Raw genomic sequence first — 72,089 nt, 5'->3', positions numbered from 1 at the left:
ATAAGAAAACAACTTTGTGGTCCCAAATTGGAAAACGGGTTATCAAGATCCACTTGTGGATTCAGTGAAGAACATACAGGGTTATGGTTGGGAAAAAGGGAACCGTGGGGGTGGTCCCGAGGTGTTGAAAGGGCGGGATAGAGGATCGATTGGGTTTTCCAATAATCTTTCGGCGCCGATAGTTTTGGGACTAAAACTCACGGACACACTTTTTTGGGCCACTTTAACACGGATCAGAGAATTTGGGCCATCCTTTCAACGGGGTATATAGATTAGGGCCTAAAATTATCGGCCTAGACTAAACACATGCTAAATTATCGAACTCACTAAAATAACCCTAATATAAATAACCCCATCCTTTAGCCATTAACCCACTAAAATACTAATACATTAACTTATGGCAAAACCGAACTCCAACGATCCGGAAACACGCGTCCCTGATCTTCATAATTTTGATGACATTGAAACCTTCATACACGTTTTCGATGAAATGCACGCCAACGAAAACAATGATTTGGCTCGATTAAATTACACAGAGACAACAGATGATCCCTTTGCCATACGGGATCGTGACGATTTGCACTTCGAAGCAGCGTGGGAGGAAGCATTTAGAGGCTTAAAGATTAATGAAATTCTGGTGGGAAAGACAACAGAAGTGAATCCAAACAAGGCTACGGAAGAAAACGATAAGGTTGTCGATTACATGGAAATCAACTAATGGAAAAATTAACCACAAACATAAACATAGTACTTTCCATTTCGTTTCATGTCAAATTTTAGTTTATTCCAGTGATTTTGAGTTACGTTTAGATAATTTTGTTAGCACTAAACACACAAAAACTAAATACACTATAAAACATAAACATACTCATCAATCTAACATAAACACTAAGATGAAAACTTAGTTTAAAAACTTTGATTACAACCATAAACAGGAACTTCAACAAGTTTGGCCACAACAACACATAATTCATTACAGGAATAACAACCCAAACTTCAACAAACTTTAACTACTTCCAACATTGTTCAACGGCGGGTATACACCCAAACCTCATTGGCAGCATCCCAGTCCTGATGAACACGAATATTAGCAAACGGGTAAATGATGTCTTGATTGGTGCTGTCAAAATGAACTAGATACTCAATTTCTCTAAATTTTCTTGCAATGAAGCTAACAAACCAGCCATCGTTTGCAAAAACGTCAACTTTCTCCCCGAGATCAAAGCCAGTGACAACAACCTCTGCAGGCTTTGGCCTTATTTTATCAGCCTTGACAAACTCCCTTAAGAACCCAGAATTATCGCCTTCAACCAGGGTACGGAAAACAACGATGTACTTGTTCCCCACACGGGAGATTATGGTTCCGTCGTAAAATCAACCCAAGAATCCACGGCCCATATCAACGACTTCAATGGAATCACCTCTGTTAAACCTCATGCTTCTACTTAAAATAAAAAGAACCAGAAAAATAAAATCAAATAGATGATATACAGCCTAAATAATCGGACCTTGTGGGATGTTCTTATGAAACTCACCGACGGAGATGAAACACGCTTGAAATACATCTCCTCGGATGTATTTCAAAGAAACACAAAAACAATCGATTTTGAAAACACACGGGGGAGATGAAAGCATAAGGGAAGTAATCTGGGCCGACGGTTTTCAGAGGAGTTAGTTTGTACATGAAGACAGTCTGGACCGGATGTTTTGAGGTGAAAATCAATGGGGATATGTGGGAGCGGGACACTTGGCACCTTTTCACTGGACCGTGAAACCAATCGGATTTTTTAGAAATCTATCGGGCCCGATAGATTTGGTTGGACTATTTTGGGAATAACGAAATTTAAGGGACTATTATGAGAATCTCTCTCTAACTTTGGACTATTTTGGGAATTTTCCCTTTAAGGGTGGGAAATGGGAAAGGGTTGGTTTGGTTCGGTTCGGTTTTGAGCTAAAAACAAAATAAAAACCTTAACTTTGGTTTTTTGAGTTTTTAAAAGCTGTTCTATTTTGGGTTTTTGGGTTGGGTTCGGTTCTGGTTGTTTCGATTTTATTATTTGGGCTTGAAAATTTTGTGTTGAATAGTCAGAAATAATGAATTTGAGCTAAACCTGTTCGGTTCAGTTTTTTTATATCGGTTTGTTGTTTGGGTTCGGTTCATATTGGTTTTCTAGGTTTTGTCATTTGGGGTGAAAATTTTGGTAAAAAAAACTTAGTCAAAAATACTTAACTTGTGCTTATATTTTGTTTGTTAATTAAAAGTATTATAAATTATTTGAAACTTAAAATAAAAATAAAACTAAAAATTCCCAAAATTACCCAAATGATGATCCCCCTGGTCAATTTTCAAGAAAGACCCGTGTAAAATCCATTGTCACAATGAGATTCAACGTCGAAGGAGAATGTAACATGTGGCTTCACAACTCATTGTCATGACGAGGTTTGAGATAAACTTCATCATGACAATGAGTTTTGAGATCAACTTCATCATCACGATGAGTTTTTATGTCACGTGTCACCTTCTCATTCAAAGTTGAATCTCATCGTCTCATAAATTTCATTGTGACAATGGATTTTGAACCGGTCATTTTGGGAATTTGATAAAAGAAGGGGTCATTCTTGGAATCTATATTCTCATATGGTTTATTTTGGGAATTTTCCCAAAATATAAATCTATTAGTTCTATTGGTTCAGGTTTTCCAATTTCAGTTACACACAAAACCGAAACCAAATTGAAAGTTTGATTTTTACAAAAACACATCACCAAACATTCAATTTTTATTTCCATTCAGTATTTTTGAATCAGTTTTTCGGATTCTATGCGCACAGTCCTACACTCTTTGTACCTTGTGTCCATAAAGCCTCCTAGTATCAGCTCTCTTTGAGAATATGAATAGGAATAGAAGGTGTGACACCATAAAATTTAATGTACGTCAAGCTTTTTATTAGCACTTACCACTTTAGCAGCTTTATCCGAGTACTAATACCACACATATACTGTTTTGTTTTTTAACATTTTTTGTCAAATAACAAATAAATGATGTATAAATATATAATAATTAAACTGGAATAAACTGTGGTTTTCGTCCTTTGTCCAAATCAGAGGTTTTAGTCCAATAGTTTCAGATTTGTGATTTTCATCACTGTGGTTTCATTTCACTTGCAATTAAACCCGATCCCACTAACCCCGTTAAGTATGGCCGTTAAACCCATCAGCATGCCTCTCACGTGAGGGGCATTTTTGTCTTTTTTTTACCCAAATACACCCCATCCTCTCACGTGAGGGGGCTTGCGAATTAGAGCTGGGGTTTATTGGGGAGAAAAAGGACAAAACTGCCTCTCACATGAACAGCCAGACTTAACGAGGTTAGTGTGATCGCGTTCAATTGTGAAATGAAACCACAAGGACGAAAATCGTAAATATGAAACCATTGGATTAAAATCGTAGATTTTGGCAGACGATATGGACGAAAACCACATTTTACTCATAAATTTGTATTGTAATCTTATATATGTATGACTCATTCTATGTATAAATATGCATGATCAGTTTAGCTCATTATGTTTATCATTGATCCAAGACCTTGTCTGTAACATCTTTCGACCATGCTATAGTGACATTTTTAGTCATCACATAAAGATAATATATATATAATGAAATGCACATTTGAGAGCATTAGAATATACTATTTTTATATGAATGATGTTGTCCATAAATCACTAAGATCAGAGAGTGTTTGCTATGATTGATTTCTCAAACATATTTTTACTTATTAGCTTACATAATAACTAAAAACAAATAAACTTGCTATGAATTTTATAATGTATTGAAATATTTTGTTATATATTTTACTTCTTGTTACAATGGTACTACACTACTACTAATCTTATATTATTATCATTACCGGTCTATTTATAGTGTGTGTTAAATATTATAATTCAAATACCCTGTATAATATCTAGCAAACAGCAATATTCAACAAACAAGAAAACTCAAATAAAATTCACTATAAGATTGAGTGTTTTGGGGTGACGCCCTTGACACCTCCACATCAATTTCTTAGCTAAACCATTACACCGTTAATAAAGAGGGGCGCCAAACAAAAAGAAAATTCTTAGGGCGCTACTAGCTTAACAATCCGAGGGGCTCTTTGAGTGGGGTCCACCAACTTTCCAACCAATCCGAATCATAAAACCTATCTTTGTTAGGAAATATTAAATAACGTGCTGTTAATTAAACCATTACGCGTTGTTTATGTAAAAGTTAGTGAGAACCTCCATCAATACATGAGTGATGTGATGGAATGTTTTTCACTTTTAAGTTAACCTGTTACACATAGTCTGATGGCATGGAAGGTAAATACATAGGATGGCTGGGGTGAAAAAGTAGGATAATGGAGGGGTTCATAAAATAAGACAAAGAGCATGAGCAGGGAAGTAAAGATGACACCATGATGATGATCTATGCATGCCGCCTTGGTTTCTCTCTTTCTTTTTTATTTATTTTTTTTTATATTTGGTTTTTTAATGTATTCATTTCCCATTTCCAAAAACTTTTGTGTGTTATGAATTACCGACACCGACACTATTATTTGTATGACACCATGACTTCACCAACTATACTTTTATATGACACCAATTATATGGCTTTGTCCCCCAAAAATAGTGTTTCTTCAATAATGTTTTGACATTATAAATATGATGTATCTATAACGAGTAAATATATCCAGAAGAATTTACATTCTCACTTTCCCTTTAGCCTCTTGTTTCTTTATTCAAATATCACTTCAATAATCTTGTTATAATTAGGGAAAATATTATAACACGTTATCAGCACGAGCCGCTTATATCTTAACCAAGAAAGGTAATAGACACAAAGGTATCTACATAAGCATCATAAACACTTCTTTAATTATGTACATTAGATATATATCTATGCATATACATTTACTAACTAATATACTGAGTAATAGCAATAATGTGTATAAACATTGTTATTAAAATTTGATAACTATTTTAGAAGTTAGATTTATTTACACTAACAATTCTATTCTTATTATTGTGCATACTAATTATATATATTTTATAAAATAAACTGTATTTAATATCTTATTTATTATCTTACTTTAAAATAATTAATATTATATATATACACACACACAAACGGTAATGTTACCGTTATAAACGGTAATATAACCGTTATAAATGGGTTATAAATTTTCACTATAAATAACCAATCATTAACCCCATTTCATTTACAACAAAAATTCTTCTTATTAAATTTATCCAAGATAAAATTCTCAAAATGATTCACCCGGTTTTAATGTTGGTTACTATAATGCTTATACTACTTCTCATTCTAATTTTTAATCTTCCATCTGAAGATTTCGGCATTTTCTTTTTCTTTTATATGTTTATAGCTCTACCAATGTATTGTATCTCATTGTTGATTGATATATATGGATTCTAATATTTATCTTATTATTTGCTTTATTATGTTTAGCAACAAAATGTCAAATATAGCAAAACTCGAATTCCCTGCACTCAACATTTCTGGAGAAAATTATATGTCTTGGACAGCAAATGTCAAAAGACATTTAAAATCTATGGATGTGTTAGACGCAATCCAAGAATACAATGATTGCTCTGACCAGGATAAAGCAAGAGCTGATGTTTTCATCCATAAACATATTGATGAATTACTACAGCATGAGTATTTTAATTATGATAACCCATATATGATATGGGAATATTTGAAAAGCAGATTCGGTCATCTAAAGAAAGTTTTACTTCCTACTTCTAGAGATGAATGGAACAGTCTTAGGTTCCAAGATTTTAAGAGGGTAAATGATTACATCTCTGCTTTATACAGAATTTGTTCAAAGTTAGAATTTTGTGGGTATCCCGTAACAGAGGAAGAAAAGTTAGAGAAAACTTTCTCCACGTTTCATGCATCAAATATAAACTTGCAAACACGTTATAGTTTGCAGAATTTTAAGAGATACTCTGATCTAAATGCATTACTCCTTGTAGCAGAGAAAAATAATGAATTATTGATGAAAAATCATCAATCTCGTCCCACGGGTTCATTAGCAATACCAAAGGCACATGTTGCTCACAAAAGTTCTCATAAAAATTCTGATCATAAATGGGAACAAAGTCGAGGACGAGGCCGTGGACGTGGACGTGGTCATTTTGACAAAAGGCATTTTAATGATCGTAAGCATCCATTCAAATGGAACAATAACTCTTACGGTCGTGGTCGTGGCCGTGGTCGTGGTCGTAACCAGAGAGCCAATAATTATCATGTCCCACACAATACCAATTCCAACCACCAAAATAAATGGAATGAAGCTGGTAGGTCCGAAAACAATAGCACTTCATGTTTTAGATGTGGAAGTACAAACCACTGGGCAAAGGCTTGTCGCACAGCTCCACATCTGTGTGAACTGTACCAAGCCTCTCTAAAAGGAAAAGAGAAAGAAGTGAACCATGTTGATAACTTTAATAATATCAATGCTGAGCTGAGCGTTGAAGACTTTGGGGTAGAACTTTCAAACAAAGTTGCTTGACTACTATAATTAGATGCAGTTATTAAGTGTGTTCTCATTATCTTTAATTATGTAGTTTCTCTTTCATGTACTACTTGTGTTTCAATTAAATAAAGTTCTTATTAAAATATCATATGTCTTCGTTATACACTTATTTTTTTTTCTTAATATTTTTCAAGATTTAAAATGAAAATCACCGGAGCACAAGATCAAACAAATGAAGAAGATATATGTATAGCGGATAGTGGAGCCACGCATACTATACTTATATCTAAAAAATATTTTTATAAACTGAAACCAACAAAAGGGATCATCAATACAATATCAGGTCCTACAAACTTGATAGAAGGAGTGGGAAAAGCTAATTTAGCATTACCAAATGGTACAAAGCTCAAAATAGAAAATGCTTTATTTTCCCCAAAATCAACAAGAAATTTGTTGAGTTTCAGAAACATATATCATAATGGATATGATACTCAGTCAAGGACTGTTAGTAATGAAAAATATTTGCATATCATAAGCAAAGATCAAATATTGGAAAAATTGCCAATGCTCCATTCTGGTTTGCATTATACATATATAAATATTCCTCAAGCACATATGGCAGTCAAAGAAAATTGTTGCGATTCTGATATCATAAACTTATGGCATGACAGATTTGGCCATCCAGGATCCACAATGATGAAAAGGATCATTGAAAATACACATGGGCATCCACTGAAAGGTCAAAAGATCCATAAAATAGATAAAATGCCTCAATGTACATCTTGTTCTCTTGGAAAATTAATTACAAGGCCTTCGCCATTAAAAGTCGATAAAGAAACACCAATGTTTCTTGAAAGAATTCAAGGTGACATATGTGGACCAATTCACCCACCACGTGGACCATTTAGATACTTCATGGTCTTAATAGACGCATCCAGCAGATGGTCTAATATCTCTTTATTATCGACTCGTAATGTTGCTTTTGCAAAATTTCTTGCTCAAATTATCAAATTACGTGCACATTTTCCGGATTATACCATTAAAAGAGTAAGGCTTGATAATGCGGGAGAATTTACATCACATGCTTTTGATGATTATTGCATGTCTGTGGGGATTGTTGTAGAACACCCTGTTGCTCATGTACACACACAAAATGGCTTAGCCGAGTCGTTGATCAAACGCCTACAGCTAATAGCTAGACCATTAATAATGAGGACAAAACTCCCTGTTTCTATTTGGGGTCATGCAATTATGCATGCTGGATCATTAATCCGCGTGAGACCAAGTGCAAATCATAAATACTCTCCCACACAACTTGTTTCTGGAAATGAGCCAAATATCTCTCATCTTAGAATTTTTGGTTGTGCTGTGTATGTTCCTATTGCACCACCACAACGCACAAAAATGGGTCCCCAAAGAAGGTTGGGAATATATGTTGGATATGAAACATCTTCCATCATAAGATACCTTGAACCTTTAACAGGTGATGTATTTACAGCACGTTTTGCTGATTGTCATTTTAACGAGACAATGTTCCCGACATTAGGGGGAGAAATGAAAAAGCAAGAAAGAGATATATCATGGTGTGTGCCATCATTGTTACACCTAGACCCAAGATCAAAACAAAGTGAGACAGAGGTTCAAAAAATAATACATCTACAAGAAATTGCAAATCAGTTACCTGATGCATTTACTGATATAAACAGGGTCACTAAATCTCATATACCAGCTGCTAATGCTCCAGCTCGAGTTGAGATTCCAAGCAAGCAAAACCATAATAATGCACCTCATGAATCTCAAAAACGTTTAAAACGTGGAAGGCCAATCGGTTCAAAGGATAAAAATCCTCGAAAAAGAAAGGGTTCTGAGAAGAATACTGACCCTAAGGAAGGAATGATTGACAAAACCTTCCCTTAGGAAAGAATAAATGATATAACATTTCCTCAGGAAGAAATAAATGATTCCAATAAAGAATTGTCAATAAACTATGGTAAATCACATATAATGTGGGATCGAGATGAAATGGAAAATATTGATGATATATTTTCTTATTCTGTGGCAAGCGATATCATGGAAGAAAATGATGACCCTGAACCAAAATCTGTAGATGATTGTAAAAATCGACAAGATTGGAACAAATGGAAAGATGCTATGCAAGCTGAATTAAACTCACTAAACAATCGAAAGGTTTTTGGACCTATTGTCATTACACCAAAGTCAATGAAACCTGTAGGATATAAATGGGTTTTTGTGAGAAAACGAAATGAGAAAAATGAAGTTACAAGATATAAAGCAAGACTTGTAGCTCAAGGTTTTTCTCAGAGGCCAGGAATTGACTATGAAGAAACGTATTCTCCTGTCATGTATGCTATTACGTTTAGATATTTAATCAGCTTAGCAGTCTCTAAAAATTTAGAGATGCGCCTTATGGATGTTGTCACAGCTTACTTGTATGGATCACTAGATAGTGACATCTATATGAAAATTCCCGAAGGATTTAAACTCCCCAATGCAATAAGCTCAAAGCCTAATGAAATGTATTCCATCAAATTACAAAGATCCTTGTATGGACTGAAACAATCTGGAAGGATGTGGTACAATCGTTTGAGTGATTATTTGATAAGCAAAGGATACACAAATAATCTTATTTGTCCATGTGTCTTCATCAAGAAGACAACATCAGGATATGTGATCATAGCTGTGTATGTTGACGATCTAAATTTAATTGGGACACAAAAAGAAATTAATGAAGCAATTACTCTTTTAAAGAAAGAATTCGAAATGAAAGATCTTGGAAAAACCAAATATTGTCTTGGTTTACAAATTGAGCATATGCATAATGGGATACTTGTGCATCAGTCAACTTATACTGAGAAACTCTTAAAACGTTTCAATATGGACAAAGCAAATCCTTTAAGCACACCGATGGTTGTTAGATCACTCAATGTTGACAATGATCCATTTCGTCCTTGCGAAGATAATGAAGAGATTCTTGGTCCCGAAGTACCATACCTCAGTGAAATTGGAGCACTTATGTATCTTACTAACTGTACAAGACCTGACATTTCTTTTGCAGTTAATTTATTGGCAAGATTCAGTTCATCCCCTACTAAAAGACATTGGAATGGCATTAAACATATTTTTCGGTATTTAAAAGGAACTGTTGATTTAGGTTTATTTTATCCTAACGATTCAAAAGAAGGGTTAGTTGGTTATGCAGATGCAGGTTATTTATCTGATCCCCATAAAGCAAAATCTCAAACTGGATATGTATTTAAGAATGAAGGAACTGCGATTTCATGGCGTTCTCAGAAACAAACACTCATTGCAACATCTTCAAATCATGCTGAAGTCATTGCATTGCATGAAGCTTCAAGAGAATGTGTATGGTTAAGATCTATGTCACGACACATATTGATTTCTTGTGGACTAGAGAAAGATCGAATTCCAACTCCTATCTATGAAGATAATGCAGCTTGTGTCTCGCAAATGAAGGAAGGATATATCAAAAGTGACAGAACAAAGCATATACCACCAAGATACTTTGAGTATACTCGAGACCTTATTAAAGACAATCAGGTTGAAATGAGATATGTCCAGTCCAGCAACAACTCAGCTGATCTTTTCACAAAAGCACTTCCCACAGCAACATTCAGGAAACATGTTCATGATATTGGCATGCGCCATGTACGAACAATGTAACGACCTGCAATTTGAGGGGGAGCTATATATTGCACTCTTTTTCCCTTAGCTAAAGTTTTTTCCCATTGGGTTTTCCTTTAGCAAGGTTTTTAATGAGGCAGTACTTCAAGACCCCGACGTTTTGAAATGGTGTCATCCAAGGGGGAGTGTTATGAATTACCGACACCGACACTATTATTTGTATGACACCATGACTTCACCAACTATACTTTTATATGACACCAATTATATGGCTTTGTCCCCCAAAAATAGTGTTTCTTCAATAATGTTTTGACATTATAAATATGATGTATCTATAACGAGTAAATATATCCGGAAGAATTTACATTCTCACTTTCCCTTTAGCCTCTTGTTTCTTTATTCAAATATCACTTCAATAATCTTGTTATAATTAGGGAAAATATTATAACATTGTGGCATTTGTCTATTAGGAATATTCAAAATTTTCACTTTTACCCTTCACTTCAATTCTTTCTACTTAAAACACAACTTTTTAACTCAAAAGAGTCTTGGTATAATGGTATCAACACAATTAACTCATTTTTAACGCATCTTGACTATTTACGTGACGTCTCTCTTGAATCAACGTTGAATTTTATATATTATACTCGTGTTGGATGCAATTTCATGTCAGGATACTTCTGGAAGAATTGGTTTGAGCACCTAAGATGAGTTGTATGTTGTAACATAAGATATTTTTAGCCTTATAGGAACAAATGTATTTTTACTCGCATCTGACATGAAAATAAGTATTTGCTTATGATAGAGATAATATACACGACAATAAAATAGATGTTCTAACATTTTCACTGACGAGGTATTTATAGTCATTTTTCATGGTGTGAAATGCGGTTTTCGTCCCTGTGTTTTGTCTAAATTTGTGGTTTTAGTCCAATAGTTTCAAATCTACGATTTTCGTCCATATTGTTTCATTTCACTTGCAATTAAACCCGACCCCACTAACCCCGTTAAGTCTGATAGTTAAACCCATCAGCGTGCCTCTTACGTGAGGTGCAATTTTGTCCTTTTTTGTTCCCAAATACACCTCAGCCCCTCACGTGAGGGGGCTTGTGAATTAGGGTTGGGGCTTATTTGGGGAGAAAAGGGACAAAACTTCCCCTCACGTGAGGGGCACGTTGATGAGTTTAACAGTCAGACTTAACGGGGTTAGTGGGGTCGGGTTTAATTGCAAGTTAAGTGAAACCACAGGGACGAAAATCACATATTTGAAACTATTAGACTAAACCACAAATTTGAACAAACCACAGAGACAAAAAACACAGTTTACTCTTTTTCATGGCACAACTTACCACCTGAACATGTGAAGTAATTGCATGTACACGAGATAAATGTCGTCCCATGCCTTTACTCCTCACAGTTTGGTCACATATACTCCATGTCTCACCATACTCTTCTCTAGGCTGGTGTAAGGTGTGTTTGATCCAATTCTAGTGGTTAAGATCCAAATTCCAAACCCAATGGGTTGGATACGCATCTAAACCAACACCATATCCCTTCAACTCAAATTTTTTCGATAAAACTCCAACTTACTTAACGCACGTTGGATTATCAGTAATAGACATCATGCATATATGCTCTTGTGTTCATATTGACTGTATATTTCATTTTACCCTTTTTATGCATTTAGACAATGTAAGATTTTGGCAAATATCAATCATATAATTACAAACAAATAAATGAATTCATAAATGAGAAAATCTACTTAGTGGGTGTATTAGTGGGAAATAAAAAGATGCATCATAATGTAAAACAAGCATAAAAGTTAGAGAAGGGTGTCCATAAAACAACCTAGTGACACATGAAGTTGACACATATGACACATTTTGTCAACTAATACTTGTAAAGACACCTTTCCTATCTTTTATAGTTTCCTATTGATTCACAAATATTATTTCACATAAATAATGTTAAAAAAAAAAGTCAGAATACATAAGTCTATTTGACTGGTTGCATCAAGAGCCATTGGTGTTATGGGTTAGTTACTTAGTTACAATCTAATATGCGAGACACAATCGATTTTAAATGACCCAGTAAAAAAAGATAGAAAACCATGGATGCATAACTGTGCTGGGTGTCCGGATAAACCTTCGGTTAAACTGGAGATTTCTCTGCTTGGGTTCTAACCTTGTATCCTGGACCGTACGAAAACATGAGATAGTTTTCCATGTCATTCACTGAATCAGAATATAAGGTTCAGGGATTATCCAGTTGCAGAACTAACATAGCCACAAGCCCTTCTACGAGAGCTTGGGATAGAAAAAATCTATTCTCAGTCTTTTGTGTGATAATCTAGGTGCCACATATATGACAGTTAATCTGGTTCTCACGGTTCTCAGTATTTTATTGATTCTAAAATTAATGCATGTTGAACTGAGAACTAAAAAAATGTTGAGAAATTCGAGAACCGCATAATACACTTATACATTGTGCTTTAATTATGATATATAACACGATTATGTAACAACACACATTTTCTCTCTCTCCTATTACCTTGATTAAATTACCATCCCTAATATACTTTCATACCAATATATGAAAGCATGTGTTCGTTAAATCTCCTTTAGTACCAACTAGGGGTGTGCACAGTGTGGTTTGGTGTAGTTTTGGGTTATAATCAAACCAAAACATGAAACTTCGGTTTTTGGATTTTTAAACCATTCGGTTTCGATTTTTTTGGTTTTCATATTGGTTTTGGTTCGGTTTTCTCGGTTTAATGAATTTAAGTATAAATAATTTTGTTAATTATGGATAAATAATTAAGTGGCTATTATATATTTGGCCGAAAATAATGAATTTATGTATAAATAATTTTGTTAATTATTAACTAAGTTATTATATATCTAGCCAAAAATATTATATATATATATATATATATATCAAATTCTTATAAATTACTTAAAATAAGAAATAAAAATCTAGAAATTCGGATCTGTTCGGTTTTTATTACATGCAAAACCAAAACCGAACCATAAATTTAGTTTTTATAAAATCATAACATGAAAGCGTCGGTTTTTTATTTTGGTTCGATATTTTGGTTTGGATTTTTCGACTTTTGAATCAGGTTTTTCGGTTTCTTGCACAGCTTTAGTACAACTACCAAGTACCAACTATGCCAGGCTGCCAGCAATCTAATTGAAAATGGGCCCACATCAAGTAACAACACCAGCTACCACTTACCAGGCCTCATTGCTAAAGCCCAATTTTAAACTCCCATAACTATCAAGCCCAAATTTGTCATACAAGCCAGCAAATTATATACATGCCAAAATTCACATGGCCCAGTAATAATTTTTAGAAAAGTAAATGTTTATTACTTTACTACTTATTAGAGGTGAAAAAAACTCGAACCCGAAACACGACCAGAAAAAAAAAACCTGGAACCGGTTTTTTATATACCTGGGTTTTTAATACCTGAACCCATACCCGATCCTACCCGTAGGGTATGCATTTTAGTTCCAAAACCTGTGCCCGACCGGACCTGATTTGTACCCGTTAAAAGCCGAAAACCAGAGCCGGGTTTTTTCAATACTCGTAACCGGATTTTTTAAATATCTGATCTATACCCGAAATTACCCGAAAATACCCCTAAAATATGCAATCCTATAAAAAATCCAATCTATACCAAAAAATACCTAGAAAAAATCCCCCCAAAAAACACGAAAATAGGGTTTTTTCAATACACGGAAATAAGGTGTTCAAATACGTGGTTTTAGAATGCATGGTTCTATACCCGACCCGAACCTGATACATATGGTATGGCTTTTAGAGATAATACCCAGACCCAAACCGACCCGAGTATTGCCAATACCCAATTTTCCAGTACACGGTCATACCCGAAACCGGGTATTTGAAAAACCCTATATCTTCCAAGCCAATGACATGATATGCAATTTGGATTATGTTCAAGTTTGATTAAGTCCAACTCGAATAAGGTCACGATGAATTCCCATTTGTATAACTTGATGCATAATATGTGATTTAGGCTAGCATTTATAGCTATTGTGATAAAGATGATACATAACCGTTTTTTGTTACATTTGGCCAACATATGATGTGTAAAATTGGTTCAATTGAAACCATATTTGCTCATTATCTTATTAAATATAATCATCAAATATATATAAACAGGGAAAAAGTGATGGAAAACATAAAATATTAAACAACATTAAAAAGCCGTTAAGAAAATATTAAAAACATTAAAAACAGTAACATCCCAATAATGGAGAGAAAAAAAAATACATTATACAAACAAACAATCTCACATGACGGCTGACAACAACCCCTCACCCCCTGTCACGTGGTTAGTCGGATCCCATTATCATTTATATTATTTTTACTAATAAATAAGATATAACCTAATTAATCTTATTATATATTATAATTTCCATTAAACTTTTTGTTAATCTTTACATTTTTCAATTTAAGTGGACAGTTTAGTTGATCAAAACTAACATACGATTGGTAGAATAATACTTCAATTTCATTTCTTAGTTTTTTTTTTTAATTTGTATATAATATAAAAACAATATTAATATTGTTGGAGTACTTCCAAGAGTAACTTTAGATGCAATGGATATGGTCATACACTAGTACTTCGAACTTGTTCCCCATCCTCAGTGTTTGGATAAAAACCAATAATTTCATATCAAGCCATAAGGGTACCGGTAACGTAGAGCTCACACGCGTATACAGAAAAACCCTAATATGTAAACTATATCTATTAGATTCCCTATAATAACGTTATTCTTATAACTAAATTGGTTCAAAAAAAAGTTTGCATTTGTAATTTCATGTCTTCTCGTTCCTTAAAAGTAAGATAAAATTTAGGGACTCAAGTATCATTCTTTATGTTTGAACATTCTTGTTTTATTCTCCATTTCTCAAACATCGTAAATTGTGATTGAAAAAAAAAGAAAATGAAATCTATCTATTCTAATAAGAATAGTAAAATAAATATGGACACTTATCATGTTTTGGTTAATTCTCACAATTTTTTTCCCTACAAAACTAATTTACCCTAATATATGTAATAAATCAATAATTATTCACTTTCCTTTTACACTATATTTATATAATATCAATATATTTTTATAAATATAAATATTAATATATTATTTTACTACATATTTCAAAATACTTGGTGAATTTCAAAAATAAACAACAAATTATGTTTCTCAAATTAAAATTGTTTCGGATTTTTTATGGAACTTAAATTTTATATTATGGGTCAAAAGTTGATAAATAGATTATTTGGTACAAATTAACTACATTTAAGTCAAAATTTGTTAAGGGTCAAAAATGAATATTTTGAGTATTTTTAAAAGTTTGAGAATGCAAAATAGATCGTCAAATTTGTTATGGGTTCAATGACTTTGAAATGTCAAAAGTATGAAAGTTAAAATTTTAAACATGATTAGGGTTTAAAATTTATTTTTAAGAGCATTTTTTAAAATAATCAAAAGGTTCGGGATTTGGCAAACTGACTATTTTTCCTCAACTATTAAAATATAAGAAAAGAATTCGAACACTTTCGACATACCACCCCCCATGCCTGTTAATGCTTATAACTTTTATCAATTTTGAAATATTTATGTTAACATTAATTTTTTCTTCAATGGTGATCAGAACGTTGTATGAGAAACATGTCATGGAAAACTATGCTCAAATGAAACAAAATATTCACAAAATTGGATGAGTTAACATGTGATTTTTTATGTTGTCATTATGACAAAGTCAAGAAGCCCTCTGAAACTTATCAAAATCTTTTTCATGGTTTACCTCAGAAAAACATAGCTTTTGAAGAACATCCATTGTTACAATTTAATGTTCTACTTTCCTTTAATGAGTGGTAAATTGATAAATATATCAATAAAGGTGACGCTCCTTTTGCATTTAGACTGATTGGTTAAAACTACTATCGTATGAGAAGCTTTATTTTCGAAATTGGTTCTTAACCAAAAGTCTTTCAATTATACATATATGGCACCGAGAATGAATTTTTCAATAGAAAGAAATATTCTCGGGTATGTTTTTGCACGAGCATTTTTTTGTTAAGTTCATTTAAAAAAATAATTTTGTGATATAAATAAAATCAATTTATATACACATTGTATAGATATAAGCATAGATGTAATACATTTTTTTATATACGCTATGTAATTATTTGTTTTACTTATAATTTTATAATTTGAATTATCTCGTGTGTGACACGGGCTCTAAAACTAGTAAAAATAATAATTTAATAGAATAGAGAGATATTTGAAATGAGGCGTAGAAGGTTTAGATGCATAAAATTTAAAGAATATGCGTTTTAACTAAATTACAGAAATATAGATAAAAAATACGATGTGAATAATGCTTGTACACTACAAATGGTCTAAACTTTTATAAGTAGACGATTAAAAAGAAATAAATATATAACATTGGTATTATATAAATAGTTTATCACTATTTTCAAGCAGGGGCATTTAAATATTTCCTTTTACTAAACTTTGAAATTACATATTTTTCCAAACCATGTTTAAAGAACATTATACATTATGCATTAAAAACTTGTATTTTAAGAAAATATGTAACTTCAAAAGTTTAGAAAGAGAAAATATGTAAAAATCTCTTTTAAGTAATTAGTAGATATAATATTGGAAACAATAAACACCGGTAGATATAATATTGGAAACAATAAACACCACCACCAAGGAGTCAATCAGATAATACGTACGTAGTAGGTGCAACATGATACACTCAAGGCAATTTAAAAGATTTAAAGTCAACTTTATGATTTTATTTTGTATAACCGAAGTTGGTCAACCCTTGATATTTTGGGAACATCTTTTCAAAGCATACAACTTGAAAATACTAGATGTGGATATTAGATATAAAATAGGCTATTACATATACGGGTTGGAATTGTAAGTCGGGCCTTTTATAGAGTTTTAAAATTTATTGTACGTACTTAATTTATAACCTTTTGATAAAAGTTTCATTATTTTATGTTGTTTCAAAGTTGAATGTTTCCTGATTCTTAGTTAATTGAATTGTGGTCCTTGCCACCACCTCCTCCGCTACACGCATCACACCATGTGTGACATTCGTCATTTTATTGTTTAATAAATGCATTTGTTTTATTACCCGTCATGTAATCGGATCTCCATATTTATTAAAAACGTCAAGGTATTTATTATGTCTTTCGCTTTTGTTTTATTATGTTCTTACGCGTAATAGAATCAAGTATTGGCAGTTTTAACCTTACATTATGGTTCTTATCACATCGGCACACTAGCATAAGACCAAGGACTAATTTGCAAATATGTTTGAAAAAAAATATTTTTTTTTCTTTCTCTTTTCTTCCCCGTCAACAGCGACCCCCTCCCCCATCGATCGGTTTTGCTTCGTTTAAGCCGAGCATCAAGCTAATTTAACGAATCCGTAATATCTGCAAATCATAATCAATATTAAACATCGAGAAACGGCCAGATATTGAGTAATATAATCAAAATCGCAGAAACTATAGCCGCGGGTCAGTAAAATCTAGTTAGCTTATAAATACGAGGCCAAAATTCAATTAACAAACACCACACCATCGTATAACTATCACGAAACTAAGCCCCATCTCAATTGCATCTTTTTATCAGTTCTTGGACTCGTTTGATTTCACCCTTTGGGCCGAAACCCTAACTTGTCGTTCTCATACAATTCTTAATCATTCCAGGTAATTGTAATATGCATATGGGTCGCGATTTCATTCTCTACAAAACCCCTCTGTCAATTTTGATTGACAGAGGGTGTAAGATTCGATTGATAATTCTAGGGTTCATAAGGTTTGGAGTTTGTTTGCATAACTGATTATATGTACTCTTTTCTGTCTGTATCAACAAGTTAGACGTTGGTGCATATCATGTAAGACACTTGACCCGGCCAGGGGCGCGGGTTCGATCCCCCCTGGTCCGGTTTTTGGTATTATTTTTATTAATTGTTTGTTTTAATTAATATAAAAACTATATTTACATTAAAACCATATTTTTGTTACACTCGATTAAACGAACCAAACTCCGATAAGTTTCTAAAATAAATTTCATGTATATATATATATATATATATATATATATATATAAATTTACATAATCATTTATATATATCTATATTTTTTTTACATTAAAAATAACAATTACAATAATAATAATAATAATAACCATAATAATAATAATAATAAAAGTGTTACTTATCTTTCTAAATGAAATCTCGTTAAATTATCAACTAAAGCGTATTCATAGATACGTCGTCATATATACTTTAAATGTTTTTCTTTAATAAATAAATATAACCTTTCATTTTTTTTCTAATAATTAAAATTAATAAAATTTGATTACACTTTTATCAATATTCTATAAAATATAACTAATACGTTAACGACCCCAAATCCATTGCAAACCCATCTCTATGTGTCTTGTTCATTTAGTTCGTTAAGTAATTATTTCATTTACACTTAAATAATTAGGAAAAATTTTCGGGAATTATCACGGGACCAACTAGCTTACTCCAATATTTGCCGTCTTCTCATTACCGTATTACTCATTCCAAGTGAGTTCTTCATAACCCCATTTTAACGTTTTATAATATTTTGAGGTTAGCACGTACGTCACAAGTTTTTCATTCTTTAGTTATGTGATTGTTTACAAATCGATTCACTTATATCGTACATGTTAATGTTATTCGTGCATATCGTTTATGATTATATGTGAACTTGCTTGCAATGTGTTTATTGTTTTATGGTGGAAGTTACGCAAACGCAAACGCATACACATAGTGGGAGGGTCCGACAGGACGTACCCTCGCCGTCTAACGTTACGACTTTGATTGCTTACGTAAGGTGGTTCTCATTTCCCCAACATCAACGGCTTCGGCTAAATGAACGGGAGGACGACACTATTTGATTTCATTTACTTTACGCTTGAATACTTATTGCATTACGATTGTTGGATCGCGAGTTTTATATATATATATATATATATATGTATACACAAAAACTTATGAAAACTCACCAACTTAATTGTTGACAAAATATATTATTTTCAACGTGTTACAGGTTGAATCGGTGGTGTGCTAAAGACGAAGATCATTAGTATGCCGTAGGATATTGAAATAAAGGACTTGTTTACTTTTCCGATGAAGTGTTATTGATTTTCTTTTCTTTATGAACAATGTGTGTTCTTTTGATGATATGAAATGAATTAATTATATTTAATGTCACTTTAATAGCGTTACGAGCTTATGAATGATCTGTACATTACACCCGGGCGTATTCCGCTTAATGTCGGGGTGTTACAGATTGGTATCAGAGCCGTAACTATAAGATAGGTTGTTAGACGTATCAGCCTAGTATAGTTATAGTTTATTTTAGGGCCCAAAATTGCATGAATTCTCTATGTGCTATGTGCCCGCACTTATATTAAAGTTTCATTCATATGCTCGAATTTATAACATTTCATAGCATATCCTGTACACATGTTCACACACAAACTCCAAGGGATAGGCTTAAAACAATATTTTCAAAATATTTTTCAATCAATTTTATTTCGGTTTTCCGATATTTTTCTGCATGAATACGGTTTTACGTGGCGGGTATGTAGTAACTGTAGGGGGGGCGTGCTTGTTTTCCGAACTCTTGACACCAAGGTTCATGAAACCTAAGGATAAGCAATGCGCATACATCCCAATAAGCCGCGGGACATGGTTGCTTACCTGGAGAGTTCGGAAAGGGCGTAAAACCCTAAGCCAAAGCGTACCGCACAAACGCCATACGAATCGCAACTTTATGTTTTCAAACGTGATCATGTCCTCTTTGTGATAAGGATATGGTTACACTCCTTAGGATGTCATACACGTCATGGTGGTTCATGCAACGTGTGACTCCGACCCTCCATGTTTTACAATGTGTTTTAACCGAAAGTCTGTCAAGTCGTGGTCATACACGAATACCCAGCTTTTGGTTCAATTTAATTTCGAATTTTGAATTTTGTGCTGGAACATAAGAGTCCATGGTGGTTCATGGAACTCTAAGTTCCACACAACACTTATTTTATTTTTACAAGTTTTCATATTTAATAAACATTAACAAGAAATCTTACACCATACACAATTCCGAGACTCACGATTCTTATAACGCTTGTTCGAAGAATGGCTTCTCGTCACCTTAACCGTCGTCCTTCTAGCCGCAAGATGACAGCTCAGATCGCCAAGCAAATGGCTGCTGTGCTCCTGCAGATGGTGGCTCAAATTCACCAAACCATTTCTACCAATTCGAACGCAGCTGCTTCGGGTTCAAACTCCAACTCTTTTCGCTATAAGACCTTCACCGATGCGAAACCTGATAAGTTTCAATGGCTCTGAAGGTGCCACTGCCCTACTGCAATGGTACCAAAGTATGGAGAGTACCTTCCTCCATATCGAATGTCCCAATGACAAGAAGACACGATTTGCTTCAAGTGTCTTCGAGAAAAGAGTCCTAAATTGGTGGGTGCAAGAAAAACTCACCCGTGGTGCCGATGTAGCCATGGCCTTGCCATGGGAAGAACTTAAGGAAATCATGACTGCTGAATTTTGTCCACCCAATGAACTTATGAATCTGGAAGTGGAATTTTGGAACCTCAAACAAGAGGGTGGTGATAACGTTACCTGCACTGCCCGCTTCAACGAACTTAGCATCCTCGTGCCACACCTTGTCACTCTTCTCTCTCGTGGGATTAGCAAGTATATTCGGGGCCTACTAAAGCAAATCCAAGATTCAGTTCAAAGTAGTGCTCCTAAGACTCTTCACGAGGCTATCGTTCTTGTTGCATCCTTGTCTGACAACCACGTCAAGGTAGGAACCCTCAAAATCAGCAAAAAGACTACTGAGAAAACCGAGGCTGAACCTTCCAAAAAGGTCAAGGCCGAAGCCACACCCAAGCCAAACCGCTATAACAACAACAACAGCAACCACTCCAAGAAGCGAAAGCAAAACTATGCCTTAACCTAACCAAACCCACCATAACTCCAATACCCACAAACCCAAACCCAAAACCTTCAAACTCCCCCTCCAAAGAAACCTTACCACGGTCCTCACCCGTTTTACCAAATTTGCCAACGACACCATCAACTCGACATCCCTTGCCGTCAATGCACCCATTATGGCCATTACGGACACATGCTAGGTGCACATGCACACCCAACCAACCCTCACCAAACCACCCCGTACTCCCCACGCCTTCAATCAAAACCGTGTCTTAACTCAATATCAACCTATCTCTCAAGATTACCCCACCCCTCGAGCCTGTTTCAATTGTGGAGATCCTGGTCATTTCCGCAACGCGTGTCCTCGACTCGCATATCAGGCCCAAATGGTTGCTCAGCCTGTGTATTCTGATCAAGCCTATCAGGTTCAGGCTTATCAACCCCCGGTTCCCCAGATCATGGCAAATCAAGCTGTTCAACTGGTTCAAGCTAACAAAGCCTCAACTTCTCAAGCTACACCAGCCGTCCCTAATGCTTGTGGGAGGGCCTTTGTGATCAATGCAAATCAAACTCAGCATAACAACGTTGTGGTGAACGGTACGTTCTTGGTTATTAACGTCTATGCATCCATTTTATTTGATATCGGTGCCGATATGAGTTTTGTGTCGTTCGATTTTGAGCCTATGCTTTCTTCGTCTCGTTCCAAGCTCGAAAATTCCTTTACAGTTGAAGTGGCAAACGGTAAAGCTATCTCGATTGATTCGGTGATTCGTGGTTGCACCCTAAATCTCAATGCCTATGATTTCTCAATCGACCTTATTCCTATGCAACTTGGGAGCTTCGATATCATAGTAGGCATGGACTGGTTAGCTCAACACCGTGCCGAAATCGTGTGTTTTGAAAAGTATATTCGGATTCCTCTTGATGACGGTTGGATTTTACGTATTTTCGGCGAGAAGCCTTCTAAAGGGCTCAAACTTATGTCGTGTACTCAAGCCCAAAAATACTTACATAAAAGGTATGTGGCTTTCCTTGGCAACGTTGTGGAAAAGAAATCAGAAAATAAGGCAATAAAAGACATCCCAGTGATTCGTGATTATTCCGAAGTTTTCCCTGACGACGTTTATGGTTTACCTGCTACACGTGAAGTGGAGTTTCGTATTGATCTCTTGCCTGGTGCGAATCTGGTCGCCAAAGCTCCCTATCATCTCGCACCTTCGGAAACGCAAGAACTAGCGAGTCAACTCCAAGAAGTCTCCAGCAAGGGTTTCATTCGCCCAAGTTTGTCACCTTGGGGCGCACCTGTTATTTTCGTTAAAAAGAAGGATGGTTCTTTTCGGATGTGTATCGACTATCGCGAACTCAACAAACTCACGATCAAGAACCGTTACCCTTTGCCTAGAATTGACGACCTTTTCGATTAACTTCAAGGCGCATATTGCTTTTCAAAAATCGATCTTCGTTCGGGTTATCACCAATTGCGCGTTCATGATGATGATATACCAAAAGTAGCCTTTCAAACTCGCTACGGTCATTACGAGTTTATGGTTATACCGTTTGGCATGATCAATGCACTTGCGGTATTTATGGACATCATGAACCGCGTGTGCAAGCCTTATCTTGATAAGTTCGTGATCGTGTTCATTGACGACACTCATTTACTCGAAATTTAAAGTTGAGCATGAAAAGCATCTACATGATATCCTCGAATTATTGAAGAAAGAGCAACTTTTTGCCAAGTTTTCTAAGTGCGAGTTTTGGTTAAACGAAGTCCAATTCCTTGGTCACATCGTTAACGAAAAAGGCATTCATGTCGACCCCGTTAAAATCGAAGCTGTTAAGAACTGGAAGACTCCAACTTCACCCACGGAAGTTCGATCATTTCTTGGTCTTGCCGGTTATTACCGCCATTTCTTTGAACTTTTCCAAGATTGCTCTGCCTCTCACCGCCTTAACTCGTAAGGATAAACCTTATGAGTGGGGGGCTAAGCAAGATGAAGCCTTCCAAACCTTAAAGCGTATGCTTTGCGACGCTCCTATCCTAGCCCTTCCCAAAGGAAACGAGGATTTTGTTGTCTATTGTGATGCCTCGAATCAAGGTCTCGGTTGCGTTCTCATGCAACGAGGCAAGGTTATCGCCTATGCGTCACGACAACTTAAGGTTCACGAGAAGAATTATATGACACACGACCTTGAGCTTGGTGTTGTTGTATTCGCGTTGAAAATATGGAGACACTATTTGTATGGAACGAAATGTGTGGTATTCACTGACCACAAGAGCCTCCAACACATTTTCGACCAAAAGGATTTAAATATGAGGCAACGACGATGGGCCGAACTCCTTAGTGACTACGATTGCGAAATACGTTACCATCCCGGTAAAGCAAACGTAGTGGCTGATGCCCTTAGTCGCAAAACCCATGTTAAGAGCATTCTTCTCCAAAGCGTTTTTATTCCAACCGACCTTCAGCTACGTATCTTTGAAGCCCAACACATCTCGGTCACCGAAGGCAATATGTACAAAGACATATCATGTGGTGCTGAACTCTAACTCGAAACCAAGCGTGATGGTTTGCTTTACTTTCTTAATCATCTTTGGGTCCCGGATCGTGACAATCTTCGCACAGTTATCATGGACGAAGCTCACAAGTCATGATATTCTGTCCACCCCGGTGCAGATAAGATGTACTTCGACCTTCAAACTACTTTCTGGTGGCCCGACATGAAGAAAGATATCGCTATCTATGTAGGGAAATGTCTAACGTGTGCCAAAGTAAAAGCCGAGCATCAAAAGCCTTCTGGTTTGCTCGTGCAACCTGTTATTCCGGTTTGGAAGTGGGAGAACATTACGATGGACTTCATCACAAAACTTCCAACCACAAAAAGGCAGCATGATAGCATTTGGGTAATCGTTGATCGGTTAACCAAATCAGCCCATTTCATTCCTATTCGAGAGAAACTTCCAATCAATCAGCTTGCTCAAATCTATGTCAACGAGATTGCTTATCGTCATGATATACCTTTGAGTATCATCTCTGATCGTGATGGTCGCTTTGTGTCTCACTTTTGGAAATCGCTTCAAACCACTTTGGGAACCCGCCTAGATCTTATCACCGCTTATCATCCTCAAACGGATGGTCAATCGGAACGAACCATTCAAACCCTCGAGGATATGCTAAGAACTTGTGTACTTGACTTTAGTGGTAATTGGGACACTCATCTTCTGTTGGTTGAGTTTTCGTACAACAATAGTTACCACTCGAGCATGGCTCTATTTGAAGCACTCTACGGCCGCAAATGTCGTTCTCCTATTTGTTGGAACGAGATCGATAAATCCCAGCTCACTGGACCTGAAATGGTTCGTTAACACCGACCCCCTCCCCCATCGATCGGTTTTGCTTCGTTTAAGCCGAGCATCAAGCTAATTTAACGAATCCGTAATATCTGCAAATCATAATCAATATTAAACATCGAGAAACGGCCATATATTGAGTAATATAATCAAAATCGCAGAAACTATAGCCGCGGGTCAGTAAAATCTAGTTAGCTTATAAATACGAGGCCAAAATTCAATTAACAAACACCACACCATCGTATAACTATCACGAAACTAAGCCCCATCTCAATTGCATCTTTTTATCAGTTCTTGGACTCGTTTGATCTCACCCTTTGGGCCGAAACCCTAACTTGTCGTTCTCATACAATTCTTAATCATTCCAGGTAATTGTAATATGCATATGGGTCGCGATTTCATTCTCTACAAAACCCCTCTGTCAATTTTGATTGACAGAGGGTGTAAGATCCGATTGATAATTCTAGGGTTCATAAGGTTTGGGGTTTGTTTGCATAACTGATTATATGTATTCTTTTCTGTCTGTATCAACAAGTTAGACGTTGGCCCAGATGGCCAGTGCATATCATGTAAGACACTTGACCCGGCCAGGGGCGCGGGTTCGATCCCCCCTGGTCCGGTTTTTGGTATTATTTTTATTAATTGTTTGTTTTAATTAATATAAAAACTATATTTACATTAAAACCATATTTTTGTTACACTCGATTAAACGAACCGAACTCCGATAACTTTCTAAAATAAATTTCATATATACACACACACACACATATATATATATATATAAATTTACATAATCATTTATATATATCTATATTTTTTTTACATTAAAAATAACAACAATAATAATAATAATAATAATAATAATAATAAAAGTGTTACTTATCTTTCTAAATGGAATCTCGTTAAACTATCAACTAAAGCGTATTCATATATAAGTCGTCATATATACTTTAAATGTTTTTCTTTAATAAATAAATATAACCTTTCATTTTTTTTAATAATTAAAATTAATAAAATTTGATTACACTTTTATCAATATTCTATAAAATATAACTAATGCGTTAACGCCCCAAATCCGTGGCAAATCCATCTCTACGTGTCTTGTTTATTTAGTTCGTTAAGTAATTATTTCATTTACACTTAAATAATTAGGACAAATTTTCGGGAATTATCGCGGGACCAACTAGCTTACTCCAATATTTACCATCTTCTCATTACTGTATTACTCATTCCAAGTGAGTTCTTCATAACCCCATTTTAACGTTTTATAATATTTTGGGGGTAGCACGTACGTCACAAGTTTTTCATTCATTAGTTATGTGATTGTTTACAAACCGATTCACTTATATCGTACATGTTAATATTATTCGTGCATATTGTTTATGATTATATGTGAACTTGCTTGCAATGTGTTTATTGTTTTATGGTGGAAGTTACGTAAACGCAAACTCATACACATAGTGGGAGGGTTCGACACGACGTACCCGCGTCATCTAACGTTACGACTTCGGTTGCTTACGTAAGGTGGTTCTCATTTCCCCGACATCAACGGCTTCGGCTAAATGAACGGGAGGACGACACTATTTGATTTCATTTACTTTACGCTTGAATACTTATTGCATTACGATTGTTGGATCGAGAGTTTTATATATATATGTATACACAAAAACTTATGAAAACTCACCAACTTAATTGTTGACAAAATATATTATTTTCAACGTGTTACAGGTTAAATCGATAGTGTGCTAAGGACGAAGATCATTAGTATGCCTTAAGATATTGAAATAAAGGACTTTTTTACTTTTCTGATGAAGTGTTATTGATTTTCTTTTATTTATAAACAATGTGTGTGCTTTTGATGATATGAAATGAACTAACTTTAATTAATGTTGCTTTAATAGCGTTACGAGCTTATAAATGATCTGTACGTTACACCCGGGCGTATTCCGCTTAAAACCGGATGTTACACCATGGTTGTTCGTTGCCACACATTTACCCCATTATATACCGTACTTTCATATTTTCTTCCGTCTTTTTTCAAGTTCTTAGAATTCACTAGCATCCATATAGATTATGTTTTATTTGTCATTGACTCATTGTTGATCCCCTTAAAGTCACAACAACACCTACTGCTCTCACCTTCACAATTATAACTCGTGTCATCAAAGTCTCATGTCTTAGAGCATCATTAGGTTTTTCCATACTTATTCCTATAATTTAACTAAAATCACATTTTTTTTAAATTCATCTCTCAGTTTTTTTTTACATCTCACATATATCATTCCCCAAAATGTATGAACAGAGGTTCTCTTGTTTAGTAGAATCCTATAAGTTTTTCTCAAAATTTAGCGACGAAGATTTTTATGTGAAGTGGAAAAGAAACGCATTTTTTTAATTTATCATATTTTCCAAAAAAAAATTTAGAGACTAGAATCAAGATTGCAGCGAAATTAGGATTTTCTTAACTCTTGCAAATATTTGCCAACCAAATTTGTTAATTTTTTATTTTTATTTTTTGTTTTAACATGTTTAAAACTACCTCCATACACGAGTAAGTTTTCCTAAGACGGAGTGTCAACCATCAATACTGATTTTAATGTTTCAGACCTTACTCACCTAAAAACACCACCATTAAGAAGAAACCCATCAATATGGAAAATCCCACCGGGTCTAAATTTCAAACCTAAGACTATAAGATCTCAATTTTTAATCATAACTTTCATGAAATTAGACCAAATGTCTATTACCAGGACAAAGTCACAACAATCCTTCCAACACCACGTAGTCACGCACGATATTTATTCAATAACCTAGGTTAATTAATTTATTTAATATTAGTAGTCCATTGCTAATGTGCAGATTCACGTTACACCACGACGATTACAGCTCAAGTTAACCAAACGGTCTCGATCTAACCTTCCCACGATTGCAGTGCATGGTGATAGATTACAATATTATTTTTTAGTAAGTAGACATTTTTCACATATTAAACAAATACACAATTCCCAAGACATATAACTAGTGTTTAATATAACAATTATTTTCTTAAATTCTTACTCATAGTTTTACTTTAAATTAATAACAATTACTTCTTGTGTTATATATGATGTGCAACTGTGTCACTATATTTTTATATTGATATCAAATACTTATCTAATTAACTTTTATATAATAAAAATAGACATATTTTAACACAAGTATTAGTCAGATATTAGTAAAATTATATACTAGTGTATGTTTAATGTGGCATGACTTTGAAGATACATATATACGTCAATAATAATCGCACACAATATTAAATTTTATGTATCTACATAAGCGTTTTCATATCAATCATATTAAACTGTTAGCATTTATTATTTCTTAATAGTTTTTAAAATAGTTCCCTTTAAAAAGTCAAAAACAAACTTACATGAGAATTTTGAGAATTTGAAAGAAAATCATGTATAAAAATATTCTAGCACGATACAACATGAGTAGGTGTATCATGTACATATACATGAGAGAATTGAACCTTCTCCCTTGTTCCGACAACCATGCCTAACATGACTCCAAAAGTCCTGTATATGTAACGTTTATTTTCATGATACACGGGTGTAAAGCTTATTATTATTATTATTATTTATTTATTTATGAGGATTCTATATATGTTGAAAACATGTAACGCGCTTGAATAAGGTAATGGATGTTTGACAATAAAGAATGTAAATAGGTGTTACAAGAAGAAAATGAGCTCAATTTCAGCTAACCTAGTGGACCAAAGCCATTGGTGATTGTGCGGATTCTTTGGCATTTTCTTTTTAGTACAAACCATCCAATATTCTTTTACTCTCATCAACTTTTATCAATTAACCCATGTTCACCTGTTCATATTGGATACACAATATCTATATGATTTTAAATAATGAGCCCATTTTTGTGCATTTTGCTAATATAATAAACTAATGGAAATGGCGGTGCTAGGTTAAACAAACTAAACAAATAATAGTAACAACTAGTCTTTAGGGCCGTGCTTTGCGGCAAGTCTGTTAAACCGAACAAAAAGATGTAAAAACGTTGAAACACGTAAACACATTGCGATGTGTTACCTCGAAAAAATTAGACCAGAACGTAAAACATAGAAAAGAATAACTAAGTCGACTTAGGACCCAGTGACCCACTCATTACAACAGGGCCTTTAAACTGAAAAAAGTAAGTAGACGTTAAAACGTTGGACCACCACGCACGTTGCAACGAGTTAACTCGCAATGTAAAACAAAACCATAACACAAGTAGTAGTAATAATAATAATAATAGTCTTATAAACTTTTAAAATATTGAGTTTATCAAAATTCAAACTAAGTCGTAAGAGTTATATTGTATTTAAAAGAACATAAAAGTTATGAGATACGACACACATAGGAAAGAGTATGGTATAACTTTAATTTTCCTTTGAACGATGACAATTTTCAATCTGACTAGGTGGTTGCAGATTGGCTTATGACCGACTTCGAATTTTTCTTCCGAAAGATATAATCCCCGGTTCCCCAATCATTCCCGCGCCCTCGGAGAGTCGAATGAACCTTTTCTCAAAGGACATAACCTCTGGTATAACTTTTAACAGTTAAATACTTAAATGAATAATAATGCTAATGTGAGGAAAAAAGGCAAAGAGCTTTTAAGAGCTTCAAGCTTTTTTAAAAAAAAACTCATACTTTATAAAAATCTTTGTTTGTTTGAAGAAGTTTCAAGCTTTTAAGTTTTAGAAAAAGCTAATTTTTAAACGCTACTACTACCGTTTGAAAAGAAGCTACAAGCTTTTACATTTGAATTTATAAGTTTGCTAACTTTCACCAACTTTTGTTAATTTGTATAATAGTTATATATTTTACCCTTATTTAAAACTAACTACCCCCATTACTCTTTAAAAATTCATAACTTTTTAACACGTTAATATTTTTTTAAACAAATTACATCATAAAAAAGAGCATTTTATTCTCTTTAATTTGAGTATGATATTGCTATACTTCTTTACCGGTTATGATTAGCAACAAGTCGAGTCAGACGAGCTCGGGTCATGTGTAAAACCAAATTAAGGTCGGAACGAGTCGATAAAAAAGGGTTAATTTAGTTCGGTTCGTGTCGGTACAGTTTTGCGTCGAAAGGGACCAGGTCAGAACATGTTTCAGATTAAAACAGTATCTGGTCGGAAAAGGTTTCAGATCAAAAGAGGTTGGTTTAAAAAATCATCTATTTGAAATTATTGTATATTTTAGCTTTATTTCTTGATTTTCGCCATCGATTACACACTTACTGCCTTCGCACGAAGTGCACATCTGCATTCGGTTATGCGTACACTAATATCAAGTGAATCACATACCGACACTGATTATGCGGTTGATGTCAGGTTGCGCGCACACGTCGCCGCACCGCGCTGGCACCCAATTAGTTTTATTAAAAGCTCCATCTACTCTGCCAAATACCTAAATATATCTAAAAAACCTCCAGCTACTATGCCAAACACCTAAATATATCTAAAAAACTACAGCTACCAACTACCAGCTTTCAGCTTCCAGCTAACAGCCACCAGCTAGTTTTGCCAAACATACCCACAAGGAGCTTCTAGAAGCTTCAAACTTTTAAGAAAAAGCTCATACTCAATTAAAAACCTTGTTTGGCTGAAGAAGATTCAAGCTTTTAATTTTAGAGAAAAAAACTACTTTTTGGAAGCTTTTACAATTGAATTTATAATTTTGGTACTTGAACTTTCATAAACTTTTGTTAATTTATATAATAGTTACATATTTTACCCTTATTCAAAACTAACTACCCCATGACTCTTTAAAAGTTCATAACTTTTTCACACGTTAATAGTTTTATAAACAAATTACATCATAAAAAAGAAAATTTTATTCTTTTTAATTTGAGTATGATATTGATATACTTCTTTACCGGCTATGATTGGCAACAAGTCGGGTCAGACGAGCTTGGGTCATGTGTAAGACCAAATTAGGGTCAGAACGAGTCGATAAAAAGGGTTAATTTACTTCGGTTCATGTCGGTACGGTTTTGAGTCGAAAGGGGTCAGGTCAAAACATGTTTTCAGATTAAAATGGTGTCGGGTCGGAAAGGGTTTCATATCAAAAGAGGTTGGTTTAAAAAATTATCTATCTGAAATTACTGTATATTTCAGCTTTGTTTCTTGATTTTCGTCACCGATTACACGCTTACTCCCTTTGCACGAAGTACACGTCTGCATTCGGGTTATGCGAGCACTAATATAAAGTGAATCACGTGTCGACACTGATTATGCGGTTGATGTCAGGTTGCGCGCACTCCGCCGCACCGCGCTGGCACCCAATTAGTTTTATTAAAACTTTCAGCTACTCTGCCAAACACCTAAATATATTTAAAAAGCTCCAGCTACTCTGCCAAACACCTAAATATATCTAAAAAGCTACAGTTACCAGCCATCAGCTAGTTTTGCCAATCATACCCATAATCTTTTAATTAATATATGGGGAATAATAATAGTAATAATAATAATAATAATAATAATAATAATAATAATAATAATAACTAAAAAGAAAACCACGTGAAAGAAAAATAAGAAAAGAAAAAGAGGAAAAGAAAAAGTAAAAGAGAAAAAAGCATTAATAGTATTTCAAAGTGAAGGTAACAAATTCAGGAATAAATAGGAAACAACTTTACAGAACTAGCAAGTGACTTGAGACATTAGATTCTAAAATATTTTATTTTATTTTAATATAACATTATACAAATATTATAAACATATTACACTTTACCCCCTTCCTCTTCACTCCTCAAATACCTCACACCATCAACACTCTTTTCATCTTTCTCATTCATAATAATAATAATATTATTATCACAAACCCAGAACCCTAATAATAATATTACCATTAATGGAAGGCTACTTCGGCGCCGGAGAATGCAATCAGTTCACCGTTGATGACTTGCTGCTTGACTTTCCTAACGGCGATGACGTCATCATGAACGAGGCGTATTTGGAGACGTTTGGCGCGAATTCGGCTGATTTTGACAGCTCGAACTCGTCGGTTTCCGGCGGCGAAACTCAGTTGTCCGGAAATATAAGCTCTTATAGCTTATCTGACTCTCAGTTTTCCGGCAATGAACTCTGTGTTCCGGTAGGCATAAATTTTGGTCAAATTGATGAAATTATGCGTTGAAGAATTTTAATTACATTTTCATTTACGTGATAATTTGTCATTTCGAGCTAAAATTGATGAAATTATGCGGTGAATTTGAGTTCTATCACGATTTTGTGTTCGATTTCGCGCTAATTTTAGCAATTCAAGCTCAAATTGATGAAATTATGCGTTGAATTTGAATTCGAGTTTGATTTCGTGATAATTTAGCAATTCGAGCTAAAATTGATGAAACTATGCCTATAATTTCAATTCAACTTCGTTTACGTTGTCAATTTCTTGTTAATTCAGCAATTCTACCTCAAAACTGACGAAATTAGGTCATTATGTGCTGAACTACACGTTTAATTTCAATTCGATTGCGTTTTCGTTTTCAAATTCATGCTAATTTAGCAATTCGACCGAAAACTCATGAAATCATGCGTTAAATTATAGCAATTTGATCTCAAACTGATGAAATTAGGTCATTTTATGTTAAATTACACGTTTAATTTCAATTCTATTACGTTTTCGTTCTCAATTTCATGCTAATTTACCAATTCAAGCTCAAATTAATGAAATTAGGGCATAAATTTCAGTTCAATTACATTTTCGTAATCAAGTTCGTGTTAATTTAACTCAAAACTGATGTTTCTGCGTTCAATTTTGCAGTATGATGATTTGGCTGAGCTAGAATGGCTATCAAGCTTCACCGAAGAATCATTCTCCAGTGACGACTTACACAACCTGCAGCTAATCTCCGCCGCCAACAAAACACCGGCCACCGACACCTCGTCTTCCGTCACCACTCCGGTTTTCCAACAGAAACCCTCTTCACCTATATTCCAAAATGACGTTTTAGTCCCCGGTAAAGTCCGTAGCAAACGCTCTCGCGCCGCCCCTTGCGATTGGTCCTCCCGTCTCCTTTTACTCAAAACGTCGTCGTCGTTGACGATTGGTTCTGACGTTAACCAAACAACGACGTTAAAAACAACCGAAGGTTCCGGTTCAGATAATAATAATAATAATAATAATAATAATAATAATAATAATTTGGTTAGGAGATGTTTGCATTGTGGGTCGGATAAGACACCGCAGTGGAGAAGGGGCCCTATGGGCTTCAAAACGTTATGTAACGCGTGTGGGGTCCGTTTCAAGTCGGGTCGGTTAATGCCTGAGTACCGACCTGCTGCTAGCCCGACTTTTGTACCGGCAAAACATTCGAACTCTCATCGTAAGGTTATGGAGCTCCGACGACAAATGGAGCTCCGAAACTCGCAACAGTTGGTTAATCATGTTTCTAACTTTGACGGTTGTAATGGTGCGGATGATTACTTGATTCACCGTCAAATGGGACCGAATTACATGCATATGATTTAAGACATCTGAAATCTCGGAGACGGGTTTGATGATAATTTTAGCGTTAAGAATTAAGATTAGTGGTTTTACTTTAATCTCCCATTTTTACTGTGGATTACTTTCTTTTTAGAAAAGAGAAAAAAAAAATCATATAACAAATTCATTGTAGAATTTTGTAAGGGTGTAATGAATCCACTGCCACTAAATGTTGGTTGTCTAATTGTTTGTTAATTTTGTTAATTAGTGAAATAGCTTTTGGTTTTTCAATGAAGAGATTAATTTAGTGATGTTATTTAACCTCGAGATCCCAATCGAGTTTTACCACAATAGACTTTCAAGCATTTGAGGTCATCTTTTACAATTAAGTCATTCGAATAAACTGGCTTTATTCATCGGTCGTTAAAAGAACTATAATATATATAGCGCTGAAAAATGAAAATGGAAATGGGTGCTTTAACTAACGTAAGCGGTATGGTCCATGTTTGTGCACTCAATTGCACATGCAACTGCTCGAACTTTTATATCAAAAGTCTTCTCTCTTATCATTTCATTTTCCAAGACTTTGCTTACAATTTACCTATTTTGCATTATTATTATTATTATTATTACCCTTCATCCAACACACATTTATGTTGCATTCAATCTAAAATATTGATTGGTTTTGTACGTGTTGACCGAAAATAATTGATACCGATAATTTTACTGATAATTTCATAGACGAATGAATCACTAAAAATTAGTCGTCTTTCGCTAAGTGTAGATATTTTACTTGTTCATATGTTTAAAAATGTCTTTGACAATGTAAGTGAAAGTTAAAATTGTTATTGATCAACAAGTATTAACTATCTTTAATTAATAGATTATAGTTTGGATTATTAAAATATAAATTTTCTTAATTCTAAAAAAGTATTTTATTTTTAGAGAAAATTTTATATTTATAGTTAGGAACTTAAGATATAGCTAAAGTAAATTTCACATGTTTATATAATTAGAAGTGTTAATTTAATAGAAACCTAACTATTAAATGAGAATAAAATATAAAATATACACCCGAAAAATAATGACTTATAAATAAAAATAATCAGGTTTTAAGACAAGAGATGCGGGCAAGTCAACCAGATTACAAACAAACGATCTAAAACACCAAGGTGTTGGGACTCAGGAGATCTTTAGTTTAAGTCTCCAAAATAACAAAATTTCGCCATTCTAAATAAACGGGTAAAAAAGAGATGTAAGTAAGTCAGCCGTTAGAACTCCCAGACGCTAATTATAATAATAACTAGCATTTTAATAATCCACAAGGTGAGCACATATGTGATATAGATGAAGTTGTTGAAACTAGTTAATCTGGTCTAAATATGTATCGATGTATAAATTATTTATTGTGTTTTTGTCTTTTATTATATACAAACGGAATGTAGAAAATAAGAAAAATGAGTATAAATGCGAACTCCTTGTCTTCAAATTGTGGTCGTTGTGATACTAATCAACATGCTAAGACAAGTTTCCATGATTATGAGTTCATACGTTAAATAAGTGTCGGTTGGGGGTCAAATACGTGTATTTCAATTTCAATAAATAAATATTAACTTTGAATTTACGCAAACGTGTAAATTGTAATGATGAAATTCAAGTTTTACTTAAGTTTGAAGGTTTCATTCCTTTTTCCCTTTAAATCCTTTTGTGATAAGTTGTTGATCATCTCATCTTCAAAACCGATTTTGATAGGTTAGTAAGCGTTTAAGACAATCGTTTACAAAAACATGTTCTAACGCTTGTGCCCGATCGTTTACTCGGGAGAGACCATGATAATTTTGTAACCGTTATAACTAACATACGAAAGTTTTTAAACCCTATTTTTAATGTATTAAAGAAATATATAATCACTTTATATACGTGTTAAATGAGAACTTGTCAAGTTAAGCTTAATAAACTTTGACCACAAAAAATATATATATATATATATTTTTTTGTCTCAACTTTATTTATAGATTTTGGTTCATTAAAATTTTTTCCCATATGTATCTTTTGCTACTCAACTTTAGTTTTACATATTTACTTTTTGACTTCATGGTAACAAAACTTTTGCCCTATCAACTTATATTTTTACTTTTTTGTCTCTCTACTCTAGTAATGAAACTTGTGCAAAAAAAGTGCTATCATAACGAATTGAACCGATGTCAACCAACTTCCAACCATGTATTCTCCTCCACGTACGATAGCTTTTAAACATGTGATGCATTTAATCCACTCCACCGCAATTTAGAGTAAATTAACCTCCTGCTAATATATTTAGAAACAAACAATGGAATAAAATAAATAAATAAAAGGTACTTGAAAGTACAATGTATGTACACATGACAAGGGAAAGAGTGGTGGGGGGTGGGGGGGCATACGTGCATGTGAACAAGCACATGGTACAATAATTGAGGTACGTGAATAGAGAAACATATAAAAAATAAAATAATAAAAATAATAAAATATTAGATCCATTAAACCATAGCAATTTGTCTTCCATGTTACTACTAGAGATATTATTCTCTCAACACAATGCAACAAGCAATGGGACTTCAACTCCATACTTTCACGTTACAATGCCATTATTTTGCTTTGACTGGTATAACCAATCATCAAAACTCACACCAAAAATATCTCAACATAAAATACATAACCATAAACTCACTCCAACTATATCCAAGTGGTGATATTCACATAAATTACACTTTTTGTATTAATTATAATTGTAATACGTAATATGTTTATAAGTATATCCAACGGTTTATCTCACTCATCAAATAAGATTTACCATACGTTTATTATGTTATTCTTGTAGTTTCTATCTATATGGTACTGGTTACTTACATATCTGAACCATACATGTTCTGTGTATATAATATAAGTTATAACTAAGTGCATAAATTTTAATGCTTTTATCAATTTGATTGGTTTGACTTTTGAAAGTGAAAGTATTTATAGTTGATTCAATTTATTTGTTAAGCTAAAGTGAACATAAACCCAAGTACTACTTTAATATCAAATGGGAGGATAAAAGATGAAGATCATTTAATAATGAACAGAAAGATAAGATCATCTTGAGGTAATATTCACATAAAATACATAATCATTCTATCTATACAACTGCAACAACCAAATAGCTCACTTATATATTTTGTATTAATTGTAATGCGTAACATTTTTTTTAAGTTTATAATATGTTTATGTAACAACTTATCTGACTCTCTTTAATACTATATCAGCAAAACATTTCATACATGTGCATTATGAAATTTTCGTAGTTTCTATCTTCAATTGGTTATGTACTGGAACCATCGCTAGTCATATATAATGTAACTAATTGCAAATCAATAAATATCAACCCCCCCCCCCCCCCTATCAATTTGATTGGTTTGACTTTTAGAAGTCAAAATCTTTATAGTCTACTTCATTATATTTGTTAACTTCAAGTGAACATAAATCTAACTACTCCAATGTTATATGGGAGGATAAAAGATGAAGAAGATCAACATCATCAACCGAAAGGAAAGATGATCATGCCGAATATGTCTGGACGAAAAAATATATCGTTTGCTAAATGGAAATTGTATACATTATATTAACCAAGGAAATTGTTGATATTTGTTGAATTGTTTGCTTGTTTTGAAGTCAAATATTTATATACATCTACAGGTAAAGTCATTAACAAGTCAAAGTATACATATTGGTGTAGTCAACTAATGGATGTGCAATGGAAATCACATGGTCAAAAGCATATAGGAAGGTTTAGTTTGGTACTTATGCCTAATGCTTAGTGCTTGCCTAACATAATGGTTTTTGCCTACCCAAAAACACTCTCATGTGCACCTCTCTTTCATTTCATACACATTATAAACACCTCAAATATATTTAACTCTTAAGTCATATACCAAACATCAAATACATCATATGAAGAAAACATTTAATTGGACAACATTACAACCACCGCTTTAACGTCTTTTACAGTCTCTATAAGGCTCTCATATCATGTAAAATATTACAAACCGAACATTAAATCTACAATTTTGGAAACCATTGATTTTGCAGGGGAGGCCATGGTTCCACTAGAATGTGGGCTTTGATTGTGGGCCCGGGCAGATGTATTGAAGGCGATTGGGTCTGTTTTTCTGGCGGTGGTCGGTGGTATTGGCATGAATCCTTGATTATGCAGTCTATCACTAAGAGATTGACGCTGCATTGGATCAACGGGTTTTACTCCGATTATTAGGGCTCCGTTTAGTTGCATCCCGTTCTTGCTTAGAGCCTTCTGAGCATCGAATCGACTCTAGAACAATAACAATAAATAGTAATTATTAATATCACAAAGTTTTAACTTGAACACCTGTATCAGCTAATAAGACAAAGTTTTATAAAACAAAGGGTTGGAAACTGTTCGGTTTTGGTTTTTTCAGTTTTAGGTATGGGTTTGGTAAAAGGGTCGGCTTCCGGTCTTACATTTGCGCTTGAAATGTCTGGGCCTGAACAAAATTAGCCCAAAATAATGGAATTTGGAGGCAAAACTATGGAACACAAAGTAAATGTTAACCACCTATCAATGAATTTGAGACTACAACTTGGAAACTGTTTGGTTTTGTTTTTTTTCAGTTTTAAGGATGGGTTCGGTTCGATTATGGGTCGGTTTTAGTTTTACATTTGGGCTTGAAATATTTGGGCCCAGCCAAAATTGGCCCAAAACAATGAATTTGGAAACGAAACTATTGAAAAAGTATATATTAACCAACTATTAATGAATTTGTGACTAAAACTTTTGGCCCAAAAAATGAGTTTGGGCCATAAATCCAATAACTAACATTATAAACAAGTTCACTAAGTGCTGTTTGATATTGGAACAAGGCATAGCCGAAACCAACGTGTAATTTCCAGTTTTCAAAAGAAACAAAAACAGAACCGTCGGTTATTGGTTTGGTTCAGTTATTCGGGTTCGGTTTTGTTGGTTATTTTGTTTTCAGTTCGGTTAATTGGCTATTTGCTTACTCCTACTATTAACAAGCAATTTAGATATTTGCATATAGTTAAACCAATCAAACACTACAATAAACACATAACAAGAATATAAACCATAAAATGGTTAAAATTTATATGTTGAAACTTGAAAGTTGGTTTCTTTTCAACAAATTGAAACCAGAAATAAGAATGTACCTGATAAAGAATGTGCATCCAATTAGAATCTCTTGGACCCGGAACATGCTTCAGAATTACACCACATTTTTCAAATTCCCGAAGAACTAAATTTGTATCTGCAGGTGAAAACCTGCAAATGCACAGTATTCGATATAAGATTATTTATCACAAAATTATGTTCATGGTAAACATATGTAAGAAAGCAACTTCACCTAGGGCTGTAAACGAACCAAACGTCTGCGGGAAGTTTGCTTATGCCATTCGTTTAATATATGAATGGACACTTACAAAGGCCATGCCCGTTCAATTGCATTCATTTATGTTTGATAATGTGTTTATGAACACAATTATTAACTATAAAACAATATGTTCATGATAAACATACGTAAGAAAACAACTTCACCTAGGGCTGTAAACGAACCAATCGTCGGCAGGAAGTTCGTTAATGCCTGTTTGTTTAATAAATGAATGAACACTTACAAAGGCCATGTCCGTTCAATTGTATTCGTTTACGTCGATAATATGTTCGTGAACACAATTATTAACTATAAAACAGAAATACATATGAGTATTATGTGATTAATTTACATGTAGCTTAACATATGAATATGAATGTTAAAAAAACACCAACACAAACTTGTTACCGGACCAAAACGTTGACACTAACCATTCTCGGTTAGCCAAATCATAAAACATTGTCTGTGTTCATTTGTGTTCGTAAACCATTCATGAACAAATTCATTTTCTTAGTGAACAAACAGGGACAATAAATTTCGTACGGTTAGGCGTTCATGAACCATTTGCTGGTCCGATCAAAGACGAATGTTATAAGGTTTTTCGCTTAGTAGGGTAAACTTTTTCCAAAAAGTTAAAAAAAATTATATTTATTGAGTTCGACCCATCCATATTATTTGTGTCCGGTCCATCCATATTATTTGTGCCCGGCCCACACTTGAACCTTTTTATAAAATAAATTCCTTAAAGCTGAAGAACGGGCCCCGTTTACCTAATAAACGTAAAGAAAGTCCCATACGCCAGTTTATTTTCAAAACAAAAAGCCCAAGACCAAATGATTTTAAACAAAAAAGAAAAACTAACAATAAGTCCACACTCCCAACCCTGATCGAACAACCGAAGCAAAATAGTTTTTTGTCTGGGTGCTAAGATGTGAAAATTGAAAATGAACATAAGCAGAAGCAGGCTGTTCGAAGGAGACTCAGACACTAGGCCAGGGTCGAGTCAAGAGTGCTCACGAATCACAATTTAGACATTACACAAGCAATATGTTCGGCGTTTGTTTTATTTTTTCTTTTCGATTTGGTATGTTAGGACTTGGAATTATTGGAAGAATTTGTGCTTGAAATTGGTCTCCTTTCATGAATTAGGAATATGCGTGTTTTGATTATGTGAATTCAGTATTTGAATGTGAGTTTGATGTGTTTTGATTTTAGATTAAAACTTAAAAGCAATGGATTATCTTTTATTTATTTATTTTCTTTTGTGGTGTTAAATGTGTGAGAACTTTTGTTTGTTGTGGTGATATGTGTTAGGTTAATTATCATTGGAAAACTGGTTATTTATATTGAAAGATCATAGAGCGTTGAGTTGTGATTCTTTTTTGTTTGTTGAAAGATCTTTCCCTCGCATCTTGTCTTTGTTTGTTTAAAAAATTGGTTTTTTTATGTGGAAGAATGGTAAGTTGAATGATTGAATTGGTGTTTTAGTTGAATAATTGAATATAGAATTTTTATTGTTTGACCCGACCCGAACCGTATTGCTGAATGGAACTGTATTGCTGAATGGAACTGTATTGCTGACCCGAAACTTAGAAGTAGGAAAAAAAAATTTTGAGTCTCGTGAATTTTGGCCCATCCATACTAGATGTCCAAGATCCGCCACTGGGTCTGATAAAAACTTAACAGACGAACATGAACAAGGACTCGTTCGGTTCGTACACAGCCTTAACTTCCTCATCAGCAACAAAACCTAAAACTAGTTGAAAAATTAAGAAATTACCCAAAAACAGTGACCCATTCTTCTTCATCAATCGAACCCACAGGCAAAGAGTTCCGTTTAATATCCGGTCGTGCAACCTCCATAGGTGGAGGTAGTGTGAGCAAAGCCCCTTGCTGACGGTGAACAACACCATCCACCGGAGAACCCGGACCTGAACCTATTAGACACAATGTAATTAGTAAATGCTAGAGATAGTATTATGTACATAAAGTATATTAGTTCTGGGGTTGCAAATGAGCCGAGCAGCTTGCGAGCTACTCGAGGTTGGATGGAAAAATAGCTCGAAAAGAGCCTCACCCAAGTCACAAATAAAGCTCGTTTAGTTATCATTTATCAATCCCGAGCTCAACTGCTCAAGACTAGTATGAGAATACCATTTAGGTTCGTCGAGCCTTAACAAGCCTGGTGTATTTTTAAGTTTTAACTCTTTTATTCTAAGTACTAATTTCACATAACACAGCCAAGCTAAAGCCCAGCTTTGGGTTGTTTAAGGTACAGCACACGAGCTCGAGCAAAGCTTAGGCTCCTTAAGGTTTTTTTCTCAAAAATAAATAAAAATAACTAAAAACCTATATAAATTAGTTGCAAGTATTAAGCGAGTCGAGCTCAAGATTTGAAAAAATGACTCGCTAACCCAACTCGAGCTTTAAAAAACAAGAAGCTCAAATGGGCCGGGTTCGAACTCAAGCTCTCGTATAATTGGTGTGCTTGAAACGGAAAAAACCTACCCGGCAAAAAAAACCTGACATTTTGGTTTTAAATACTTTTTAAAACCAAATTTTAAGGTTTGGTTATGTTTTGGTTTTGAGTGTAATTAAAACCCAAAAAACCAAACCTAGCCATATTAATAGATTTTCATTTATTTTTATTTTTATTTAAAGTAATTTATACGAATTTAATGAATAAATAACTCCAATATTTTAGCGTGGATGTCTAATAGTTTATTAGTTATTAATTATCGAAATGTCTTAAGCCCAAATTCATTTTTTCCTTTTCGAATGGCAAAACCGAAAAAACCCGAAATCTAACCAAAATCGATCCGAACCCAACAGAAAACTGAAAAACCACCCTACCCGTGCACACTCCTAATTATCAATAATACTAACCCGAACCCGGAGCCTTTGTCTTATCATCGCCCGCACTCTCACTCCTCCCACCGCCCGACCACCAACTCAAACTCGCCGCCGGACTCTGAACAGTGTTTAAACCCGAATTAACCAACGTCAACTTATTATGATTACTATTAGGGCTTGTAGAAAACTGCTTCATAGACGGCGTTCGAACCGGTGTTCTCGGGTTCAAATTATGCTCCGGCGAACCAACCGGATAGTCCGAATCCGGCGAGAAATCGGACCGGTCTTCGAGCGTGAACATCGGCGGCGGTGGAAGATCGGAACTTGCAAAGTTTTCGCGCCATAAGGCGGACACGGCAGCGGCTTGGCTGGAAGTTGAGAACTTGCCGGAGGCTGATCGGCGGCCGGTGACCGGAGTAGCTAAATCGTTGAAGAATAAAGATTGTTTAGTGGTTGATTTGGGGGTTTTGTGGATGATACTTGAACTCATTTTGGAGTATTTGATTTGCTGATTTGGGGCTCCGGTTTCTGGTTATTGGGTTATTTAGGAGGTTCAGGGTTTTGGGTTTGTCTTTGAAAAGTGGTTGAATGTGAGAATAATATTTGTGTGTGCGCTATGTTACCGGTAGCAACAAGCCAACAATGAACCGAACCGAACCGAACCGAACTGAACGTCTGGTTTGGTAGGAAGTTTATTTATGTTTGTTTGTTTTATAAATGCACGGATATGGGACAAAATAATTTTGTTCGGTGAGTTTAGCGAACGAACACGAACAGAGGGTGCGTTTGTTCTGTAGTGTGAATGTTCAGTATTGTGTTTGTTTACGGGCGCCTGGTTGGGTTCGTTTATGTGTGCCGGGTTCGGTTCGCTTAAATGAAGGCACACGGTAATTGAACGAACAGAACTTATGGTTGTAAACGAACCGATCGTTTGGTTTGGCGGAAAGTTTGCTTATGGTTGTACGTTTTATAAATGAACGAACATGAACAAAAAAATTTCGTTTGGTAAGTTTAACGAACAGAGACGAACAGAGGCGCTTGTCAACGTTCGGTAATGTGTTCGTGTACGTCCATCCGGTTGCGTCCGATTCGGTTTGTTTATGTGTGTCGGGTTACGTTTGGTTAAATGAAGGCACGCGGTAATTGAACACCAGGCAAAACGAGAAATAAATGAATGAACATGAAAACAAAATTTTCGTTCGGTAAGGTTAATGAACGAACACAAATAGACACCGTGCTCATTTAATAGTGTTCGTGAATGTTTGGTATTGTCTTCGTTTACGTGCGTTCGGTTCTTCTATGTATGTCGGGTTCGGCTCCGTTAAATGAAGGCATGCGATAATTGAACACCAGGCAAATCGGAAAATTCCTGATCGGAGGAATGCCGTGAATTTCAAAAGAAAAGGATGAGTGGATTCAAGCAATTGTTGCAAGTACGCTATGGATGATTTAGAAATGAAGGAAAGATTTTACCAAACAATTAGATATGATTACCGAAGTCATTGGGAGAAATCAAAGGAAACTCCTTTTTGTGGAACAAAAACTGTGACAAGAGATCTATTTTGGACTGGGATTATTGGTGTACATTTGATTTTGTTAATTTTCCTTTGAAAATGTTAGACCAATTTTCATCAATTATAGAAACATAAAAATGAACAACACCAAAATGGACCTAAATCTTTCAAAGAAAAATTGACAAAATTAAATCTACACCAACAATCCAATGCAAAGTAGATCTCTTGCCATGGCTCTAGGTCCAAAAAAAGGAGTTTCCTTGGATTTCAATGATGACTTCGACAATCGATTTCTGATTATTTGTGAAAAGTCTTACATTCCTCCATTTCTAAATCGTCTGTAACATATCGTGACAATTGCTTGAATCCCCTCACCCTTACCTTTTGAAACATGTTGTATCATTGGCACCTCCAAGGCGTGTTGTACCAATTCTAAACTCATTGTTGTTAAGCGAAAACAATCGACCAAATCATCCGTACAAAGTTGCAATTTATGAGGTGTGTCGAGTTTTCCTAATAGAGCCCACATAAACCGCAACTTGTGTCCAACACGATTACATTCCTTAATAGTTAACACTAGCGCCATTTGTTGGGTTCGTAGGCCTTGTTGGCCCGGTTTATTATATGAAGTCAAAAAAGGAGACGGGTGTGGGCGGTCGGGCCCAAGCCCGGCCCGGTTTAGATTTCTTGCATAATAATTTACTAACCCTAGTTCAGTCTCTATATAAACAACATTATGTACTTGTAATATTACTCACTCAATAAAGATCCTAGTTGCCACCCGTGGACGTAGGTTAGTTTAGACCGAACCACGTTAAATCCTCGTGTTCTTCGTGTGATCCGAACCTAAGCTCTGATACCACTTGTTAGGATTAAACGCACACACGAAACTGAACACACACACGAAAGCAGTAAACGAGGTTCGGATCACACGAAGAACACGGTGAACCAGTTCCGCGTGTCGCCGCCGCACCAGTGATCGGGGCTAGGGTTCCGCCGCGTTACCGCTAACTGCTGCTAGGGTTTCGCTGCCACCAGTTGCCACAGGTCAGATTTAGGTTGTCGATCTAGGTTTTCGGTGTTGGCAGCTAGCCGACGTATCCAGCGATAGACCGGAAGGTTGAAAAGGTCAGCGCTAGTTTTTTTTTGGGGTTTCGTAAAAATAAGGTGTTTGGGAATTTGGTGCTACGTGAGATTATACATAGGCAGATAACATAGCCGCCACCCACCTTTGCAATTGGCTTCATATATTGGTTTTCACAACAGAAAAAGACAAAAGGAAACAGTAGGTATTTTTTTTTTGGTTGCTGTGTTTCATTGTCAAGGCAGAAAGTAATATATTTGATTACTTTGCTTGTGTTCACACCAATAAAAGAAGGCAGAAGTTTTGCGAGTCGAGATCCTACTTTGCAAAGTACGAGCAAAGAACCAGCGAATCAAGATCCTATTTTCGTTGAAGAACAGTTTCAAGTCAGAAGAAATTTAAAGAAACTTAGAACCAGTGCCAACCACGTTTGTCAGGTTTATCGTTTCTGTTTAAAGTTTCGGTTTCTGATTACAGTTCGTTATTCCGATGCACGTTAAATAGGTTGATTGTTTAACAGAGTTCAGTTGAACAGTCGTTAAGTTCAGGCTCGTGTTGCTGTGTCTGTCTCTGTTTTTTATCCAGTTTTTCGTTTTAGTCATTGTTATGGCAGAAGACGGAAAGTTTTCGATACAGAAGTTTGACGGACAGAAGTTCGGTTGGTGGAAGATGCAGATTGAGGCACTACTTTGTCAGAAAGACTTGGATGTAGTGCTTGAGGATGAAAAACCAGAAAAGCTGTCAGAAGCAGATTGGAAGAAGTTAGACAAGAAAGCTAGGGCTTGTATTACATTGTCGCTGTCGGAAGATGTGGCGTTTAACGTCATGAAAGAAACCACAGCCCGTGGTATGATGGACGCACTATCCAACATGTATAAGAAGCCTTCGGCAGCGAATAAAGTCTATCTTATCAGAGAGCTAGTGACAACAAGAATGAAAGAGGGTGGGTCAGTTACAACTCATATCAATAATCTTAATTCGATCTTGTCTCGCTTAGTGTCAGTTGACATTAAGTTTGATGATGAAGTTCAAGGTCTCTTGTTATTATCCTCTTTGCCCGACAGTTGGTCGCAAACAGTGACTGCAGTTTGTAGTTCGTCTACAGATATTACTTTCGATGGGATTCGAGATCTGATTCTGGGAGAAGATTCAAGACGCAGAAGTTCAGGTGAATCATCAGGCAATATGCTAGTCACAGAAGGTAGAGGCAGGAGAAAACAGCGAGGCAGTGGGAGCAGGAAGAGGAGTCAGTCTAAGACTCGTAAGGATATTGAATGTTGGGGTTGTAAAGAGAAAGGACACTTCAGGAATCAGTGTCCGAATGGTAAGAAAGAGGTGAACGTTACAAAAGACGACACATATGACGGGGTCAGTAGTGATGAGGCTTTGGTTTGTAGTGTTGAGAGTAGCGTTGATGCTTGGGTGATGGATTCTGGTGCATCGTTTCATGCCACTCACTGTAGTGAAACGATGAAGAATCTTAAATTTGGGGATTTTGGAAAGGTTCGACTAGCGAATGATGATATTTTAGAGGTTACGGGTATGGGAGACGTTGATTTGATAACTTCAGCCGGTACTTCTTGGACTTTGAAAGACGTGAGGGTTATTCCAAGTTTGAAGAAACGTTTGATTTCAGTTGGGCAGTTGGATGACCAAGGGCACGATGTTAAGTTCGGGAATGGGCAGTGGAAAGTAGTCAAAGGGAATCTTGTGGTTGCTCGTGGCAAGAAAATGGGTTCGTTGTATATGGTCGATATGTCACCGAAAGGAGTGGATCCAGTTTTGGTGAAAGACAAAATCCGGTTCACAGAATCTCGTGGGCAGAAGAAGGTTCGTTTTGCAAGTAACAAACCCAGAGCCAAAGTGAAGATTCAGGATGAACGAGCTAGGAAGGTTAAATCAGTTGGGGGACATCGTGACAGTGGGAGCACAGGTCGTGTTTCAGTTACAGTTCCAGGTCGACAGTGGATTAAGAAAACCAGTATTCCAGCTGTAAAAGTCTCTCCAATGAATTACTTGCTGAATATGGAGAGTGTTTGTTCTCAGGTTATCTCAGGATCCGGTAGTTTGTTACAGTGGGAGCCGGTAGGGACAGAGAACGGGTCAGGGGCAGTTTCAGCCATGACTGACGTGTTGGAGCTCCGGGGAGCTTCAACGGGCCTTCAGGTTAATTGATGAGAAGGCGGTGGCAACTAGAAGAAGTTTAATGTTCAGATTACAGAAGTACAATCAGGAGTGCAGACGAGAGTACTCAAGGCCTCCGAGTGGGAGATTGTTGGGTTCGTAGGCCTTGTTGGCCCGGTTTATTATATGAAGTTAAAAGAGGAGACGGGTGTGGGCGGTCGGGCTCAAGCCCTACCCGGTTTAGATTTCTTGCATAATAATTTACTAACCCTAGTTCAGTCTCTATATAAACAACATTATGTACTTGTAATATTACTCACTCAATAAAGATATACCTAGTTGCCACCCGTGGACTAGGTCAGTTTAGACCGAACCACGTTAAATCCTCGTGTTCGTTTACTGCTTTCGTGTGTGTGTTCAGTTTCGTGTGTGCGTTTAATCCTAACATCATTCTCATGGAAATTCTATCTAATAATGCTCTCTAAATGAAATTGAATTTGATGGGTATTAATTTTTGCCAAAAAGTAAAGCCAGCCTTCTGAAAATACACGCTTCCATATTACGCTTCTAACCAAAACCGGACTTAACCAGTTGGTCAGTTTGACAAGTTTTACGCTTAAACTGGTTTCTAAACTGAATCGTTTGGGTCAAATCGGTTTTGACCATGCAAAACTGTGACATTTGAGCCAAAACAAGGTACACCTCAGTACATATTTACCGATTAAGCAAATAAACGCCTTTTGCGTAACAAACGAACGATTAACCGAACGGGTCGGGTTATGACCCAGATATCTCGGGGGGCCATCTATAAGTGATATACGATCTATACAAGCTAAAATGTTAGAAATATGGTCTTAGTTTGATAGCAAACAAGTTAAACGAAAAAAATGCTCGTTTAACTACCCGCTATAGATTTAAACGCAAAAGATAGTTACAAACCAAGCATTGTATCATCCGTTAAGCCGAAAAAGACTTACCAAACACTTATTTGAAATGTTTTAAGCGATCCGTGAAAATATTTTTGATTTTTACAAACATATAGTATGCTTTTATAATTTTACACAAAACTAGCCGAAAAACACTTGTTTTCGCGTTGTTTAACGCACCCGATAAGTTTTTCACGCCAAAAACCGAACCCGAACTAAATTTGGACCGGGCTTTTCGTATTTGGGCTTGAGAAATCAGAAACTTGGGCCAAAATGGGCCCAAAGTGGGCCCATGATGGTCCGATCGCAGCAGCAGCCCCCCCTTTTTATTCTTTCACATTTAAACTAGATACACGATATTTTCAACATTATTTCTTGAAAATTCTGGACATAAACTTCTTCTCCAGCCAAAAACAGCAAGAAAACCTAAGGTAAGAGCTTAAATAAGTAGCTTTTGAACTTGTTTAAACTTGTTTAATACCATAAAAACATGTCTTGGTTACTAAAAATCATTCCTAACCGTGTAAAAATCCTAAAAATGGTCTATAAACATGTTTTTATCATACACATGGTAAGGAACCTGTTTTGATAGTTTTTTGGCCATAAACACGGATTAAAGGGTTGAAACGACGTTTTTACGGTTCAAAAGTTCGTTTTTGTGTACTAGCCGAAACCCTAACTTAAGGGCTGTTATGTTGATGAAATATTGCTTGGTTTGTGATATAGGACTTGTACCTAGCCTGCTTAGAAGCACAAGAACCTGAAAACTTGATTAAAAGGTCGGAAACGAGCCAAACCCGCTAAGGTAATGCCGAAACACTCGCTTACGGGCTATTTAGGTTAAGGTTCGGATGTGCATATTTTTAGGACTTGAAATTTTTCAGGGACCTCAGGGACCATGTCAATAAGTCCCTGTTCAAATTTGGTAATTTTTCGACCATCCGAGAATATTTGGCAAATTTATTACCGAATTGGGACGTTTATTTGGGAAAAATAGCTAAAATACTTCAAAAATTATGAAGTTTTTCTGGGAACTCAGATTTGATGTATTTTGATTACATATGAATTTTGGTATCATTTGGAGAAGCTTAAAGGTGTGTTGTTTATTTGCGTTCGTGTGAGTTTTTACAGCCGAATTTGGGCCGAAAAGAATATTGCACGAGCTTTTTACCTTCTAGAATTGATACAGGTTGTTTTGGGACATGATTTTAACATTCAGGAATTTTTGTGGAATTTTTGGAAATTGTTTGGGGTAAACGGACGATTTTCAGGCGAAATATAGCTAATAAAATGAATTTTTATAAATTAATAAATCAGTAAATAAATTCCAAAAATATTTTTATAAAAATCTACATATTTTAATTGATAAGTGGTTAAATTTTCATAATTTAATGATTAACGGTTAATTAATTATACTAATTTAAATATTAAACAAATTCAGTTTTTATAACAACCGGCAAGTTCGCGACTAGTGAACCTGCGGGAAAATCAAAACAACAAGAGTGATCAAAAATCATATGTTTGGACTAATTAAGTGAAAATGAACTTTTCTATGAGAATCCTGGACAATCCGGGTGGATTGTGCGCGTTTCTTCTCAAATCAAACTGAATAAGCGGAATCGGGCCCCGTGGCTAGTCCGGGACCCCAGTATGTGATCTTTCTTTATAACTTAATCATGTTATTAACCAATACATTTACCCAAGCTTATTTTCCCATAACTGTTTTCTGAACGCGTAAACGAACAACTTGGCCCAGCTGGGAAAACAGGAATCTGAGCCAAGTTCAGTTTTAAGTATTAGACATTGAACAACATCACAACCTAAGCCTATTGCCACTTTCTGGGCGTTCCAACTACACCCAGATTAGTTATACAGCCCAGATTAGTATTGAGATAATAATAATATTAAAATATTAATATTATTATAATATTGATTATAGGAACTACTGATATCGGACCGAACAAACCACGAGCTGATACAGTACTGATTATCTACTAAACCGTGGGTTTCATGACCCCACTTTTAAACTGTTTTACGAGCTTTTGGGGTGAAAAGCATGTTTGATTATATCTATATACTTATCTGAAACATGTGATGATGTGAATTATCTAAGTGCTAACACATGAAAGTCCCCACGATCACAGTGATTAACTTCGAGCCGGTGGCTTGTGAATAGTACTATTGGTTTGACAAACCCAAACGGAGCCGGCACGGTTTGCCGAGATACAAAACCGTTTGCACATGACCATAATTATATAAACACGCTATGTAGTGTTAGACATAGCTACCGGGGCATGTTGTAGGCGGAAAGGGGCCACAGTGGTTGATTGAGCGTGGGAAATGGAGGCACGCAGCACGAACAGTCCAGGCTTCACTGTAGCTTAGCATAATTACATCACATACATCATTTACATACATACATACTTACTTCATGATTACAAGTGTTGACTTGTGAACACTCATTACTGATCTCTTGAAACTCGTGAAACTCACCAACTCTAGTAGTTGACCCGTTTTAAACTGCTTTTCAGGTGTACCTAAATCAAAGTAATTTGGTGATCTGTTACTTGCCTGAAGTGTGTGGTCGATGCTATGTGAATAGAAGCAAGGGTGTTAGTAGTAAGAACGTTTAGTTAACGAACTAGTTTTGTTTGTATCGCCTAGACTGTAAAACAGTGATAAAACGAAGAAATGTAATATATTGTAAATTAGTTTGTAATGTTTCTTTATAAACAATGTGTTGATATCAGAGGTGTCTGTTACATTTCCGTTTTACGCTTCCGCATTGTGCTAGTCGGGGTGTGACAAAAACCTAAACCGGTTCTGTTTGAAAAAAAAAACGGGTTTGTACACCTCTAGTTCTCATTAGGGGTCGTGTTCATCGAATCGAATAACCAATTTTCAAGTTAAATCGAATCGAATAATCCGAATAATTGTTTTTTTTCCAGCATTCGTATTCAATTAAAAGTTGAACTATTCGATTCGTATTATATGCCCAATTAGAAATTCGATTTGAATTCGTATTTGAAACTCGAATTTGAATAATCATAACTGCAAAATAAGCATATACATTTAAAGTGGCTACAATAATATATGATAATAAATTCAAAACTAAAGTACAAATAGTCTAAAATTCAGAATATTTAAAACAAGAAGTAAATAACATCCATATTAGTATGAGCTAAGAAACAATAATATTAGGGGTGAGCAGAAAATCGAATTAACCGAAAAAAATGCACTGAAAAAATCGAACCGAAGCATTAACCGACAGTTAATTTTTTGTTTTTTTGAAAAACCGAAATTTCGGTTTCGATTCGGTTATCCATTTTTAAAAAACCGAACCGAACCGAACCGATTGATGATGATAAAGATTATCAAAATGATGAGGAATGGACTAAACTTTTAAGATAAATAAATAAGATGATGAATGAAGATCGGGACTAAACTTTTAATGTTTTTCAATTTTTAAACTCTATTTAGCAACTTTGTATTCGTATAGTTACACGTAACACGTGCCTATTTTTGTTTTTTTAATTCAATATATATGTGGATTGTGGTACTTTAGCACGTTCTTATATAAGCTTAAAATATGCATTTTCATTTTTCATTTTTAATTTTTTTTTGCAATGTCAACACATAATTGAAAAAAAAACGAAAATAACCGAATTGAAACCGAAATTAACCGAAAACCGAAAAACCGAAAAACCGAAAACTGAACTGTTTGCATATTCAAATAACCGATTACTTCGGTTTCGGTTTGGGTTTCACCTAATAACTGAACCGAACCGTGCTCAGCCCTAAATAATATGGCCTATTGGGTTTAATTAATATGAAATGGACATTTATTATTTATGGATTTGACACAAATAAAAAATTAGTTATATATATACATATATGTATATATAATTTAAATTCGAATTCGAATTGAATCGAATAATAAATCATAAATTCGTATTTAATTCGTATTCGATTAATATAATCGAATACAAATCGAATTCGAACTTTTTAAAACAGAATTCGAATCTTAATAATCGAATTCAAATCAAATCAAATTTTAAATGTTTCGAATACGAATCGAAATCTGGACACCCATACTTCTCATGCCAATTGAAAGAGGGTTGGAACAGTTGGATTACCAAAATACAATTGTAGTGGGCTGGAACTTAATTGGTATTTCTGATGTTACGAATAAATTGGGTATGGCCCAAACTAGAAAAGGCATAAAGAAAGAAATATCAGCAGCCCACGAAAAGAATTAAAAAGAAAAAAAAGTAGTAGTTGTCAGTTTTCTCAGTTCTCACAATCTCACGGGGTTTTTTGGTCGCGTACTTTTATTTGGTGTGGCCCGTAAATCAAGTATGGCAGAATATGCATGGGAAAGCTTGTTTCCTTTATTCTTTTTCAATTAAATCGTAGAATAATAGATATCAAAATTTTTAATTAACTATTGAAGACGTGATAAGAGGATTCAAACTCGTGCCGTAAAAATATGTGAGAGGGATTTGTAAATTATAGGATGTGATTGTGAGTAGAAGAGAGAGAAATGTTATACGAGAAAGTTAACTTGGGGTTTCACTGTTCATACTGTATAATTTTTTAATATTTTATGAAAGTGGTTGTGACTGAATGAAAGAGAAAAATAATGATAAGTTTATAAAAATATAATATTTAATTGAAAATTAGAGAAAAATGTAGTAATTTTTAGTGTAATTATATTGATATGGATCGAGAATGAATTGAGAATAAGTGATAGCATTTGGTTCTTCAATTTGCACGAATGATTATTTCTATGATTTTTGCATTAGGAAAATCTTGCTGGATGGAATTACAAAAACAAAAGGGGGATTGGAGTCGGGTTTTGCACTAGATTGGAACAAATGGATACCCATGAAGGTAAACCTATTCGGATGGAAAGCGGAGATAGGTAGAATCGCAACCTCAGATGAGCTATGTAAATGAAGGGCTCTTGATGAAACTAAATGATGTCTGTTATGTGAAGAATTGCTAGAGTCGGTGGAAGATATACCAAATTTCACCCATAGTGTTGGTCTTCACGAGGCCACCCCCCCCCCCCCCCATGAACACCTCTTCGGCGGCACCCCTCGGCGGTGTTACTCTCCAAAAGTGCCCCAATCCCGCCCATAACTAACCGCCTTAGAATAGAATATATATATATATATATATATATATATATATTATAGCATTAAAAATCTGATAATCTTTTGAAAATTGCTATAGCTAGATAAAAAAGTTTTAAGAATATAAAATTATTAAAAGTGTAGGGTACCTAACGTTTGATAGTGCAAGTCATTTTTTAGATGAGTTTGAGATCGGTTTCATACTTTCATGCATTAGGAATTACAACAGCTAGTTTTTATTTTTAACATCATACAAAAGTCCTGGCTAGATACCAAGGATGAATCACAAACCTCACATAAAAAGCAATCAAGAAGATATTGTACATAGGATATAAATATCAAAATATCTAGTTATCATCCCTATGAGAATTTAAATGCTAGCGGTGTCTTGTGACCTACTCATCCAATGTAAAAAATATCTCATCTTGTAAAATACAAATCCATGTATACAGACTTTAACGTATTTAAAGACCAAACCTAATATTATAACACACCATACCTCACTTCAAAACATCATTGGACCAACACAACATATCACATTTATTTAACATTACCCACTAATGCTGTCTTGATTCACGAACCCAATATAAAAACAAACCCTATCAATCACGGACCTAACTATATATCACACCCTGCCACGTGTCACTATCACATTCCCACTCCTATGTTTTAAATCAACCTCACTCTCCTGCTTCACAACCAGACCACAAAACATCACTAGAAAGATGGAGAGTAACGTGGTGAAAACGTTACCGGATTATGCTACTAAGGATGCCGAGAGCGGGGTCGAAACTCGGGCCGTGTTCGGGAACTATCATGTGATGCATGTGGCGTCGCGAGTTGTTTGTTTATCCGCATGCATGGCGTCTGTTGTTGTGATGGTATCGGCAAAAGAGAAGTCGACGCTCTCGCTCTACGGGTTTGATCTCCCTATTTACTCGAAATGGTCGTTCTCGGATTCATTCGAGTAAGTCACACACAAAAACACGCATTATAAGTCTATAACTTGCATATGATCATCTATATACACTGCTTAATATCTAATCCCACATCGTTTCAAACGGTCGTCAGATAGAGGTTCGTATAACTGTTTTGACCAAAAATCTTTGAAGTTCGACCCTAATTATTAGAACGGTTGTCCAAACATTGTTCTGACGGCCTTTCTGGCCCTCTGACTAATAGTTTTCAAAGTTTTACTTTTATAGTAAAAAACACATGAGTCGCCTTTTCAAACTCAAGCTTGGCTCATTTATATGCATTCTTATCTATTTTAATATATTTTGAGAAAAATCTTAAACGAGCCAAAGCTCGGCTGTGCAGTACGTGTAAAATTAATGCATAGAAGTCCAAAAGAGTTATATATACCTTTAAGAAATGCAAGGGTCGTTAAGGCTTGAGGAGCTTCCCATAGTTTGAGCTTCTACTCGATAACTAAACGTGCTTTATTTGAGGCTTGGGCTCAATAGGGCTTAGCTCGTTTCGAGCTTTTTATCAAGCCTATTTAAAGTAGGTCACGAGTGGCTCGGCTCATTTGCAGCCCATAGTAAAAAGCTGCATGTAAATTTACGTACAAATTAAATCTGAATCTTGATGCTGATGATTGAACAGCTACTTGGTGGGAGTATCAGCAGCTGCAGCAGCTCACTCACTACTTCAACTGATCATGACATCAAGAAAACTGATAAAGAAGTCTTCCATTATCTCTTCCAAGAAACATGCATGGCTTCTTTTTGCTGCTGATCAGGTAAATATTTGTTAATCAAAAGGTTTAATGTTTTTTTTCTTTTTTTTGGATCTATAGCTTTGATAATTTGGTATTTATTTGATTGTACATGTAGGTTTTTGCATATGCTATGATGAGTTGTGGATCAGCTTCATCTGGTGTCACTAATCTTAACCGGACCGGGATCAAACACTCGTCATTGCCCAATTTCTGTAAGCCGTTGCAAACATTTTGTGACCGCGTTGCACTTTCAATCGCCTTTGCATTCTTCGGCTGCTTCTTGCTAGCCATGTTGTCGGTTCTTGACGTGGTTTGGTTATCCGAGTACTAAACGTTTATTGCTGCTATCGCTACCTGCTAGAGATCGGCTTATGGAATTAACATTCATTGCAAGCAATACTATTTGTTATAATAATATTTGAAAAAGGTGGTGTTTGGTCACTTTCTTTAGTTGTTATACCTTGTTTTGAAAGGGTCCTTGGGTGATATATATCTTGATCTTTTATTATGTAAGTTTTCATTAGACTTACGAGAAATAAGTAGTGTGGAACATCAAGATATTCCCAAAGTAAAAACAAGGTATTTAGGTATGAACTTGTTACTTCTAATAAAAACAAAATAAAGATATCCTATGTGTTCATGTTATTTTTATAACTTTCTTATATCACATTTTAAATACAACTTTGGACAAAGATAAATCCATTGGAATAATTTCATTATATATGCAAACACACATAAACTTACTAAATACTTATTGATCTAAACTAAATTCTGAATATCTTGTGTATGCTTTAAAATCAAGGCTGGATACCTGGTTCATCTTGGAACAAATAAAACCCGAGGAGCCCAACGTGCCCAACAGACAGCAAAACAGTGGAGGTGTGAAAAAAAAAAAAGAAAAACCCTAGTAGAGGTGTGAAAAAAAAAACCGGTTAACCGGAAACCAAACTGGATCGTTTCAAAAACCGGTTTCTACCAAACCGAACCAAATCGACGGTTGTATAGCGGTTTGGGTATTTCATAATCAAACCGGTTTTTTTTTGTCAAACTGGATAAAACCGGTTTAAAACTGAACCTAACCAGTCCGGATCAGTTCGAGTAGTTTTATGCTTAAACCGGTTTCTAAACTAAACTGGTTTGGGTCAAACCGGTTTCAAATATGTAAAAACAAAACCGGTTCAGTTTGTACAAAAACCGGTTTTGTACACCTCTAACCCCGGCCTAGGCTCAACGCTCAACAGAACTTGGGCCTATTTGCTTCATGGGCTGCTGAGCAGCTTAACTCCACATATGGACTAACCGAGTATGAATGTTGGGTCAAATAGTTAGACAGTTACCCGTGGATCTCCGACTCTAAGAACATTCATAACGCTGCTTGTGTGGTCTAGATTTTTCAAACCACAAACAATTTTAAATGCCGCCATAATATTGCGGTTCTCGTCCTCCCTCACTATCTCGTCCTAAATGCAAACTAATAGTATTGTATATTAATGATAATTATCTTGTTATTCATAATTCAAATATATGTAAATATATCCCTAAAATAGGGGATTCCATGTATTATATATTGACATTGGTTAATGAGAAGAGGCGAGGATTTTATCCATCTATTATGGTATCATAAGCCAATCGATCTCCTTCCTTTTCTCTCCCTCCCACCCTCCGCTACAAACCCTAACAGTCGGCCCTACCATCGCCGGCAACCCCTCTTCTCATCCTCCAGTTCAATCAGCAATCAGCGGCTCCCATGGCATCCCTTATTCACCGAGCCATCACAGTCACCAACATTAAGAACTTCATTCCGATCACTCTCGATAACGAGAGTGCTCAATACGTAACTTGGTCGGAATTATTCAAAATCCACTGCACGGCTTTTCTTGTCGCTGACCATCTCGAGCCGAGACAGCAGTTCTCGTCTTCCTCCTTTGCGGCTGCTAACAAAGACAAAGAAAAAAACCCAGCCTCAACACAAGATTCTTGGAAAAGATTGGACGCTATCGTCCTACAGTGGATATACGGGACGATTTCCACTGACCTCCTTCGGACCATTCTCAAGAAAGACACCACGGCGTACGACGCATGGATCGCTCTCGAAAACCTCTTTCAAGACAACAAGAGTTCGCGTGCCCTGTATCTGCAGGCTAAGCTCACCAACACACGACTCAAGAATTTCAAGGACATGGCTGCATATTGCCAAGAGATTAAGATGCTTGCTGACCAACTTTACAATGTTGATGTTCCTCTGTCCCAAACACAATTGGTTTTGAAATTACTTGGGGGTCTAACAGAACAATACGTCACCATTGCTACCGTGATCCGTAACAAGGAACCATTGCCTGATTTCAATAACTGCCGCTCGCAACTCTGCCAGGAAGAAATTGAAAGGGCAGCCCTTGCACTCCATGCCGCCAACTCGGCAGCCACTGCCCTACAGGTCAGCTCTAACGGCAGCAACAACGCACCCTCCGATCAACGTGCAGAAGCGAGAAACGACTAGAATCTGAATAGGGGACGGGTCAACAGCAGCAGTAACAGCCACAGACGCAGCAAGGGCAGAGGTCGTGGGAGAAATATGGCTAGTCGTGGGTCTTTCCCGCAGGTCGGGTATTATCCATGGGCACCGTTTCCCAGCATGTGGTCTAACCCGGGTGCGGGGGCGTCTCAATGGCAGCAGTGGGCGCCGTCTCCACCTTGCCCATACCCGAAAAATTCACGGCCTAACTCATCCGGTCATGGAGTTCTCGGTCCGAGACCATCTTAGGCCTATATCGCCAGCTACACTCCCACCGACATCGAACAGGCACTTCACACCATGGCCCGTAATCCTCCTGAGCAACCATGGTTCATGGATACAGGTGCCACGAACCACATGACCAACAACCCAGGTAATTTCAATTTTTTTTTAATAATGGCAATTCACGAAATATAATTGTTGGTAACGGTAATACCATTCCCGTAGTCGGACAAGGCAACCAAACCCTAAAACCATCTTTCCCACCCCTAAAACTAAACAACATTCTCCTTGCACCTAATATTATCAAAAACCTTTTATCGGTTCGTCGTTTAACTACGGATAACCAAATTTCTATTAAGTTTGACCCTTTTGGTTTTCTTGTGAAGGACCTCAAGACCAAGGCGCGTATCCTACGCAGCAATAGTACTGGGGACCTCTATCCGCTCACGCTTCAAATCATCTCTAAAATCCGTTCTCCTTCCTTCACCGCTCTCGCTCAAGATGTTTGGCATCAACGCTTGGGACACCTGGGGGCCAATTTATTGCATGTTTTAAATAAATCTAGTTCTATTAAATGCAATAAGGTTAATTCAAAACTTTATCAACCATGTGTTTTGGGAAAATGTACTAGACTACCTTTTGTTCTATCTACTTCTAATGTTTATTTACCGTTTGATTTGATACACAGTGATTTATGGACATCACCGGTGGTCATCGTTATTATATATTGTTTGTTGATGACGTGACAAATTTTGTATGGACCTATCCCATTTGCAACAAATCACAAGTTTACACCATTTTTCAAACGTTTTATAAACTAATTGAAACTCAGTTTGAACGCAACATCAAGCAGTTTCAGTGTGATAACGGAAAGAAATTCTCTAATACTTCCTTTCAATCATTTTGCAACCAACACGGCATGACCTTTCATTTTTCATGTCCGTACACCTCTTCTCAAAACGGTAAAGCGGAACATAAAATCCGCTCGATCAACAACATCATTCGCACCCTTCTAGCCCACTCCAACATACCAAATAACCTTTGGCACCATGCGCTACAAGTGGCTACCTATTTAATCAACATTCTTCCAAGTAAAAATCATAATTTTAAAACCCCCACTTACTTACTTTACAAACGGACGCCTTCCTACGACCACCTTCGAGTGTTCGGGTGTCTATGCTATCCGCTCGTTCCTCACACCAAAATCCATAAACTTGAGCCTCGCTCAAAACCTTGTGTCTTTCTTGGTTATCCTACCCAACATCGTGGTTACAAGTGTCTTGACCTCTCGACACACAAAATAATTATTTGTAGACACGTAAAATTCGACGAAACCGTATTCCCATTCAAAACAATAAACAAACCCATACTTCAAACTTACACCAGACTAACCGACCCAATACACCCACAATATTGGCACTTAACCACAGACCACACTCCATCACCTAATCCCCCCACCAACAATCCACCTACCCGATCGGAACCCTCACCCCCTACGGCTACTGTACTAACTCCCTTACGAGTTTATGGTCGCCGACCACCTAACACAACTTAAAACTCAGCCCCCACACTTAATACCTCCACGACCCAACGCACACATACTAACCCCACACTTACTACGGCCCAAACCAACCACAACCCAAACCCAACAATTAATCCTATCCCAACTGTGGAAAATATTCCCAACCCACCCACCGTGCAAACCCCGCTTACTACTACCCGCACCATCCGTACCAGATCCATGGACGGAATTTCCAAACCGAAACAACAATTCAACCTAAATACCACCGCTATCGCCCCAATTCCCCGTAACCCGACTGTTGCCTTGTCTACACATGAATGGCGCCAAGCAATGAATATGGAATTTAATGCCCTTATTAAAAATGGAACATAGGAATTAGTCCCGCGCCAACCACAGATGAATGTCATACGAAGTATGTGGTTATTCCGGCATAAATTTTGGTCGGACGGGTCCTTGGAAAGATACAAGGCGCGGTTGGTTTGTGATGGTAGAAACCAACAACTGGGTATCGACTGTGGGGAAACGTTTAGTCCTGTCGAAAAGTCGGCCACTATTCGCACGGTAATATCGTTGGCACTTTCACAGTCTTGGTCGATTCATCAGCTCGATGTGGCGAATGCGTTTCTACACGGAACGCTTCATGAGACAGTATATATGCATCAACCCATGGGGTTTCGTCACCGCGATTATCCGGACCATGTATGTCGACTAAAGAAATCTTTATATGGGTTAAAACAAGCACCGAGGGCGTGGTACCAAAGATTTACAGACTTCGTTGTCACACTCGGATTCACCCAAAGCCGGTGTGATAACTCACTTTTTGTGTATCAACATGGATCCGAGACAGCCTATATTCTTATTTACGTTGACGACATAATTCTCAGCACCTCCTCGGAAGCTCTAAGACTTCACATCATGGCCAAACTTGCTTCAGAATTTGCTATGAAAGACCTTGGTCCGCTTAGTTTCTTTCTGGGGATTCCGGTCAAACGAGACGGTGATTCTATGTTCTTATCTCAACGTAATTATGTGAATGAAATCTTGGAAAGAGCAGGTATGTCTACATGTAAATCAGTACCCACGCTTGTTGATACAAAACCGAAGTTGAGTGATAACGACGGGTACGACTTCGAAGACCCAACTCTCTACCGAAGCTTGGCCGGGGCTCTACAATACCTCACATTTACCCGCCCCGACATTTCTTACGCAGTCCAGCAGGTGTGCATTCACCCAAGGTCTCTCACTGGAATGCGTTACTTCGGATTTTGCGGTACCTCCGAGGGCCCTCGGATCTCGGCCTCACACTCGGTCCGACACGGACACTTGCACTACGGGCATATACGGACGCGGACTGGGCTGGTTGCCCACTCGACAATCGACATCCGGCTATTGTGTTTACTTGGGGGGTAATCTTTTATCTTGGTCGTCAAAACGCCAGTCGACCGTATCGCGTTCTAGCGCAGAGGCTGAGTATAGGGGTGTAGCCAATGTTGTGGCGGAAATTTGTTGGCTGCGGAACTTACTTTTGGAACTACATCGCCCACTATCGGTAGCGACTTTAGTGTACTGTGACAATATAAGTGCGATATATTTATCGGGTAATCCAATGCAACACCAAAGAACGAAACACATCGTGCTAGATATACACTTTGTTCGCGAGCAGGTTCAACGAGGAAAGGTTCGCATCGTACATGTACCGACACGCTACCAGATTGTAGTTATCTTCACGAAGGGACTCCCGAAGATTCTTTTTGATGACTTCCGAGCCAATCTCAGCATTCGATCACCTCCCGCTTCGACTACGGGGGTGTAATAGTATTGTATATTAATGATAATTATCTTGTTATTCATAATTCAAATATATGTAAATATATCCCTAAAATAGGGGATTCCATGTATTATATATTGACATTGGTTAATGAGAAGAGGCGAGGATTTTATCCATCTATTACAAACATACGTGAGTGATGATATCCTTCCTTGCTTATGTGATGCCTAGCTATGTGGCATTGCTCACCCCTCACTAGGTATAGCAGATATCCTCGACCTAAAATGATATTCTTTTTGTCAGAAAAATATATGTTTAATTCTTATAGTGGTTGGTCGTTAAAATCAGTGTTTTCATTCATAAAAATATATAAATTAATGAATACACAATATCAATTGAAACAAATTTATAAGTACATGGCATGCAATAATACGAATATGAGGATTCTTGATTTATGAAAAAGTTTATACCCTAACAATGTCACGTATTACACGAGTTTAAATAGTTATAAACGAGAAAAAATAAACATTATATATATCTATACATGTGAAACATGTGTTCTCCCAAATCCCAAGTTAACATATCAAATAACAATGATCACTTTCTTATTTTCTCGTTATATTGTTGGATCAATCTAAACATGAAGCACAACTAATAAATTATACTATCCAAGAACTTCCAGTTTAGATGATCCTACGCCTTTTCAAAATCAACCTTAAATGAAAGCTCAACATTTTTTTTTCTCCATTAGGTTATGATCTCATTTATGATGAGTGGACCGTCCAAAATCGATCTATCACTTAAAAAAGCTGACTGAGAATTCTAAACCATGGATTTCAGGACACCCTTCAAGCGATTTGTAAGAACTTTAGATATTGTCTTTGATATAGCTCTGATTAGGTTAATTTAGAGGCGCTTAAGGGCTCTGTACGACTGGGTTGGGCCAGTTGTTGGCGGTTGCCTTTTGTCATTGGGTCACCCTGTATAAAGTACCTAGGCATTTTATGTTCTAGGCATTCTATGTTTGTTGGGCGTTAAAAAAAATAGTGTGAAAAAAACCGTGAAAAAGAATCTAAGTATCGTATAGAAATTGGTGTATTAAAAGTCATTATTGTATGTTTGTTATTGTTTGTTTTTGTTGCTCTTGGTCAACATAAGCATCAAGTCTAAAAGACGTTGAGAAACAATAAAATGACAAGAGAACAAATGAATAAAATATTAATTATAACACTATCATCTTCTTCATTTACTCTTCCCCATGCATTTTCAACAAGGTAAATAAAATACGACTTGCATGATCATTTTAAATTGTTATGCAACCCGTATAATATGACGTTTGATCTGAAGTTGATGGTGTGTTGATTTAGTAATTGTATTATTGATATAGTTCTAGAGAGGGACAAACAATTGTTTCGTCGACGACGACTTGTACACATCATTTGATTATAAGAAATTAAGAAGATAAACTCTTAGTAAGTCTCCACACGAAAGTGAACCTGCTCAACTACAAAGCTTGTTTGATTGCGGCTTTAAAGAGACATGCAGTAGATGGTTACACAGGCAATCGTGAAAAATAACATGGGTGCCCTTAGGGATATAGTCGAACAAGACGAGCAGGCCAGAAATGGTGGCTGCTGAGAACAGTAGCTCAAAGACACCAATGCATGTGTGTGTGAGAGATGGAGAGAGAGAGGGCCCACTTTCCGCGCTTGCCGTTCCAAAAACGCCCCCTTCCGCGCACTACCTACCGCGCCCCTTGTCGGTGTTCCGCAGCCTACCGTGGTGCCTAAGGGCTGTTGGGAATTTCCAAGTCGACTCTTGGCTATTGCGTGGAGCGACTTGGGATGCAAGAAACCGGTTGTCTTGGGATGCAAGTAAACGGGTTATTTATGGATAATTATTATTTTAGGTTTAGATGGAGATAATTATCGGTTGATTTTATTGTGTCCTAAATATATTCTAACGTGTTTAGGTTAGTCTATATATACCGTATTTAGAGTATGGGACAAATGGTATCAAGTTTTTGAGTTAGATTTCTTGATCAATAAAGTTTGGGTGTTAACTAAATATTGTTTCGTTGTTCTCGTTCATAACGCGTCTTTGATTACCAGAATTGGTATCAGAGCGGGTTCAAGAAATCGAAAATCGGTCGGCGATCGAGACAAGGGCCGGGACGAGCTAAGATTTGGTGACCGGAACGTTGCTCTTTGCTGTTCGGCGGCAATCGGTGATCGTGTTTATGCTAGAGGAATTTGGAACGGGAGATATCCGTGAATAGCAATCGAAACGTGTGTAGGTTTTGATTGGGTCTTCTAAAGTGGTGCAAAGCGAAGTCAAACGAAAGGTTATTTGTTGAAGTGGGTGGTTTTGCACACTACAGAAGATAATAAAGCACTTAACGAAGAGAGAACGCCAAAGCTACAAAAGCTAAAAGTTAGTTTTATTTCTTTTGTTGGCTTGTTGCTGCTAACGAAGAACGGAAAAAAAAAGAAAAAAAAAACAAGGTGGTTTAATTCTTTTCTTGGTTCAACAATACGACTTGTTTTCACGGGTAAGGTTTGACGAAGATCGATGGCTGATCAACCGGCCAAAGAAACGAGCACGAACCCGAATTCGTTTCAAAGCCCGAAACTGACAACAAAGAACTACACGGTTTGGGCTATGCACATGCAGGTACTAATGAACGTGCATGGCGTGTGTGATACAATTGACCAGGGAAACAGCGATGTGAAAACAAATAGTATAGCAATTGCCTTGATCTTTCAGTCGATCCCAGAAGCACAGATTTTACAAGTTGGTAATCTGCGCATGGCGAAAGAGATGTGGGAAGCGTTAAAGACCCGACATCTAGGTGCTGAGCGGGTGAAGGAAGCGAAGCTCCAAACCCTACCGTCAGAGTTCGACGGGTTAAAGATGAAAGAAACAGGGACGATTGATGTGTATGCAGCCATGCTATCGAGCTACTCATCAAAAGCCGCCACGCTCGGAGAGATATTCCTGGAAGAAAAAATGGTAAAAAAATTTCCTTATGAGTCTTTCGAGACGTTTTATTCATATTGTGGCATCACTTGAGCAAGTTTTAGATTTAAAGACGGTTTGGTTTGATGATGTGGTGGGCCAATTAAAAGCCTATGAAGAGAGGATAAAAGAAGACAATCTTCAAACCGAGAGCAGTCAAGATCATTTAATGTTCACTAATCTAATTCATTTAGCAGGGGTCGAGGTCGAGGATCCTACGCTTCAAGAGGACGGGGACGCGGTCGAGATAATAACAAGAAACGTGACGATAAGAAAGGAAAAGGTACGGAACGAGATTTATAACACATTAAATGTTACAGGTACGATGAATTCGAGCACTTTATCTCAAGGTGCCCCGACCGGTTTCGGTAAGATGAAGAAGCAAATTTGAACCGAACGGACGAGCGTGAACCAAAAGATCTTGATGCTTCGTTTTTCATGATGGAAGGTGTCCGGGAAACCGTATACCTTAACGAAGATAAAGTAATTCCGACAAAGTACGATGCCGATTCGGGTGAGGTCGACATGTGGCACTTAGATAATGGTGCAACCAACCATATGACGGAAAACCGTGAATATTTTTCGGAAATTAAACAAACAGATAGTCGGACGAGTAAGGTTCGGGGATGGTTCATGTGTACCGATCAAAGGGAAGGGTTCGATTGTTTTTAAAGGTAAAATTGGAGAACATAAATTGATGAATGATATTTATTATATTCCGGTTTTGCAGTGTAATGTGATTAGCTTGGGTCAAGCAACCGCATCGGGTTGTGATATACAGATGAGGAGTAACTACTTAACGATGCATGATAATAATGGGAGGTTACTAATGAAGGTCACGAGGAACGCCAAGATGCTTTATAAAATTCGACTAAATATTGGGAACCCAACTTGTTTACAAGCAAAATTACCAGGTATGTTCTCTGGTATTTGCGGGCCAATAAATTTCGGGTCTCGAACAGCGACACCAAAACCATTCGAAACACACTGCAGCAATAGCGACAACAAAACTGCGCTAACAGCAGCAACAGCGACAGACTCATTACAAAAGCAGCAGCACTGTCGCAAACAGCGACAAAACTGTCGCTACCAGCAAAGAATCTGTCGCTAGCTGCAATAAAAGCAATGAAAGTGTCGCTAATGTGGTCCAAATTATATATATCTTTATATAAACATTTCCCATATTTTAATTACTTTTGGTTAGTTTTTACTAAGATATAAGTCATAATTGGTTCATATTTAGATATTAAAGGTTTCGGAAGACAATGAGCTAATATTAAGCATATTTTTTTACTAAACTTGTGACTAACGAGTAAATCAAACTAAGTTATATTAATAATGATCGACTCTAAATTTATTTATATATATATCAATTAATTAAATTTGTTCATCTAAATAACAAGCATTTATAATAAAAGAAAGTATTATATTGAAAATTTGAGTCACCGTCATCAACATATAAACAATATAGCATTATTTAAATAAATTTATTTAAATCTTTAATTCAAATATTTTACTCATGAATAATTGTTTGTGTTGCCAGACGGACACCGTAAAGAAGTCATCATGGAGTGGCCCACAAAATCAAGAAAGGGTGGGCTTATGTTTGGCCACAAGGACTTTCAAAAACAAGAGAAATACTGATTCAACAAAATCTGTGGGCCAAAGTATAAATTGTGAGAGTCGGTTGCCGTGAGGCTATTACTTGAATAAAAAGAAAAGAAAACCCTACAATAGGAGGAGGATATTATTATAAAAAGGGTCTTAGGAGGACTTAGAGCGGAAAAAAAGGGGTCCGCCCCCTTTGGTGAGGCTGGGAAGTCCGAACAGAAAAAAAAAAAAAAGAAAAGGAAGAAAGCACACTTGTCAATCTCACGGCCAATTCATTCAAAAAGTCATTATTTGAAAGGTGAATTAATCGAAAGCAATCATGCAGCTGAATTAATTTAAGCTTATAGGCAGGTAGCTCAAATAATATTATTTGTTTTACGATGAACCGTGACTTATATTATACCTTTGTTTCACTAATTATTATGAGCGGCTAAACCTGTAAACTGTTTGGGTTTGGATGAATACTTGTTAAATTGTTTTATTTTCAGTTTTGGATTGTTTATTGATTGGTTTTTGCTTTGGTAAAAGTTTTTATTGTCTTTGGTTATGATGCGCATGTGTATTTGGTATTAATTTATGATTAATTTATTGTTCCATATGCGTCTTTGTGAACGTCTTTCATGTATGGATGCGTATTAGGTTGTTTACTGTGTGTTTACGACTAGTTTATGGTTTATTGTTAACGTTTACCATAGGAACGGTAATTGAGAGTTTAGAGATACCTTATATTCTGCCACTTGAGAGACCGGGAGGTAATTAAGTGTCGTCTGTTTTGGTCTTTTGCGGGTTTGGGTAGTGATTGCACGGGAGTGAGTTGCCCTAGATTCCCTTAGATTCTTACAGATCCGAGTTATAACCGAATTTAATAAGAATACCCCTTTACGCCTTAGGTATATTGTGATTAGAGAGACCGGGAGGTGATTTAATCTTTGGGTACCTTAGCATAGTTAGGTAAGGTGAGGCCGGGAGGTGATTCGAACCATTAAACCGTTGAGCTTTACATGATATTTAGGTTCTTAGGTATTGTTAGTGAGACCAGAAGGTGATCTAGCATACTTTAGTTATTCCCTGAGTTACATTTTATTAGAATCCGGTTACCAATCATAAATCCAATTCCAAGAGTTTACGAGTTTACTAGTAGGATTCCTTGCCTAGGTAGTTGTTTCTCCTATATAAGTTCCGATCCGATTTGTTCATATATAGCTCTATGTCAGTTTTAGTTTAAGTTTTATTTAGTTTATTATAGTTAATAATTAAAAATACAAAAAAAATCAATTAAATCTATTTATTTAAGTTATTAGTCAGAGTCTAGTTTAGGTGTCGCTAGTGTCCTGTGGGTTCGACATCCGGACTTCATTAGGCTTTACTACAGTTTTGGATTGTTTATTGATTGGTTTTTGCTTTGGTAAAAGTTTTTATTGTCTTTGGTTATGATGCGCATGTGTATTTGGTATTAATTTATGATTAATTTATTGTTCCATATGCGTCTTTGTGAACGTCTTTCATGTATGGATGCGTATTAGGTTGTTTACTGTGTGTTTACGACTAGTTTATGGTTTATTGTTAACGTTTACCATAGGAACGGTAATTGAGAGTTTAGAGATACCTTATATTCTGCCACTTGAGAGACCGGGAGGTAATTAAGTGTCGTCTGTTTTGGTCTTTTGCGGGTTTGGGTAGTGATTGCACGGGAGTGAGTTGCCCTAGATTCCCTTAGATTCTTACAGATCCGAGTTATAACCGAATTTAATAAGAATACCCCTTTACGCCTTAGGTATATTGTGATTAGAGAGACCGGGAGGTGATTTAATCTTTGGGTACCTTAGCATAGTTAGGTAAGGTGAGGCCGGGAGGTGATTCGAACCATTAAACCGTTGAGCTTTACATGATATTTAGGTTCTTAGGTATTGTTAGTGAGACCAGAAGGTGATCTAGCATACTTTAGTTATTCCCTGAGTTACATTTTATTAGAATCCGGTTACCAATCATAAATCCAATTCCAAGAGTTTACGAGTTTACTAGTAGGATTCCTTGCCTAGGTAGTTGTTTCTCCTATATAAGTTCCGATCCGATTTGTTCATATATAGCTCTATGTCAGTTTTAGTTTAAGTTTTATTTAGTTTATTATAGTTAATAATTAAAAATACAAAAAAAATCAATTAAATCTATTTATTTAAGTTATTAGTCAGAGTCTAGTTTAGGTGTCGCTAGTGTCCTGTGGGTTCGACATCCGGACTTCATTAGGCTTTACTACAGTTTTGGATTGTTTATTGATTGGTTTTTGCTTTGGTAAAAGTTTTTATTGTCTTTGGTTATGATGCGCATGTGTATTTGGTATTAATTTATGATTAATTTATTGTTCCATATGCGTCTTTGTGAACGTCTTTCATGTATGGATGCGTATTAGGTTGTTTACTGTGTGTTTACGACTAGTTTATGGTTTATTGTTAACGTTTACCATAGGAACGGTAATTGAGAGTTTAGAGATACCTTATATTCTGCCACTTGAGAGACCGGGAGGTAATTAAGTGTCGTCTGTTTTGGTCTTTTGCGGGTTTGGGTAGTGATTGCACGGGAGTGAGTTGCCCTAGATTCCCTTAGATTCTTACAGATCCGAGTTATAACCGAATTTAATAAGAATACCCCTTTACGCCTTAGGTATATTGTGATTAGAGAGACCGGGAGGTGATTTAATCTTTGGGTACCTTAGCATAGTTAGGTAAGGTGAGGCCGGGAGGTGATTCGAACCATTAAACCGTTGAGCTTTACATGATATTTAGGTTCTTAGGTATTGTTAGTGAGACCAGAAGGTGATCTAGCATACTTTAGTTATTCCCTGAGTTACATTTTATTAGAATCCGGTTACCAATCATAAATCCAATTCCAAGAGTTTACGAGTTTACCAGTAGGATTCCTTGCCTAGGTAGTTGTTTCTCCTATATAAGTTCCGATCCGATTTGTTCATATATAGCTCTATGTCAGTTTTAGTTTAAGTTTTATTTAGTTTATTATAGTTAATAATTAAAAATACAAAAAAAATCAATTAAATCTATTTATTTAAGTTATTAGTCAGAGTCTAGTTTAGGTGTCGCTAGTGTCCTGTGGGTTCGACATCCGGACTTCATTAGGCTTTACTACAGTCGATAGGTACACTTGCCTGTCTAGTGGTCTAGCATTAGGAGAGTCTAGATTTATAAATTTAAAACTAGAGTGTCTAGGTTAGGTTAGGTTTTTATAGACCGCTTTCAGCACATCAGTCGCTAACAGCACAATTCTTGTCGCAAACTGCAGTAAGGCATCCATGAATGATGTTGTGCAAACCCCGGTTAAATGTTCTACTTGCCATTTGATCTTACTCGATAATATTGGTGATTATGAGTTAAAGTTCAATCGAGAAAAAGAAAACGCGGAGTTTAACGGGGTTACCAAAAGGAGTTAAACCAACCGGTTTAAAACGGGTATTCAAAGTAAAATGGAATTCGATAATCAAACACAAGGCGACGCTTGGAGAAAGGATACGCGCAACATCCCGGGATTGACTATGATGAAGTGTTCGCCCCAGAAGCATGAATCGAGAAGATAAAGATATTAGTTGCTCTCGTGCGGATTAAATTCAAGGAGATGCAAGCTTTTCTAAAGTCAGAAGATCTCCCCTGTACGACTCAGAAATTTATGGGGTGATTGTTGGGAATTTCCAAGTCGACTCTTGGCTATTGCGTGGAGCGACTTGGGAAGCAAGAAACCGGTTGTCTTGGCGTGCAAGTAAACGGGTTATTTATGGATAATTATTTTATGGAAAATCTATTTTAGGTATAGATGGAGATAATTATCGCGTGTTGATTTTATTGTGTCCTAAATATATTCTAACGTGTTTAGGTTAGTCTATATATACCGTGTTTACAGTATGGGACAAATGGTATCAAGTTTTTGAGTTAGATTTCTTGATCAATAAAGTTTGGGTGTTAGCCAAACAGTTTCGTTGTTCTCGTTCATAACGCGTCTTTGATTACCAGAAGGGCGGCGTTGCTAGCGAGGTTAGGACAAGGACAATGCCCAAAGGTGGTGGTGGGTCCAATTAAAGAAAGAAATTCAAACTTTTCTTTTAACAGTCTCCAAATGCATTAATTACTTATGCACCATGTGCTTGATCGACCTGAGCATTACAATTCTTTTAACTTTAAACCATCTAATTATATTATTAAAGCAAAACAAGTTATCCACATGACATTTAACTAGGCATTCTACATAGAATACCAAGTAGGTGCCATGTCATTATTTCCTCTTATATTATGACCCATGATCCGTTTTCCTATTATAACCCATGACCCGTAAGGCTTTATAAAATTTTGAAAAATAAATTATTGTGTGATACAAATTTTGAATCCAAGACTAAATGTGCTTATCAAATCCACTAAAATGGTAATTGTGTTTCATTTCTTGACTTAACATATATAAATGTGATTTCTCTTCAAGTATAAAACCAAAATTATATTTAATTGTTAACATTTTCGTAATTCACAATATCACATTATCTTCTCATATCTCTTTAGCAAAAGCATTTAAGATTGTTCATCGTTTCTCTCTTTAATTTAAAATATAATATATTTTTATTTATTTTCTTTTACAACAATACCTTAGTCATTGTAAATTTAGTTTTTAAATCTATGACAACTTTTTGTTATAAATATCATATTTATACATATAATATTTAATATAACAATATCGGTATGACTGCTTTATTTTAAATAAATCAAACTAAAAGATTTGGTTTTCAACTTAAAATTATAGTGCATATCAAAAACTTAATAGAAAATGTCATAAGTAAAAATTATTATATGAAACAATTGAATTTACGTATTACATATAATAATTTTTTATTTTTATTATATTTTTCACCCGTGTGAAGCACGGGCTCTAACCTAGTTATAAATGTTATAATGAGGTAAATAACAAAAATACTTAATGCTTTAAGAAGTTTTGAAAACATTAATTTATATATATTTGCTAACTAGCTTTTAAACCCGTGTATTACACGGGATACACGAAATTTGTTAAATGATAAAAATTAATAAGATCCGTTATTAGAAATAAGACAAAAATTAAAGATAAAAAGAATTGAAAATATACAGTAAAAATAAGAAGTCTGGAATTTCAAGTTTACAAAGTTGAGAAAATCTCTTTATATTTCATACACAACATTTTTAATTTTATCATAAGCAGGCACTATCCAATATTATAGGACTATAAACACAAGCAACATTTTTTATTTTATGTTTTTATTTTGTATCTTTTTTTTTCCTTTCAAATATTCATTTTATTAATTCATATATTAACAAATCTCATATATTACATGGTTCTAGAGCTAGATAAATAATAAATATGATAAAATGAATTTATTTAGATTTACACTCATAGCCTAATTTTTCTCTTAATTCTCTTAGTTATAACCATTTTGTCAAAATTGTTTAAACTCATTACCTATAGATAGTTAGGATGAATGAGAGAAGAGATTAGAGAATTAGGAAAGAAATTTAGGCTAGAATTGAATATTGTTATGACACCTAAGCATTATTATTTTTGTTTATTAGAATAGGAAGAGGAAGATTTTTTTACTTCTTTTGCAATATATACTTTAATATATGTAATTTATTTTACTAACAAAGTATTTATTTATTATAATAAGTTAACTATATTTTCTATAAAATATTTAATTTAGTAAAAATGAAATTTGATGATGTGGAAATACGAGGATTTTAAGGATGCTTGTACGTTTGAAAGAAAATGAGTGTTTTTAACGGTTAGTGGAAATCTGAAAACTTTCACATTAAAGTGTGTTTAGCCCTTTGGGTTGGAGCTAGTCTTAACATTGTATTCATGTTCATTACAGTTTGAAGAATATATAATCGGTGAAACAAAAGAGATTTGTGTACAAATAGATCCTCCTGTCATACAGTCGATTGATGAGCTTTTTGAGACGGGTAGTAATGCAAGTTTCGACAGTAAAAAAGAACCACGCATAAAAGCCAACAAGAATAATCACCCACAAAAAGAGTATATAAAAATACACAGAGAAGCAATATAGAATGCAAGAAATACAATCATAATAGTTGCAGTTTTGATAGCAACTGTCGTGCACACATCAGGTATAAACCCACCGGGTAGTTTACACCTAGATGAATCGCTAATAGGGAAGGCGATTATGGTCAATGAGCACGCTTTCAAGATCTTTGCTATTAGTAATCACATTGCATTGTTTGTATCCATGTGCATCATTGTAATCTTGGTCAGCATTATTCCTTTCAAAAAGAGGCCACAAAAGCGGATACTAACAGTCGCCCACAAGGCTATATGGGCTGCAATATCATTCATGGCTGTTTTATATATTGCGGCTATATGGGTGACTATGCGAATGCCCCATGAACACCATAGCATAACCTGGACTTTTGAATCTTTGATATCAATCGGTGCCGGTACTCTTGGATTCACTTTCTATGGTTTAGGAGTCATGTTTATTAGACACCGGTTGAAAATATACAAGTGGAGGAGAGAGAAGAAAACACATGTTCATGACCACTCAATCTCTGAAATATCAGATATTAATATAAGTTTTCAAAACAAAGGTTGTTATTGCATTTGACTTGTGTCAAAAACCTCATTTCTGATTTTTGTATTAGTGTTCATCTATTTCATTGCTAAATAATGTGTTGAATGTTGTAACTCTTGTTAACAATGTTTTCCATTTTGATTACTGTCTTTAGTATAAATGTTAGTGCTCTTTGGTTTTATATATACACCTTTTATGTTGTACAATCTTATTGTCATATAATGTATATATGTGTGGGTCTTGGGTGGGAAAAAGTGAAAATGCGCTAATTTTAATGTTATTTTACTAATTTCATTAAAAATAGCGTTAAAAGTAGCGGACGGTTAATCAGGTATCATGTGGTGGCGTTGATAGCCGGAAGATAAGAGTACGTGCACCAATCGGCCGGGGTCCATGTAGGTCCCGAAACTGGATCCAACAACGAACAGATTTTGTTCTTGATAATGTTCGAGACGGGTGCGGTGAAATCAAACGATCGAACGAAAACAAATATAGATAATATAAATGAACAATCTCGTTATCGGTTTAGAAAGATTAAATATTTGATAAACGAACCGACCCCACCCAAGGTGAGCTCCCCATTGGGTGGGTGAAAACACCATACAAACACACACAAAAACTAACTACATAAAGTCCTATTTATAGCCTAACACAACATATTCTAGAAACCTTATCCCACTGAAGCTAAGCGCTCGCGTTAAAGCCATCGTTTAGTGTCCGGTTTTCTCGCCGACATAAATTATTAACTTGACCTTAAATATATAATGTGTTTCATAAGTCACAACCTTTTGCCCTTACAATCACCCCCCTTGACTTATGATATCAAAACATTGTCGAATCCGTGTCTCACATTTTCGCAAATAACCCGACAAACCGGAGCTTCTTCAATCACCCCTCAAGGTATGATCCACCTAATTTAATCATGAAGGAGTTCTCACTTCTTTATCCATCT

At 35.8% G+C, this 72,089-nt stretch overlaps 3 protein-coding genes across 3 annotated transcripts; 2 read left to right on the top strand and 1 right to left on the bottom strand.

The window, feature by feature from the left end:
• The first annotated feature begins 31,494 nt into the window (after positions 1–31,494).
• Positions 31,495–33,128, top strand: LOC143625648 (GATA transcription factor 12-like). Its single transcript, XM_077095933.1, has 2 exons — positions 31,495–31,748; positions 32,421–33,128. Exons 1-2 carry the CDS (start codon positions 31,506–31,508, stop codon positions 33,126–33,128), a joined length of 951 nt encoding a protein of 316 aa, XP_076952048.1. The 5' UTR covers positions 31,495–31,505.
• Positions 33,129–37,137: 4,009 nt separating this feature from the next.
• On the bottom strand, positions 37,138–41,861 carry LOC143625647 (nuclear pore complex protein NUP35-like). Its single transcript, XM_077095932.1, has 4 exons — positions 41,411–41,861; positions 40,299–40,449; positions 38,301–38,412; positions 37,138–37,425 (listed from the first exon to the last, which is right to left on the bottom strand). Exons 1-4 carry the CDS (start codon positions 41,859–41,861, stop codon positions 37,138–37,140), a joined length of 1,002 nt encoding a protein of 333 aa, XP_076952047.1.
• An 11,021-nt stretch (positions 41,862–52,882) lies between these two features.
• LOC143625646 (CASP-like protein 3A1) lies at positions 52,883–54,259 on the top strand. Its single transcript, XM_077095931.1, has 3 exons — positions 52,883–53,124; positions 53,766–53,901; positions 53,996–54,259. Exons 1-3 carry the CDS (start codon positions 52,883–52,885, stop codon positions 54,209–54,211), a joined length of 594 nt encoding a protein of 197 aa, XP_076952046.1. The 3' UTR covers positions 54,212–54,259.
• Positions 54,260–72,089: the final 17,830 nt, after the last annotated feature.

Source organism: Bidens hawaiensis, unplaced genomic scaffold (genome assembly GCF_021521415.1).
Source record: "Bidens hawaiensis isolate Kalapana, Puna unplaced genomic scaffold, B.hawaiensis_p1.1 tig00004192_1, whole genome shotgun sequence".
Lineage (NCBI taxonomy): Eukaryota > Viridiplantae > Streptophyta > Magnoliopsida > Asterales > Asteraceae > Bidens > Bidens hawaiensis.
This window is presented reverse-complemented; position numbering and strand designations above follow the sequence as displayed.

Excerpts from the sequence above, each read along its gene's own strand:
- LOC143625648 (XM_077095933.1), top strand. The coding sequence starts at position 31,506 with ATGGAAGGCTACTTCGGCGCCGGAGAATGCAATCAGTTCACCGTTGAT. Across the intron at positions 31,749-32,420 it reads GCAATGAACTCTGTGTTCCG|TATGATGATTTGGCTGAGCT; the intron begins GTAGGCATAAAT and ends TCAATTTTGCAG.
- LOC143625647 (XM_077095932.1), bottom strand. The coding sequence starts at position 41,861 with ATGAGTTCAAGTATCATCCACAAAACCCCCAAATCAACCACTAAACAA. Across the intron at positions 40,450-41,410 it reads TGATAAGACAAAGGCTCCGG|GTCCGGGTTCTCCGGTGGAT; the intron begins GTTCGGGTTAGT and ends TAATAGGTTCAG. Across the intron at positions 38,413-40,298 it reads GAATGGGTCACTGTTTTTGG|GTTTTCACCTGCAGATACAA; the intron begins GTAATTTCTTAA and ends GTGCATTTGCAG.
- LOC143625646 (XM_077095931.1), top strand. The coding sequence starts at position 52,883 with ATGGAGAGTAACGTGGTGAAAACGTTACCGGATTATGCTACTAAGGAT. Across the intron at positions 53,125-53,765 it reads TCGTTCTCGGATTCATTCGA|CTACTTGGTGGGAGTATCAG; the intron begins GTAAGTCACACA and ends ATGATTGAACAG. Across the intron at positions 53,902-53,995 it reads TTCTTTTTGCTGCTGATCAG|GTTTTTGCATATGCTATGAT; the intron begins GTAAATATTTGT and ends TTGTACATGTAG.